This window comes from Nanorana parkeri, unplaced genomic scaffold, assembly GCF_000935625.1.
Source record: "Nanorana parkeri isolate BGI_ZX_2015 unplaced genomic scaffold, ASM93562v1 scaffold860, whole genome shotgun sequence".
NCBI classification, from domain to species: Eukaryota; Metazoa; Chordata; class Amphibia; order Anura; family Dicroglossidae; genus Nanorana; species Nanorana parkeri.
Window position 1 is genome coordinate 489,386 of NW_017307128.1, and position 58,944 is coordinate 548,329.

At 41.0% G+C, this 58,944-nt stretch overlaps 1 protein-coding gene across 1 annotated transcript; it reads left to right on the forward strand.

Moving 5' to 3' along the window:
- The first annotated feature begins 23,081 nt into the window (after positions 1-23,081).
- Positions 23,082-50,611, forward strand: PAQR3 (progestin and adipoQ receptor family member 3). Its single transcript, XM_018565574.1, has 8 exons — positions 23,082-23,134; positions 31,433-31,640; positions 34,598-34,760; positions 40,524-40,679; positions 46,005-46,202; positions 46,292-46,382; positions 48,303-48,446; positions 50,543-50,611. The coding sequence occupies exons 2-7, from the start codon at positions 31,456-31,458 to the stop codon at positions 48,443-48,445; spliced, it is 936 nt and encodes a 311-aa protein (XP_018421076.1). The 5' UTR covers positions 23,082-23,134; positions 31,433-31,455; the 3' UTR covers position 48,446; positions 50,543-50,611.
- The last annotated feature ends 8,333 nt before the right edge of the window (positions 50,612-58,944 follow it).

Sequence of the window (58,944 nt, forward strand, 5' to 3'; positions counted from 1 at the left end):
ATCACAATTAAAGAAATATACTTATATCATTAATATTATTGTTACTAATATTATTAAATATTATTAATACATTACCTTTTAGAAGTTGTGTTGCAGTAGGCAAGATGGGTGAATCCAGATTTTTCTGTGCATCTTTACAGTGATCTGTCCTTATAGAGAGCTTTAAGCTGGGTATGTACGGTTCTATTTTTTTATTCAACCCATGGGCTGAACGAAACAAATAACAGATTCCTCCATCTATGCTTACCAGCGTTGATTGAAGAACCCCCCGCTGTTTCTTTTGTACCCTGACAGCGGCTGCCAGCTGCTGTCAGAATACCCAAACAGAGCTAGCTCCATTTGGCTGAACATTTTCCAATCTGCTCTTTTGATCAGCTGATCAAGGGATGCCAGATGGAAGGGTGCCAACATCGGCACCTATTTAGCGAATTAAATCAAGAACAGGACAAATTTGAAGCATGTATAGCCTTTAGGACTAAAATTGGTGTTAACCCCATTAACATACAATACACAAACCAGGGTTGTAATCATTTAAACCTTTGTTATGACTGGCAGTGTTCAGATCTACTTTGGAAATTATAATGAAATCAGCCAGCACAGTACAGAATCCAAGTAAAAGCAATTTAAACAGCAAGAAGCATTTTTTTTTTTTAAATGTGAATGGCAACACATAAATATAAAATAGATGTTATCTAATTGGGCTGCAAAAGTGGAACTACACTTTAATTTTTTTCCACTCTGTCCAAAACTGTAAAAAAAAATAAAAAATTGCTGGAGTATGACTTTAAGAATCATGCTGAAAACACATGTACGAACAACCAGAGCAATTCAGCCTGTTGATGTTGTAACTAGCAGATAGATCACGTTTGTGTATTCTCCACATGTGAAAACAGAAAGTCTAGAAATCATGTCAGCATGTTTCCACGTTTGATAACTTGTAATAACAGTTTCTCTTATATATCTGAAGTTTTCTTTTAATGCACGCAGTTATATTCTCTGTGTATCAAGTCAAAATATCTAATGATTTAGTAATTATTGTATTGTTTAAAAAAAAACGTAAGAAAGAAAGAAAAGAAAAACTCACAGCTGGGTTGCTAAATGGCTTAAGGCAAAAGCCAATTTAAAAAAAAATCCTGTGCTTTGGGAGGTGAATGTTTATTAAAATGTTGCATCTATTAAAAATATATGACTCATCATTGGCCATTCTATGTGATCCAGTCCCAACACCTTTCAGGCATTTAGCATGAGATGATAGCTAAAACATAGCAATTATGTCTATCGGCTCTGCTGCTCATATTCAAAATAAATCAAAAAGTTGCAGTGTGCTTTGGATCAAATATAAAAAGTATTAGTTTAATAACAATGTGTTTCTTTTTAGAAGTGTGGTATAATAAAAAGCTATTGAATGTACCAGAAGTGATATAATCTCATAGTATTTTATAGTTATATCATCTGCAGTTCTGTGTTCTGCTTTTTTGCACGCATATTTATTCAGTATACTCTATAAAGCTGAACTCCAGTTGTACAGGCTCCCGTCTTGTGCCGAACTCCAGTTGTACAGGGTCCCGTCTTGTGCCGAACTCCAGTTGTACAGGCTCCCGTCTTGTGTCGAACTCCAGTTGTACAGGCTCCTGTCTTGTGTCGAACTCCAGTTGTACAGGCTCCCGTCTTGTGCCGAACTCCAGTTGTACAGGCTCTCGTCTTGTGCCGAATGACTTTGGACTTGTGTGGAACTTACTTCATTGTTGCTTAATGCAACACTTTTAAAACATAAGCATTATAGTAGTAGTAGATTATCTGTAACAAGTGCTGGACTTGCTTTGATAAGTTTCCTTGAGTTGTCTTGTCCACTCATTTGCTTTAAATATATAGCACAGATGAACTAAGAGTGACATAAATCTTTCCCAGTGCATCGTGTTCATTGCACATAATTTACCTGTGAAAAAATAATTGACAAACAGTGTACCGAACTACTATTAACACTGGCATTTTTCTAGGTTAAAAAAAAAGTTTGAATGTTCTGACAACTACAACCTTGGATAACATTGCAACAAGTACAAGATGGTGAGAAAAGGAAGGACATTACAATTCAAGACAAGATGGTAAGGAGGGCCCTGCTCTTGAGAGCTTACAATCTAAAAGAGGAGGGGCAAATGATATATGAGGAGGTAGCTGTGTGGGGATGAATTATTGGAGAATGTGATGGTTCAGTGGTTAGGTCGAGGTGGGATAGGCTTCCTTGAAGAAATGAGTCTTTAGGGAATGCCTAAAGGCAGTCAAGGTGGGAGATAGACGGACAGGTTGGGGTAAAGAGTTTCAGAGGATGGGAGAGACTCTAGAGAAGTCCTGGAGGCGAGTATGTGGAGGAGTGGACAAGGGAGCTGAAAAGCAGGAAGTCAATGGAAGAGCGGAGTGGACGGTTAGGGTGGTATTTTGAGACAAGGTCTGAGATATATCCGGGTGCAGAGTTGTGGATGGCTTTATAAGTGACTGTTAATATTTGTTAATATTTGGAATTTTTTCCTCTGGGCGAGTGGAAGCCAGTGGAAGCCAGTGTAGGGATTGGCAGAGGGGGGATGCAGACACTGAGCGGTTGGTTCACCGTTTAGTGAATGGCCAAACAAACTGGCCATATCAGTGGGTGTATTTAATAGTCACTAAATGACAGATCCTGTCGCTGCACAATGTCAGTTTTAAAGAAGTACATCGTTCTGCATCCGCTACTTAACTTTCAGCTTTAAGGCATTCCTAAGCATGTTATTTCTGGCCGGCCGTTGTCATTAAATGACCGGCCGTGAGCTTCTTGGATGTGAGTGCAGATGGCGCACACGAGAGGGAAACTGTCAACATTTTTAAACAGGCAATGATGTGTTTACATACATGTGATACGGCGGCTATAAAGCCGCTGGATTGCTTGTATGAGGTGCCGATCGGTGCGCCCCTTCCGCTGGTCCCGAGCTCCAATCCCCTCTCCGGTGTCAGAATGCAGGAAGTGATGTATATTACATCACTTGCGCATTCTGCTGTCACTCTCAGGCTACAGAAGCTGGAGAGAAGCAGATCTGCTTCATCAGCTTCTTTGGAGATCCCTAGGTGACATTTATGTCTCCATAGGTTTAAGTGAAAAAAAAATAGGGAAAAAGAATGAAGATCTGCTTCATCAGCTTCTTTGGGGATCCCTAGGTGACATTTATGTCTCCATAGGTTTAAGTGAAAAAAAAAATAGGGAAAAAGAATGAAAGTTGCAAAAAGAAAATGAAAGTCACACATAAAAAAGAATTAAAAATATTTTTTTTTTAAAGTCCTCACCCATACATCCATCCCGCAAACATGCTTAGGGTGCACATATGTGCGAAAACGAGGATTCCGCCCATTACACTGCACATGTTAAATATCACTGCGAACGTCGTAGTGAGAGCAATAATTGTAGAGACATTATTAACTGATAAAGTACTGCTAAACTGAGGAGCGGTAAAAGCTTTTAAAGCGTCGCCTATGGTCAATTTTTGGTATGGCAGTTTTTTGGCGATTTTGAGGCTTGACATGTTTCGTGTTTATTTACCCGACGTAACCCCGTCTTTTATATTTTACCAAAAAAATGGGTAATAACAAATGTATTATAACATACTGTAAAAAAAAAAACATATTTTTTTCTGTATTTTTTCCTTAATATAGTAAAAATAGTGGTGATTAAATACCACCAAAAGAAAGCTCTATCTGTCCCCAAAAAATTGTATAAAATGTATTTCAGTACATCGTTGCATGATGGAATAAATGTCAGGCAACATACCAGTCAGTCAAAAGTGCTGAATACTGAAAAATGGCCTGGACAGGAAGGGGGTGTAAACACCTGCAGGGTTATTCACAAAAGAGTGAAGATTTTGGAGAAGACACGAGAAGTGAACAATCTAAAACAATATAGCTGATTTGAAAATATTCTCCAATTCAGCTCACTTTCCAGTTCAGCTATGTTGTCCTGGATTGTTTACCTCTCCTGCCTTCTCCAAACTCTTCACCCTTTTGTGAATAGCCCTGTTGGTCTTCGAGTGGTTAAGTCACAGTAAAAGACCCTTTCCCCCTTCCTTTTTTGCAATGGTATATGTCCCCCATGACAGTGTCCAGCTAACCATGGCTTTTTTTTTTTAAATAAAAGTTTCTAGATCGGCCTTAAAAGGCTGCTATAGACATCAACTATATTCTTGGCTTTGTTCATGATTTGCGAACTTCCTAGCGAACCAAACTTTGCCCAATTTGCTCATCACTACTGGCTATGTGAATTCTTTAATACCTTTTTCACCATAGCCAGACCTTTGTGAACTGCTCTACTAATGTGCTCTTTTACCAGCAATCTAACAGTTGTCTGAAGAGATAATATTTCTCTAACATAGCACATGTAGTCCTCATATGTCCACAGTGTCTGCCAATGTCCTAGCAAAAGCTTTTGGCAAAAAAAAAGTTGTTCACTTTATGGCCTTAGCTCTTCAGTTTTGACAACCGTTTGTAATATAATAGCTGTGAAGCTGGAACTCAACTGTTAAAGAAATCTATCCAAGACCACTAATCACAAGTATCTGCATGTAATTTATCACCGGGGCAAAATTTTCTATGCACCGCAAAATTAAGGAAACCAACAGTTTTAATTAAAAAGAGATGTAAAGTTAAACAGTAAAGTTGATGGATATTAAACCACACAAATAGAAAGGAAAGGAAGCCTGTTATTAAAGAAACAATCCTGACCTTCTGAAAATGCCAGCCATTTGGCTGTCATGCCGACATGTCATGAGTTGATGATTTAGAATTAGGCCCCTTCCACACGGGCGGTCCGATCGGGTCTGCCTGTTAGTTTTTCAGACAGACTCAATTGGATGCCCAATGCTAGCCTGTGGGAAGCCACATGTAAACAGACAGGCATCTTTTTACACCTTGGTTACCCCAGACTCCGGCCAGGTCCAGAAAAACAAACGGAATAGTGTTCCATTTTGACACATGCCTGTTTACATCCGATTCCGCATAGACCAACATGGGCTTCAGTGATTTCAGGTTTTTTTTCGCCATTGCAATAAGGAGGAGAAAACTGGCCAGACCCGGATGTCACAGTAGCGACATCCAATCCATACTGCTATGATGAGGAGGGGATCCTTGAACGGATCCCCTCCCAATCAGCCCATGTGAAAGGGACCTAAGTTTGCAGACTAACTTTTCTCCTACACAAGCTAGATGTTAGGCTAAAGGAGTTCAGAATCTTTACCCAATGGGGATAATTTACTAAAGGAGTAGAGCAAGAATATCCATTTACATTCAAGGAAAAAAACTATTTTTCAGTGAATATTTATTTCAATGATCAAATCATGTGAAAAGCAAATTGCTGTTAAGTTATTTCATCTGTACATGACTGGGTATTCAAAGTGAACAGGAATTTGCTTTTGACATGATTGGAGAACTAAAATAAATATTAATTTAATGGGTGAAGATTCTCAACTCCTTTAGTAAATGAGCCTCTATAGTTCTACAAATCTCTCTCTACACTAGAGATGATATTGCTTTACAATTCCAGCAGGCCAGATTTTTTAAAGCTGAAATTTAATTTGCTTACATTTTGCCATTCTTGGTTCCCCCTTATCAACATCCTAATGCATTTTTTAAATCAAACCTGTGATATAATCAATGGGCCCCTCAATGCAGTGCAGGCAGATACTGATTGGTGGGCGAGGAGGGCAAGGAGCTGTACATAGCTTCCTTAAAATATCACAGCATCCTGCCTCAGTACTGCTCTGAGGAGCCTACAGTCCTAAATTAGGATATACACGTGTCTATTTTTTTTCACTCAAACTGAGGGCTGAATGAAAAAAATAGAATGGATTTCTCTATCAATGCTTATGAGCGTTGATGGGTGAATACCCTGAAATTTGCATTTATTCTGACAGTGGCCACCATCCGCTGTAATGGATAGCTGATAGGCTTCTAGCTCCATTTGGCCGAGAATTTTCCATCTGCTTCTTTGATCAGCTGATCGAGAGATGCCAGGCATTAGGAACCGACCAAATTCAGACCATGTGTACCCTACTTAAGGAAGCAGAGTGCTGGATGCTGGGAGGAGTTATGCAAATATTTAAATTCCTTGATGGGTGGCTATCAGTCTCAGGAAGTGAGTGTTCCTGGGCAGGCTGTATTTGCTTGCAGGTAACATGTGATGTTGAGCCTTCATGAGTGAATTAACTGAAATCCAATGACTGAATAAGATGAGCTAGGGACAGTAAGAATAGATGATGCTAGATGCCCTCCAGCCAGGAAATGATGTGGTCTCTATCTGACCTGCTGCAGTTTTTAATGCATAATGTGAGAAGGTCACAGTACAGAAGAAGACCCTGTACAATTGTGCAACACTGAAGGTTACGTTGGAATTCAGCTTTAAGATGGTGCAATCACCATGGCTACCATTAACAATTAATTTCATGAATAAAGTCACCTGCATCACGCATTTTACCTGAATTACGCATTTTCCCCATTCTAATGTTTGGAATGTCAACTGAACCTCTTAACAGAAGTCTGAATGACTGAATTTCAGCCACATCATTTGTAATTTGCCTATTTGTATAAACAAGCAGCTGTACCTAATAAAGTGGCCATTGAATTTATGCTCTCAAAGCAAATCCCTCATTTAAATGTTTGCATAGACAAAGAGGCACAACATATTTAGGATTAATCAAATTTGAGAACACAAAATTGCCTTGGTTTGCTTCATCCCTGTTAATTGTTTTATTCATTTAACAGCAAACATTGTGGTTACATTATTTTCTTAATGTTATTTATGGAATAAATTAACCAATTGGTAACTGGACTTTTGGAATCCCCCAGAATGTCACATTCCAGTTAATACTACTATGAATCACTATTACATTCATTGAAACTAAATTTAGTAGATTTTCCCACAAAACGTTTGACAGGAGAAGACCTGGCATTGAATAGATAAAGAAAGAGAACCCCGTTCAAGTCAATGGGAGGCGAATCTTGAAAATAAATTCTCTATTTTCAAGGCTAATAGGCAAGGGATTGACAAACAAAGGGTATGAGGAGTTGGGCGAGAGCATGGGGAGTTGGGTGAGAGCTTTTGGCAATATAGTGTACATGAAGACAGAAGACCACTATGAATTACATTTTACCTGTCCATGTGACCAGTACCTGTTCACTGATCCTAACACTTTCCCATTTCTGCACTATACCCTGGAACATTGGTGCTGATTAGTAAAAGTGTACCTGTTCCAAAATGGGAAAGGTTGGGGATATTACAAACAATAATAAATAAGTAACTTAGGAGGAAATATAAGCAAGATAGGCATTCAGCAGGCATTGTGTGCAGAATATGTATATAAATGACTTTCCTAGTCATAGCAAAACTGATACTTTTGTTATCTAAGGAAGTAGTAATATTGCCTTATTCTTTCACCATATATAAGTATTACGTTTGTTAGTTTGAATATACCATTGACAGAAGGAAAGTGTTTTTTTAATATAAAAATACAAAGAAATGTTTGCACTAATAATATTAATATACTGTATATGACATACTAGCATGTTAATGAATGTCCAGACCAAACTTTGCAGTTTTGTTATGTATTAGTAAACTTGGCAGTAATCTGTAACTGCTTTATATTCTTCTTTAATGTTCACATCGTTTTTTGGGACTTGGTTTTTATTTCTGATTTTTTTAATAAACATCCTGCACCTATTTTCCTTGTAAACATAAATTATAATTACTACTACCACTACTGCATACAATTACACTAATTCCTGGTGGGTAACTATTCATTATATGTGTAGTTTTAACTAATATTGACCCTGGTATATGACTGTAAACACGTATGTACATGTTTGTACATCGTTTTTAAAGCCTTAAAGTGACATTAAAGGCAACATTTTTTTCCCTCCCCCCATTTAAATGTTAGCACTTACCTTAAATGATGTCTCTTTTTCCGATCTTCCTTTTCTTTCCCCATGTTTTCATCTGTCCCTCCAGCGGTGTGACGTCACTCCGATCCAGCGCTGACTGCTCTGTCTCTCCGATCCAGCGGTGTCTGCAGGCGGGTGCACGCGTCCATAGACTTACCTTGCGTCTCTGCTCGTCTCCCAGCCGAGAATCGGAACTGCGCATGCGCCCGCCCTAAGATCCTTTGCGGCCGTACGAGCAGTTCCTGATTCTCGTCGCGGGAGCGATAACGAGGTAAGTTTAAAATAATTTTAAACGGGTTTTTTTTTACACTTCTTGTCTATATCTACTGCATGCTAGCAGTAGATATAAGCAAAAAAAAAATGGAGGATTTAGAACCCCTTTAATATTTTTTAATATCTAGGTCACTGAGTATTAGAAAAAAATACCAATAAAAATAATTCTGTTCATAGACAAGCGTACAATTAAACAAACCAGTTAATCAATCAATAAAATCCTATTTTAATCATTGCAACCTTAGTAATCAATGAACTGAAAACGTATCAGAAAAACCTACCTAATATACCCAATATATAAAGAAAAAAATATAGCACACATAAATCCATTGATTAGTGAACCAAATCAGCTAAGGTGATCAATAAACGAATTAATCAAATGAACATATGTATTGCAATAAAATTAAAACAATTAGCATACAGCCTAACATTTACATTGACCTTATCGAATTCTGTACCTAACTAACCTAAACTAATATAATATACCTACGTCTAAAGTGAACAGGGGATGTTAAAACAAAGTAAAGTACTGTGGGTATAGACTCAGTAAAAACACAAACACTTCTAAAGCGATAGGTGTGATTTACTAAAAGGTAACCCACCAAAGCAGTGAGAAATTTTTAAGAAGATTAAAACAATGCCTGTTTTCCAGGTTTGCATGATTGTGTGGATATTAACACACCCTGTGAATGTGATGCTTTAATCTGATCTGGCAATGTGTGTACTCTTCTTAAACATATTTACTGATGTTCTGTTAGCTGTGTGCATTAAATCCTTTTGATGTGTACAGGTATGAAGATATGTTGCATCAAAGTGACTAAACTCCGGAATTAAACCTTAAAAAATGCATTCAAGTAACCTATTAACAAAAAAGTATCATAGGCACTGGGCTATAGATCAAATCATCTCTGAATTGGTGCTGACACTGTCCTTCCTTCTGGATGGTGGCTACTTTTGTTCTCCATGGTCCCTGTGTGTGTTGTAAAGTAGACACCGCTCCAAGCTCACTTCTGTGATAAAATGAAATCTCAATACAAATTAGTAAACTAAACGTGACATTGTAGTCCATCACAGGAGTGAGCAAGGCATTGCCTCCTTCTGCCTGTATACTAAAGGCACCAGCCTATGTGCTAAAATGCCTAATTTTAGTATGCGGGCTTGTGTGAAAGTCCTTAAAGTATAAAATACTCACCCAATGCAGAAGTTGCAGGATACCTTACAAGTGAGAGATTTTCATAGAAATGTGAGAACTAAGATTTCTTGATAGTTGGTACTTTTCCCCTGCAGCCCTTTAGGCTTATCTCACATGAGCAATTTCTCATTTCCTGTTGTAAAGGGAAATTACCCCACCAGAACAAAGACACCAAAAAAAAACCCCTGAGAGGGGTTCTATTTCCTACTAAACGTTTTTGGCTTTAGCTATACAGTTATTGTTAACCTAACCCCAAAACCTAATTCTTAACACTTAACCTGACTGTAACACTAACCTTTAAGCCCCATTCACACCAGATGTGTTGGCATGCCTTTTTCAACGGATTAGCTAACAGGAATTTAAAAGTAATCAACATTGTCCCACAAAGAATAATACCCAAATCAGACTCTCGTCGTACATAGAAATTGCTTGACTGGTATTATGTAATGTAAACTTTTAACAGAAATTTAAATTATTATTATTATGCAGGATTTATATAGCGCCAACAGTTTGCGCAGCGCTTTACAATATAGGGAACACATTACAATCACAATACAAATCAGGACAAGATGGTAAGGAGGGCCCTGCCCCTGAGGGGTTACAATCTAAAAGGGAGGGGGAAGTGATACATGAGGGGGGAGCAATTGGGGATGAATTGTTTGAGAGCGTGATGGTTGAGCGGTTAGGTTGAGGTTGGATAGGCTTCCCTGAAGAGATGAGTCTTTAGGGAATGTCTAAAGGCAGTCAAGGTGGGCGACATGCGGACAGGTTGGGGTAAAGAATTCCAGAGGATGGGAGAGACTCTAGAGAAGTCCTGGAGGCGAGCATGGGAGGAGTTGACAAGGGAGCTGGAAAGCAGGAGGTCTTGGGATGAGTGGAGCCCACGTTTAGGGTGATACTTTGAGACCAGGTTTGAGATATAGCCGGGGGCGGAGTTGTTGATGGCTTTGTAACTGATTGTTAATATTTTGAATTGTATCTTTTGGGTGAGTGGAAGCCAGTGCAGGGATTGACAGAGGGGGTTTGCAGACACTGAGCGGTTGGTTAGGTGAATGAGTCTGCCAGCTGCATTCATTATAGACTGAAGGGGGGATAGCCTGTGTAGTGGAAGGCCAATGAGGAGGGAGTTGCAATAGTCAAGACGAGCTATAACAAGGGAGTGGATGAGTAATTTTGCGGTTTCTTTGGTGATGAAGGGGGCGTATTTTGGAGATGTTACGAAGGTGAAGGCAGTAGGATTTGGATAGTGATTGGATGTGGGGAAGAAAGGTGAGGTCTGAGTCAAGGATGACACCTAGGACATTGGCATGGGAGGAGGGGTGGATAGTTGTGTTAACAATCTCAAGGGAAAAGTTGGGGGAAGGTGCACCGGCAGGAGGAAATATCAAGAGCTCAGTTTTTGAAAGATTGAGTTTTAAGAAGTGTTGCGACATCCAGACGGATATGTCGGATAGTAGATTAGTGACACGAGAGGACACAGAAGGGGTGAGTTGTGGAGTAGAAAGATAGATTTGAGTGTCATCAGCATAGAGATGGTATTGGAAGCCATGTGAGGTTATTAACTGACCAAGGGAGGTGGTGTAGATACAGAAGAGAAGGGTCCAAGGACAGAGGCTTGGGGGACCCCTACAGAAAGAGGAAGATGAGGGGAGGAGTTAGAATTGTAGGTGACACCAAAGGAGCGCTTAGATAGGTAGGAGGAGAACCACAAGAGAGCAGAGTCGTGTAGCCCAAGTGACTGGAGATTTTTGAGGAGGAGCAGGTGGTCAACAGTGTCAAAAGCAGCAGAGAGATCTAATAGCAAGAGTAGGGAATAGTTGCTTTTGTTTTTAGCAGTGAGTAGGTCATTAGTGAGTTTTAGGAGGGCAGTTTCAGTGGAGTGTAGGGGGCGAAAGCCAGATTGTAAGGGGTCAAGAAGGTTGTGATCAGCGAGGTGGCGACTTAGGGTTGGGGACAGGGTGAGTGTGAAACTGAGAAAGTTGTGGTCTGAGAGGGGAAAAGGGGTGTTGGAGAGGTTACAAGGAGTGCATAGGTGAGAGAAAACAAGATCTAGTATGTTACCATCAGAGTGAGTAGGAGTGTCTGACCACTGTGTTAGATCAAAAGAAGAGGTTAGGTTAAGAAATTGAGCAGAAGCTGGGGTGTTAATGTTAGTAGCAATGTTAAAGTCACCAAGAATGATAGTGGGTATTTCTGAGGAGAGAAAGTAGGGTAGCCAGGCAGAGAAGTCATCCAGAAAGCGAGATACCGGTCCAGGGGGGCGGTATATAACATCAATCCTCAGCGAAATTGGAGAGAATAAGCGAATACAGTGGGTTTCAAAAGAGGAGAGGGATAGAGAGGGAGGTGAAGGGAGAATTTGAAAGGTGCATTGAGGGGATAGAAGGATACCCACTCCACCTCCTTTCCGTCCATTGGGTCTGTGTGAGTGTGTCCAATGTAGGCCACCGTGGGAGAGCGCAGCAGGAGAGGCACAGTCGAATTCCTGAAGCCAGGTTTCAGTGACAGCTAGCATGTTAAAGGAATTTGAGATAAGAAGATTATGGACAGCGGTGAGTTTGTTACAGACAGATCGGGCATTCCAGAGGGCAAATGAGAAGGAGGGACTGGTTCTAGGAAGCATGGGAATAGAAATCAGGGAGCGCAGATTGCAACTGCTGCCAGGGGAAAGGCAGTGCTGTTCTGGAGGGTGAGAATTAGAAAAGAGAGGGCCAGGATTGGGAGAGATATCCCCTGAAGTCAGGAGCAGCAGAAGTGTGAGAGAAGTGAGATAAGAGGGAGTTTTATATGAGCGAGCAGAGTCGAGCCCCAGAGTCTTGGAGGTGACTTTAGCATGTAGATTTAGAATGAGCAGCAGGTGATGAGTGCAGTAATAGGGAGAGGGTAGGAGAGAGGGAGAAATAAATTGTGGGGTGGAGAGGGGGGGTAAAGCGAATACAGTTTAAGAAGAGAAGCCACAATTGTGAGAAGCAAGGGTATGCATAGGAAGAAACGCATGCTGTGTATAGGAAGTAGGAGGGGGAAAAAAAAGGTAATGAGGAGTAGTAGGTATGAAAGGGTTGCAAGATTGAAAGGAAAGAGGTAAGGAAGAGGTTGGAAGTGGGATAGTATTGAGATCTTGGGGAGTGGTCAATGAATAACAGCTGCTGGGCACCTGAGTTGTACTGAAGTCAAGTGTTGATGTATCTCTATAAAGGTGAAATGAACCATGGGGTGGGTGGGAGAGACCAGATGCAGGCTACTGAATTATTCTGTTTTCTTGGTTTGAGAAACTTAAGAGAAAAGAGAGAGGGGAGGGGGTTACTCAGTAAGTACAGATAAGGGGTAGAGGGTAATAAAACTTGAACAAAATGTATGGTTTGACATACATGATGCAGGCATTTAAATTAGTTATCACTTAAACATCACAGGTAGGAAGACTGCAATAACACCTAGAGAATGCATTCAAACAATACAATGACATTACAGATAATTGGGTTGCAGAAGTAAAGTTAGCAAGTTTTCAGGATGAAAAACTGAATGTTCGTAGGAGAATATTCCGATCTCCTTGGTTTAAAGTTGTGGAGGTGTTCTAAGAAGTTGCTTGGCTTCAGAGGGGAAGATGGGAGTGTGCAATTGGCTGCAGTGGTCACCAGACTAGATGAGGTTATAAAATGATCTTATATATGCACATATAGGAAAGTATGTGCATCCAATACAAACTTGATATTCAGTACAGACCTGGTGGATATAATAATAATGGGAATTTGTTTTCATCATATACACTTACATGTGCTATAAGAAAAAGATACTGTCTTAATGGAAGTATCTGCTTTGTGAGTACAACAGGAAGCAAATGAGATAATTTAACACAGTATCATACTGCCATCTGCAGGAAAATTCCAATATCTGCTTAGGATATCCTTAGTGTCTGATTTTAATGGCAATGCATTCATTTATCTGATTAGCCTAATGAATTTGCTTGATTTTTAAAACTGATCATTATAGGTCACCCAGTCACTGCACTAACAATTTAGCTTCATAGTTACATAGTATTTGAGGTTGAATAAAGACACATGTCCATCAAGTCCAACCTATTGTGTGTGTGTGTGTGTGTGTGTGTGTGTGTGTGTAGTACCCGTTCCTTTAGCCAGTTCTCTATCCATGTACACACCCTTCCATCTATACCCACAGCTCTTAGCTTGTGAAGTAAGCGTTTATGAAGCAATACATGCTAAATTTCCGATGCCCAGACACAGAACATAGGCTCAATTCACGAAGCTTTACTCAAGGTTTAGTATCTTTATTTTCAGTCATGTAACTGTCATTTTTAAATCTCATTGGACTAGGCAGAAAAAAACTGTCACTTCATTAAAAAAATAAGTGTCGTTATCTTGGTGTTTTAGCTTTGTGAATTGACCCGTATGTTAAAAAAGCCCATATTAAATGGCCCTATATGTGAAGATTCCCAGATTAGCAATTTTTTTGTAGTTTGTTCATGCATGCATTAATATTAAAGTGTTCTCTATAGCCAGAACTTTTTTGTTACATTTTAAGGAGTATGGATTGGTCAGGTTTTTTTATTTTCTCTCTAAATTGTGGTGTATGCTGTCTTAGAAAAGTTGTCAGCAGAATGGTTGTCCCAATTGGAGAATTTCCCCATACTTCCTGTGATCTAGATAACTAAATTTTGTATTTCTCAATACTTTCTGTCTCGGTGACAATGGTTACCACCAAGACATATAAATATGATCAATGTTCCCAGCGAAGACACATAGCAAAATCTGACAGGGTTGTAATTAGGGTTGCACAGATACCAAGTACAGTACTCGGTACAAGTACGAGTACATGTTCCGATACTTTTGAGTCTTTCCTTGCTCTCTCCTCCTGGCTGTCTCCCCTCGCACATCCTCCTGGCTGTCTACCCTCGCTCATCCTCCTGGCTGTCTCCCCTCGCTCATCCTCCTGGCTGTCTCCCCTCGCTCATCCTCCTGGCTGTCTCCCCTCGCACATCCTCCTGGCTGTCTCCCCTCGCTCCTCCTCCCGGCTGTCTCCCCTCGCTCATCCTCCTGGCTGTCTCCCCTCGCACATCCTCCTGGCTGTCTCCCCTCGCTCATCCTCCTGGCTGTCTCCCCTCGCTCATCTTCCTGGCTGTCTCCCCATGCTGTCTTTCCTTGCTCTCACTTCCTGGCTGACTCCTCTCTCTCTCCTGTATATTCGACAAAAAAAATACAAATATTGGCACATGGCACCGTAGTGTTTGAGTTTCGTTTGATGAAAAGGTGGCAAACCTAGGTCCAAGTAAGAACATAGTAAAATAACCAGGTGCAGTAGAATTAGGTGTACAAAGTATAGGTTGATGTCATTACCAAATCTACTTTTGTAATATGTATTTCAAGTTACTGCAGTGTTCAAAAGTAAACATCTTAACAGACTGCCTATCAAGGCTTAAACAATGTATTGTTCTTAGGCATCTTCTAAGGCTCTTTTATTTGCAAAGCTGTTCCTATCCTAGTGCTACATTCCTAGACATAAAATGTATAAGTGGAATGTACACACGTCACTTCAAGTGTGTAAAAATGCAGAAAAAAATGCCAGCAACTGGTAAATAAGAAAGAGTTTGGTTTGTTAACAAAGAGTGCTGCTATGTCAAATAGAACACTGTGTGGTACAATAAAAATATATTACAGAAAGGTCTATCATGATAACAATGGATAAGTACACATTTTTATTTAGTTTTTATTTCCCAAAAATTATGGTAAAAATCTGAAGATTTTATCAAAATTATGCTATTTTAGCAAAATGCATTAGAGGCAATGGGAAAAGCAAAACTAAGGCTTGTTTTTTTAAGGATTCAATGGTCTCCTATAAAACAACTCTTCATAGCAAAAAAAAAAAAATGTAAACTAAAAAAATTCCCTAATTGTTATAAAATAAATGTCCCTAAACACAACCTCTGCCTTCCAAAAAAATAGCCTCTAAAAACGTAGAAAAAAAGTAGACTCTTTTCAAGCACATTTTAGCTAAAACAGCTCTATGAGCAAAGATGGAAGTTTCCATTCGTCCCTAGCTAGTATTGCTAGTGAGGTTTGCCATGTTGCCAGAGAGATTGTTGGCTAAGAGTGTTGTGTTGCTATAATCAGAGAAAGTTAGTGTGTTCCTACACATCGCAGGCATGTTGCCAGGAAGACTTGCCCTAGAAGAGTCCAGAGAGAGAGTGCTGGGAGCTGTGCATTGCCAGAAAGACAATGTAAGTCACGCTTGTAATATTGCATTATGGGTACTGGATGTAGCTGAGGAGCCTACGACATAAGCATCTAGTGACCATAATGCAGTATTGCATCACAATACATTTGATCTGAAAAAAATATATATTAGGAATATTATTCACACAAAAGCATTGTTCATGGATATTCACAGAGTGAAGGGTTGTAAGAACTGTTCTTTACCAGATAAATTGTCCTGAAAGCTGAATGTTTTCAAAAATGGTACAGGATAACATAGCCTTTTAATATGGTACCAACGACAGCTGCCATGTTAACAAAGATTGTTATCATGCTGCCTGCGATACTACTATGATTGTAGCACTTTACCATAGAGACCATTGATATGAGAGTTCCATGAAAGTTGTAAATTACCCGAAAAGGGTGCTATAATAAATTATACTTTATTTTCAGAGAAGGTTGCCGATGATACCAGAGGGTTACCATGTTTTCAGAGAGTTATCATGACTCTCATAGTAAGAGTGCTATGAAAGCTACACATTACCCAAGAAAACCACATTGTACATTACCAAAGGGACTGCATGTTACCAAAGAGACTGGCATCAGAGTTGCACTTTATCATACTTTTAAGAACTATAAAGTAGTTCTCTAGTAACATGTAGTATGTTACTGGAGAAAGTGCTATCTGAGCTTAACAATTATAGAGGAGAGCTGCATATTACTCAAGAGAATGTTAATAGTAGTTGCATGTTAGCAAAATTTGTTATAAGAGCTGCATGTCACCAGATGGAATACTTTGAATTTTCCACATTATCAGGTTTCCTAAAAGAAACGAAAGAAAAGAAAGTAATATGTGCATTACATGATAAGGTGCCAGTGACTGTGCAAGGAGAAAGGCTTGGTGTTATATTTTCTATGAAGTGCAGGCATGCAGATGATTCGCCTGTGATGGTCCTTAAGCTTAGGTCAGCTTTCCTGAGCATTACTGCACTCCTACCGAAATGTCTTACCACTTAAAATGTTTAAAGCCTGTCAATAGTTCTAGGCCCTTTTTCAATACCATAACCCCAAGACATGCACCGTCATAGGGAAAGGACTGCATTTAGGCAGAGCCACTCTTTGAGGCTTCCTCTTTGGCATATATCACATAAGCATGGGTGTCCTCAGGTGCTGGAAGCTGGTTAGAACCTGAGGCTGCTGCTGCCTAGTGTTACAGAGGTTTTTATTTTGCAGGTTAGACGAGGGCTGCAGTAGGGGAAAAATAAAAACAAAACAATCGAACGTATGAAAGGGTTTAGGTGCACTTTAAGATTTCGTAGGACATCTGCAAGGCTACAAATACAGGACAGCAAAAAAATTATGTTTGCAATGTGTTGCTGTCAGTTCTGTCCAGTGATCCCAAAAAAAAGAGTTCAGAACTCCTGTGCAGCTGGGGTGGAACTTAATATTAATAAAGTGATAAGCTCTTGTTTCTTTATTATACTTGTGAAGTGTTACATCTACATTTACTTTAGTTGATTAAAACATGTTAAAAAAAGTCTTGCAAAAAAAAAGGATTAGAATAGGTGCTTTTCTGTTTCAGACAGGCAAAGTAGATTGTAAGTTCTTGGGTACAGCATAAGGGCAGCACATATTACAGAAGCAGTCCAGACTAACAGAATTACTTAGAACAGTGATGTTGAACCAGGCAGGACCAATGACGGACAGCTTTTACTACAGTGATTGCACATTAATTTCAAGGGCAGAGTGTAGGTGGCAGATTTATTGAAGGAGAATTCTCTTTTTTATTTCATAAACGATCATTTGATGAACAATCATTAAACATACATCCACATTATGATATGCCATTAACTTTTTACAAGTCTGAGACTGTGAAAGAAGAAAGGTGGAAGTATCCTCTGAAAGTGACAATATCAGGAATGTACTCAGAGGTCGAAATGTAGTACTACGAGACAATTGGGAGCCACACAGTAAATTTTGTTTCATGCTCAAAGCAATTCAACGTTTTAATTTAAAGACCTTATGAATTTAAGGCTGGAGATGAAAATCTTACGGTTTAAAAATATATTGCAGTAAGACAATGTTATATTTTTAACAAAAGAAGTATAGTGTCACAATACAGTTATGCATTAACATTCGATTATACTCGAGTATATACGGTATATATATAAAATATATTTTCTCGTTGAAGAGGAAAACACTGGAAACCAGCATCTGCTGCCTTTTCCTGTATGCATCCAGGTACAGTTCTTTAAAGATGCAGCTCCAGTCCTCTCCATTAGTATTTGTAGCATGCGGAAGATGGAGCTAGATTACTGAGGGCTAAGTCCAAAGTTGGGCTTTAGAATTAGCCTGTGCTTTGTACACGCAGGGTCAAGCAACAGGTTCTCTTAACTACCTTTCACCTCAGCACATATACTTATTTTTCCGTAGCTCTCCTTCCACTATGTTGTTTGCCAAGGGTAAAGAGAAATACTGGATACTTCTGGGTATAAGGTAGCATGTGACTCCCACTTTTTTCTCCCACATGCTAGTCCTTATGGATTAGCTGCTCAGGTGCATGGCAGTGTCATACAAGGGTGGAGAAAACATCTTATTATTATTATTATTACATAGTATTTATATAGCGCCAACAGTTTGCGCAGCGCTTTACAATATAAGGAAGACATTACAGTTTAACTTGCTCAGGGTTTCTTCTCCTTGCTCTTGGCAATGAATGGAACTGCAGAGGATCAAAAGGAAATATAAACTGCTATTGTGGTGAATGACGTTGCCCTGAATTGATCCTAAACCAGTGTTATATCATTGCAAAAATATAGGACACCAGGTTATAGAAGCAGCCATGCAGTGCCTAAATACTTGTATGTATGAGATCAATACTGTCTGGCAAGTGACAGTCTTCACATGGCATAAGTGGTTGAGGTTTTGGGAAGAGGTCCCACATAAGTGCTGAACAAATTATAAAACTCCCTATGTTTTATGTATAAATGTAGCACAGGAGCAGATGTTGTACTCTTTTCCTTGTAGCTATACCCTAGGCTGCAGGTCCTAACTCTGTAAGCAGTAGGCTATTTTCAGAAGCATTTATGGCTACAGTCAGAGTGATCACTGAGGGATGGGAGACTGAGGGAGTGCAGCGCCCTGACTGCAACATTCAACAGGGTGTTAGGCTTGTAGTTCCCTCTCTTTCCACTAGATGTCCCCACCACTTTTGTCCGCTACTTTGTGCTCTGGGCACCATCTTGGAAAAACCTGTGTCTAAGGAGTCTGTGTCTTTTGGTGGCAATCCTGGAGAGAGAAAAATCTATATAGGTGTGATAAACCAGAGTTAAGTTATGTTTTAACAGGGGGGCAAACACTTTTTCACACAAGGCCATGTGGGTTTGGATTTTGTTTTCCCTTAATAATAAAAACCTTCCTTTAAACACTGCATGTTGTGTTTACTGGTATTATCTTTGACTAATATTTAAATTTGTTTGATGATCTGAAACATTAAAGTGTGACAAACGTGCAAAACAATGAAAAATCAGGAAGAGGGCCAACACTTTTTCACACAACTGTATATAACACCCATAATAAGGAGGCATAGGTGTTGTTATTACAAATATACATCTCCTTCTAGTATCTATAATTAAAGTGGCTGGGTGCATAATTTGCACCCATTGACGTGCTGCGGGTCTATTGGAAAAAATATAATTATGCTCTAAAGAAAATTGAGTACATTCTAATATAAACGAAGCTTGTTTGAAAGTGATGTCCAACAGATATATTAGAAAGTGATTAAAGCTAAACTCCGAGATAAGCAGATATCATATAAATACAACAGAATACTCTTATTTGAATCTTGATGCACTTTATGTATTTCTTCCTGATCTGTGCAGTAATCCAGAGTAAAACTGTGCCGGTGTGCAGCAGATTCCTGTAATAAAGTCCAGTCACTGCTGCTCTGTTGTTGTATAGGGAGACTGGTCTTGTCTCCAACCCCTCCTGTAGTGTTCTGCAGGCAGCCTGTAGTGGGTGGGTCTGGTCGGTCTGCTGGGTCCCTCCCACAGCTCTGATTTCTGCAAAGCCTATGTAAAGCACAATAATGTCACTGCTTCTGTACAAGGTAATATTAGGGTTTGGGGGAAAAAAAGTGGATTTATATATTTTGCAGCTATTAGGCTATTTTAATTATTTTTTTGTTCCTGGAGTTCAACTTTAAGAGCTTTGACAACAACTGTATGGGGGGTGGAAGTGTATAGGGAACGGACATTGAGGGGTACCTAAGAATAAGAGGATTCCCACCTATAATATTGCAAAGTTTGAAGTCATTGTCCAGAATCAGAGTAATCACAGTGGTTCACCAGCAAACGCAAAGAAAAGTTCCGATATCAATATTTCGTTGATCTGTTCACTTGTGAAATGTATCGTCATGTCATCAGAAGCAAATGTTTCGGGACCTTGCAGGGACACTTCATCAGAGCGACATTCATCACTATGTGACTCTGATGAAGGGTCCCTGCGAGTTCCCGAAGCATTAGCTTTTGAGGACGACGTGACATTTCACAAATTAACACTACTTGGTAGAATTTGTTCAGGATAAATGGTATAGTTAATGACAATCAGCATGGGTTTAGGAATCGTTCCTGTCAGACTAACCTACTGACTTTCTACGAGGGGGTAAGTAGAGATCTGGATGGAGGGAGGGCGGTGTATGTGGTATATCTGGATTTCTCAAAGGCTTTTGATACGGTACCACACAAACGCTTACTATACAAGCTGCGGTCTATGGGCATAGATGGAAGGGTGTGTACATGGATAGAGAACTGGCTAAAGGAACGGGTACAGAGAGTATCAAGACCCTGAAACTGAGCGGCAGCACGGTGGCCAAGACCATACAGCGGTTTAACAGGACAGGTTCCACTCAGAACATGACTCGCCATGGTCGACCAAAGAAGTTGAGTGCACGTGCTCAGCATCATATCCAGAGGTTGTCTTTGGGAAATAGACGTACGAGTGCTGCCAGCATTGCTGCAGAAGTTGAAGGGGTGGGAGGGGGTCAGCCTGTCAGTGCTCAGACCATAAGCCGCACACTGCATCAAATTGGTCTTCATGGCTGTCGTTCCAGAAGGAAGCCTCTTCTAAAGATGATGCACAAGAAATCCCGCAAACAGTTTGCTGAAGACAAGCAGACTAAGGACATGGATTACTGGAAACATGTCCTGTGGTCTGATGAGACCAAGACTTATTTGGTTCAGATGGTGCAAGCGTGTGTGGCGGCAACCAGGTGAGGACTACAAAGACAAGTATGTCTTGCCTACAGTCAAGCATGGTGGTGGGAGTGTCATGATCTGGGGCTGCATGAGTGCTGCCGGCACTGGGGAACTACAGTTCATTGAGGGAACCATGAATGCCAACATGTACTGCGACATACTGAAGCAGAGCATGATCCCCTCCCTCCATGGACTGGGCCGCATGGCAGTATTCCAGCATGATAACCACTCCAAACACACCTCCAAGACGACCACTGTTTTGCTAAAGAAGCTGAGGGTAAAGGTGATGGACTGGCCAACCATGTCTCCGGACCTAAACCCTATTGAGCATCTGTGGGGCATCCTCAAACGGAAGGTGGAGGGAGGAGCGCAAGGTCTCTAACATTCACCAGTTCCGTGATGTCGTCATGGAGAAGTGGAAGAGGACTCCAGTGGCAACCTGTGAACCTCTGGTGAACTCCATGCCCAAGAGGGTTAAGGCAGTGCTGGAAAATAATGGTGGCCACACAAAATATTGACACTTTAGACATTTTCACTTAGGGGTGTACTCACTTTTGTTGCCAGCAGTTTAGACATTAATGGCTGTGTGTTGAGTTATTTTGATGGGACAGCAAATGTACACTGATATACAAGCTGTACACTCACTACTTTACATAGTAGCAAAGTGTAATTTCTTCTGTGTCGTCACATGAAATGATATAATAAAATATTTACAAAAATGTGAGGGGTGTACTTACTCCTGTGAGATACTGTATATTGTATACAATTGTGCTCAAAGGTTTGCATACCCTTGGAGAATTGGTAATACATGTACCATTTTTAAAGAAAACATGAGTGAGCAGGCAAAACACATTTCTTTTATTTCTTAAGGGATTCATATTGAGATCTGTAGGTCAGAACAGAATGGTACAATCATAAAACAAAACATGGCAACAAATAAAAAAATGAAATGACCTCTGTTCAAAAGTCGGCATACCCTTAGTTCTTAATACTGTGTATTGCCCCTTTAGCATCGATGACAGCATGCAGTCTTTTGTAATAGTTCTCTATGAGGCCCCGGAATTCTTGCAGGTGGGATAGCTACCATTCGTCTTGGCAAAATGCCTCTAGGTCATGTAAAGTCTTTGGTCATCTTGCATGAACTGCACCTTTGAGATCTCCCCAGAGTGAGTCGATATTAAGATCAGGAGACTGTGATGGCCACTTCAGAACCTTCACCTTTTTCTGCTGTAACCACTGGAGGGTGAACTTGGCCTTGTGCTTAGTGTCATTGTCCTGCTGGAAAGTCCAAGAGCGTCCCATACTCCTGACCTCTGCATTATTTACCGCTGAACTGTGTATTACATACTCCCGACCTCTACCTTATTTCCTGCTGAACTGTTACATACTCCTGACCTCTGAACCCTAGTACTCTGTGTCACCCGTTTCAGAGTCCTCCCCTTACAGTGTCTGGGAACTCTGACGTAAGTGGATGAGAGTTTGACTTGCATTTTTGAGTTGATATTATTGTAAAGTTATGGGTGTCCATTTTTGGTAAGGGGTGCAATTTCAGATCTTGCCATAGGGCACTATTTTCTGTAGATATGCCTCTGCAGAGGGATTTGGTTCAAAAGAGGTCATGCTGGAAGCTTTGCTTTGGCGCAAAAAAGCAGGTGGTTGATATGCATTTTTAACATCCTCCTACCTACAAAGTAACATGGCGGCTGCTCAGCTCTGTTTCCCCGAAAATAAGACCTACCCCGAAAATAAGACCTAGTACTATTTTTGGGAATTGCTAAAACATAAGACCTACCCACTGTTTTTTTGAGCAACACGGTATATTGCTGCAGCTGCCATGCTTTGCGGTGTGACAAATTTAACTTGGCTTGTCACGCCAAACATGCTCGTTTAGGTCAATGGGGTTGCGCTCCAACTGTGGTTGCTGTGCAGTATTTAATGAACCCCCCCTTGGGATTGTTGAAAACCCCAGGCACTGAGGAGGTGCCTGGCAGCCTGAACACCAGTCAGAAAATAAATGTACTGTGGCGAATCACGCTGAGGGGCAGTAAAGTCTGCAACCTGTGTGAATGCAAACTTGTAAAGCAGCTACATATACTTCTTCAGTGAATCATGTGTCTCAAGTACTCTATACACACACACAATCATCGCATAGACACCGGTAGCCCCTCCCCATTCATAGCAGCGTGATGACGTCACACGGGAGGACGGCGCGTCTGCCAAGCTAGCCGGGCTCGGATGGGTCAGCGTTGCATATAGAGATATAGGTGAGCGGGGTGTAGTGTGAGTAGAGGGTGACAGCAGAACGGGACAAGGCTCGGATACGGGCGGGCTTACATTGCAGGCTCCTTGACAGAGGACAATAGCTGCACACGCCTGTACGGTTATGTCCATGAAACACTAGGAAGTATCCATCCATCCTTGCTTTGTGTTACTGCAGACAGATCCTTCCCCGTTCAGGGCTGTCACGTGATCCTAAAAGAGTTTCCGTGTTTTTATATGGCTGCGTATACAGTCCATTCCCATAGAACCTCTGTCTGTAGCTCTTACCTGGTCCTTAGTTTCATCTGATGCATGTATTTAAAGAAGGGCCCATTCACAGCAGAAGTATTGGGGCTGTGCTGGTTGCTTATTCTAGCACAGTCCTAACATAGAAAGGCAGGTAGCCTTGTAAATGGACCCAGTTCTCACCACCCCATTGTGATTATGTATGCTGAAAAAAGAAGTATGGCGTGCTGTACTATTTTGCAGTGCAACATGGTATAACGGCATCAACTTGCGCTGTGCTGATAGAACTCGATGAAATGTCGCTCATGACATTTCAATAAAGTTCTCAAAAAAAAAAAAGGAGCAGATAGGCGTCATTAGGGGTCTAATAGACCTTAAAAGTCTCCTTAACCATTTGCTCACTGTGATTAAATGGCTGGACGGCTCACTTTTGATGGGGGGTGTGCCTTTATAAGCGTACTTTTCTGATCCTGCTCAGGAGCAGGAAAGTTGGAACATTTTAAACAGCCGGCGACGGATGTTACAGACAAGCATTTGGGCCGCTATAGAGCCACAGTGCTGGGGAAGTGTGAGCAAACCCCACTCTGCTGCTGTCCCTGGTATAGACCTGGGATTGGTACTGTGGCTCTCTGTACCTGGATCGGAGGGAGATCAGCACAAATGTTTTATTATTTATATATATATATATATATATATATATAATTTTATGATAAATGATTTATATAGCGCCAACAGTTTACGCAGCGCTTAACAATATAAGGCAGACATTACAATACAATTCAAGACAAGATGTTAAGGAGAACACTGCCCGTGAGGGCTTACAATCTAAAAGGGAGGGGCAAGTGATAAATGAGGAGGTAGCTGTGTGGGGATGGCTTGTTTGAGAAAGTTATGGTTCAGTGGTTAGGTTGAGGTGGGATAGGCTTCCCTGAAGAGATGAGTCTTAAGGAATCGCCTAAAGGCAGTCAGAGTGGGAGACAGACGGACAGGTTGGGGTAAAGAGTTCAAGAGGGTGGGAGAGACTCTAGTGAAGTCCTGGAGGCGAGCATGGAAGGAATTGGTGAGGGAGCTGGAAAGCAGGAGGTCTTTTGAAGAGCGGAGGGGATGGTTAGGGTGATATGAGACCAGGTTTGAGATATAGCTGGGGGCAGAGTAGTGGATGGCTTTGTAAGTGATTGTTAATATTGGAATTTGATGCAGGGGCTAATCTCTCCTCTGATCACTGAAAGCAGATGTGATGTATATTATAGGGTTGTGCCGATACCTACTATTTGGGCGAGTACTCCGATACCAGAAATTCCAGTCAGAGGTAGATCTCCCCCTGACCGGCAGTGCCGAGGGAGCATGAAGTCGACTTCCTTTCCAATCAAAAAGCTGAGTGGTGGGTTATGACCCGGCTTCCTGATTGGCTAGGAAGCCAGCTTCATTTGTTACTAGGCAGCCTGGCATCCTAACCAATCAGGAGGCTGGGCGGCACATAATGACCTGCCTCCTGGCATCCTGGTTGGTCGGGAAGCCAGGCTGCCTAGCAGCAAGTGAAGCCGGCTTCCTAGCCAATCAGGGAGCCGGGTCATGACATGCCAGCTTCACTAGTTGGTAGGCAGCCTGGCTTCCCAACCAATCAGGAAGCCGGCCAGCACGTCATGACTTGGCTTCCCGATTGGTCAGGAAGCCAGGCTGCTTAGCAACAAGTGAAGACGGCTTCCAAGCAATAAAGGAAACCGGCAGGCAGGTCATGACATGCCGCCCGACTTCCTGATTGGCTAGGAAGCCGGCTTTACTTGTTGCTAGGCAGCCTGGCTTCCTGACTAATCAGGATGCCGGACTGCACCTCATGACCCGCCCGGGTTTCTGATTAGTCTTTCGATAGATCACTGGCTTCCCAAGCAATCATGAAGCTGGGCAGCGGGTCATGATCTGCCACCAGCTTCCTGATAATTGGGGCACTGGTATTTATACTTGGTATCGGTTCATCACTAGTATATTACATTACTTCCGGTTTCAGTGTGTCATTTCTCTGGCAGCTGCAGTCGGAGAAGAAGCTGGTGAAGCAGCATCTGTGCTTCATCAGCTTTTTTGGGGTCCCTAGATGACATTACGGGTCTAATAGACACCTGATATCTCCATAAAGAGGACCTGTCACTTTATCTGTGCGATCACATAAGGGGCTTATGAGCCCCCTATGTGATAGCAATAAAGTTAAGTGTAAAGAAAAAAAAAGTTAAAAAAATTACTTAAAGATTTTTTTTTTTAAAAGTTTTTTTTGTCTTTAAAGTGGCCCCCCCTCCCCAAGTACATGCAAAAATGCCAATTGCGCCACACATTACATTCAGCGTGAATATTGGAGTGCGAGCAGTAATTCTAGGGCCATAAATCAAAATGTTTGCTCCTTTTTTTTGTTATGTAGTAAAAAATAACCCCCCCCCCCAGGGGGGATTAAATACCCCCAAAAAAAAGCTCTATGTGTCCCCAAAAAATCAGATAAAATTAATTTCAGTACAGCGTTGCATGACTGAATGAATGTTAAAGTACCATAGCGTTGAATACTGAAAAATGGCCTGGCCAGGAAGGGGGTTTAACACCTGGTCTTCAAGTGGTTAAAGAGAACCTGCTGTCAGATATAATGTGCAATCACACGGGCTATGAGCCCCCTACGCCATAGCAATAAGTTGAGTTAACAAAAAGTTTAATCAAAATAAAGTGTAAAAAAAAAAGTTTTAAAGCCCCTATGTATTATTATTATTATTATACAGGATTTATATAGCACCAACAGTTTGCGCAGCGCTTTACACTATAATGTACACACACTTACGTTCCTAAGATGTTTTGGGTTTGCTTACGTGAAAGAATGACAATTACACTACACGTTACATATTGCTGTGAACTAACATCTGTAATTCTAGGGCAATTATCCATGATTAACTAAACTGCTGACCTGTAAAGGGTTTAAAGTGAGAACTATGAGGTGAGCGAATTACACTCCTCCCCATAGTTAAAGCTGACATGTGATATTGAAACGTTCACATGTCGGCTCTATTGATCAGGAAGTGAGCAAAAACATACCGCCAATCCGCTTACTTCCTGATCATCTCCCTGCAGAGTGTGGACAGGGCGGGTGTAGCTATCTAGAGGCAGAGCCGGCTGTCAATCAGCTAGCTGGGTGGATCTCGAGTGTATTGTCGGGATCCATCCCGGCTGTGGTGCTCTCAGCACATAGCAGGCAGTAGCCCGCTATGTACTGAGTTTTGGGTCACGGGAGGAGGTTACTATATGTCCTCCCATGACCCTAAAAGAGAACCATGGGACATTTTGGGTTCCAAAGTTTGTCGCTGTTCCTCGGGTACTTACAGTTTTAAGGCTTTACATGCTTAGTATCTCTATACTTTATACAACCCTATCTTTTATAATTTACCTAAAAATGGGTATTATATTGTACTTATGTGTAGTGAAATTCATTTGAATGCATTTTTTATGAGAAATTTGGTGGTTGCTGTCATAATGCAAAGGAAACAGCCGGGATTTCTTGATCAACGCACTTGTAGCGTTGAGGAATCGGCTCTATTTTTTTTCATACAGCACGTGTTGAACAATAAAAACAGAGCAGTGTATTTACAGCTTTACACATTAGCAAATTATGGAGAACGGTGTCAAAAACTTTTGCAAAGTCCGGGTATACTTTGTCCACAGCCATTCCTCCCACTTCCTCATACAAATTTACTCACTTCCTCATAAAAAAGTAGATTTGTTTGACAATGTCTGTCTTTGGTGAACCCATGCTATCGCTTCCAATAATATTTCCTAGCAAAAACATGTCTGTGATACTTTAGCAACCTTTCAAGTATCTTCTCAACTATGGAAGTTAAGCTTGCAGGTCTATAAGTGCATAGTAAAGACTAGGGCTGCAGCTATTATTTTCATAATCGATTAGTTGGCCGATTATTAAGTTCGATTAATCGGTTAATCGGATAAAAAAGAAAAAAAAAAAAGGCTCCAGTGATGGACTACTAGTTTGAATTGAGATTGTAGTCCGTCACAGGAGCAAGCTTGGCACGGTGGAAGTAAAAAAAAAGTGTGGTGTGCAATATAGTACATTATACAGCGGCGCAGTGCAGAATACCAGCAGCTATAGAGGAATGTAGCAATAGTACATTATACTATAATGTACTATTGCTGGGATTTGTAGTCCTCTGTAGCTGGCGTTATTCTGCATTGCGCTGTATATAATGTATTATTGCTGGGATTTGTAGATCGAAAACGTTGCCAACGTTTTCAATCGTCGATTTTAATTGACTAAATCGATTAACTGTTGCAGCTCTAGTAAAGACGTTGATCAAAAGTAAGAAAAAAAAATACTACGATTATCAGACCCCCAGGGAGGTTAAATATAGGTATCACATTGGCCTGGTGCCAATTCATTGTTACCAAGCCAGTCAATAGTCTCTAAAAATTAGATGCAATGGCTTCAAAATAATGGAGCTAAATTCTTTGAGGATGCGTGCAAGTTATCTAGTCCAGGGGCTTTGTTCACCCTAATTTTGTTTGTTTCTACACCATATCTTCCATGAATTCTGCCATTGGTCCCAACATGGACCAAGACAGCTTTGGTCATGCCCAGCCCATCCCAGTAACTTGTGTACCCGGTCCACCACATGGGAGACAGCAAACCATTAGTTTGAGGCGATCTGGGTGACAAACGATTTAATCAATCCACCAGATTATAGAATGCCCTATTACCACCACTTGCCTAGGCCTTCCCGCATTACCCTTACCACCCAGACTAGATGGACTTATGGTGTAGCAGTGATATCTAGGGCTGCCAAGTATGGGTTTGCCACCCTCACATCTTCACCCAACTTAGCAAATTTGTTTGGGTGCTCAAACACAGGGCTGGCCTTCCTTTTTTGTGAGCTCCAGTCATTCCCTCTGGCTACAGTAACCCAGCTTCTTACCTGATCATCCTTTTAGCATCCCTATAATCCCTCCACATCAACACCATTAACTGTATGCTTAGTGAGCAGTAGACTCCTCTTAAGGTTGTCAAGTCTCCTCAGTGATTCAATTCACTCTTCCAGATCTCTAATATGAGCTTCCAGGAGTGCAATTTACTGACATCTGCCATAGTGTTTTTTTACTATAAAGCTGTGACACAGTGTGCACTGATCAAGCCCTTCAACCATACTAGCATGCAATATCCCTGTTACAATATTTACTGTATAGTACTTACAGGAAGTTTAAGATGTTACTTACAGGTTAAACTCCATTTAGGTGCAGCCACTTTGTGCACAAGCCTCTGTGAGCAAGCTCAATGTGAGTTGTGCAGTTGCTTATATCACACCTGATTAATAACATACAGCTGTAATCAAATAACCCCTCCCCTTAATCAGAGAACTGCAAACCAAAGAGTGGGAAAAAAAGTAAGGCCTGGTTCACACCTGGGCGTTTTGTAGCACGTTCGAACGCTCTGCAAAACGCTCAAACACAGAAATCCCATTATTTCCTTTGGGTATGGTTCACACCTGGGCGTATTTCAGCCCGTCTGAACGCGCTACAAAACGACCTACGCCCAAAGAAGTACATGTACTACTTTGGGGCGTTTTGGTCTCGCGTTTCCATTGGGATACAGCCAAGTAGCCCACGGAAACACTCTTTTGTCGCGCGTTTTTTGTACCGCGAATCGCTGTAAAAACGCGCGACAAACGCGCATATTCAATACGCCTAGGTGTGAACCCAGCCTAACAGAAAAGGAAAACAATGTGGTTTTAAATACTGATAGAGTTAAAAAACAAACAGAAAGAGCACATATTCCAAAAACAAACTCAGCACTCAAGGTATCCCAAAAAGAAGCACAATGCCAATGTTTCAACTCCATTTAGTTCCAGCCACCTTGTTCACAAGCCTTTGTGAGTCAATACTTTCTTATCCTAAACTCAATAAATTAAATGGCCATAATGTGGTATTTATCTGAAATTTCATTTGATTTGTTGCTAATCCTACTCCGAGATTTCTGCCCACCTGTAGCCAGTGCATCTCATGCATGGACATTAGCAGATAGCCAAGGCATGCTGAGCTCAAAGAAAATATTTAGTTTGAATATATTTTTTTATTACTATTGTTTCCACCTGGTTTCATTTGCAAAAACATGGGGCGATAAGAGATTTTTTTTCTCTGTGAAGACTTGTATAAAGAATGATCTCCTCACCTATGATTTTCTTTATCTTTAAAAGCTTATTTAATATTATTTAGACATCCCAATTATTTTGAGCATTTTTTGCCTCCACATACCTGCACTATTCTTGGCAACACAGTGTACCACAAGGCATGAAACATTTAAAGCTGTATGTTGTGGTGCATTGTAGTACAGCTCTGTTGTTTTTACTGTATATATGCATTGGAGTTCACCCTGAAAAGTAAAGGCAAACCTTTTTACTTCTCTTTTTGGTCACAGGAGAACATTTACTAATGTACTCATGCGACCCAAAGTCAGCTTTTAGCTTTTTTAGCTAACTGACAGCTGCCTTTCAGCTCACGGCTAAGAGCCAGACATGTCCACCCCTTCCCCAGCCTGTAGCTCCAGCCAGCTCTGGGGGCACAGAGAAGGGGGGGAAGGTATTCCCCAGGAAGGCAATGCTTGACTGTCACTGCTCTTCATAAGAGCAGATACAGAGAGCTGACTGATCAGCAGTCACATGACCAATCAGTTCTCGGTCTTAGAGCTGGTGTGTCACATTTGCAGGGTCCCACTATGGCTCTAAGGGCTCAGTCACACAAGATGCAGAGTGTTCCGTCACGATTTTGGCCGGAACGCACTGCCTCGCACTGCAGCCGGCTCACTTTTTAGTGGAGAAGGAGGGGGCGTGGCGGGCCATTCAAGTGAATGGGGCCGCAGCCACGCCCTACGGCCGCAATGTGATCCGCCGCAAAGGATCGCAAGGCACCTTGTGCCTGCGGTCCGATCCTGTGCGGTTCCATCAAAATGCTACAAGCACTATTTCGATCGCACAGGACCGAACTGCAGACACAATGTACCTTGCAAAACCCGTGCGGCGTACCGCATTGCGGCCGGAGGGCGTGGCTACGGCACCATTCACTTGAATGGCCCGCCACGCCCCCTCCTGCCCCACTAAAAAGTGAGCCGGCTGCAATGCGAGGCAGTGCGTTCCTGCCAAAACTGCATCTAGTGTGACTGAGCCCTTAGTGTTTGGAAGAGCAGGTTTTACTGTCTCGATACTTCTCCTTTGAGAATGGATGGCAATGTACATATATAGTGTGTTAATGTGCGCATTAAAATTCAGATTCGAATGCAGTATCGCAAGTGCAAAAGGTTGAATGCAGGCTAAAACATTCTTGGCTAATTCACTGTACTTTACAGAGAAACATCATGAAAAGGGAAACCTAACACACATACCTTTCTAATGGCTGCAAGGGAAAGCTTAGTAAGCAGACTGAAGTCTTCAAAAGATATCAAAAAAACCTCTAAAGTCTGAGAGATACGTTTAAGGTGAAGATCCTATTTAAAGTTGTATTAAACTCTCAAGCTTTTCTTCAATAATGAATCCAGATCAAACAAATATACATTGCCCAAGAAAGTATTTCTTTATATTTTTGCCCAAACAATTTAAGTTATCATGTTTCCAACCAGCTGGCTTTAACTCTCTCAGCTCCACTTCCCTGAACTTCCTGTTGAGTACAAGATCACACGGGACAGCACAGTCTCCAGCAGCCATCCATCTACTAGCTTGGAAAAGGAAGAGGGGAGTAAGGAGGAGAGGGGAGCAGAAAGCAGGAATTGCCTTGCTGTGTGTTTGTGGAGACACAAGCAGTTTACTAGCAGATTACTAGCTGATTCTGCAGGAAACTAAAACTTTCAAACATCAAGGAGCAGCATCCATTGTAAGTGATTTGATAAGTGATTGAAGCAGATTGAGAAGTGATTCCTACCTATTTATACCACTGTGCTAGAGAAAAGCCAAGAAATCGAAGCATTGACCTGCACACCAATTATGTGTAATCATATTTGTAAATAATCATCTGTTTATAATTGTTCATGTATGTTTCAGGTCTCAGAGAAATACCTGCCACCATGCACCAGAAGCTGCTAAAGAGTTCCCACTACATTGAGCTGGGTAGTTACCAGTACTGGCCAGTTCTTGTTCCCAGGGGAATTAGACTGTATACCTATGAGCAGATTCCTGTTTTCCTTAAAGATAATCCATACATTACTGATGGATATAGAGCGTATCTGCCGTCCCGCTTATGCCTGAAAAGGTAAGATAAATCATAACAGCATAATAAACAGTCAGTAGTAAAAGGCTAAGTCAACCTTTTGGACCATGTTTAATGTTGAACCCATATTTAAGTTGTAGCATTCACCAACTTTAATAGCTATTCATGTTATCCAGTGCAACTGCCGATGATCATGTCACATCATCTGCATAGACAAACATTGTAGTCGATTACAGCCGGAACTCCATAACAAACCACCATTTGTAGCTGATGACTAACTTTGCTACAAAGTTGGTAGTTTGGCAGAGTCCTTATAGATCAATAAACAGACTGCTTAGGGGGTGGCATATCCCTTTGTCACAGTAAGGGCCTGTGTAGATGGGCATTGGGCTTATGTTGGTGGAATTGTGTTGATGGCATCAGTTTAGGTGGTCTCAGCCCTGTGATCACTGCAATAGCTAATTGCAGTGATCACAGCACTGTGACAGCTACTGATCCGGCTTGCAGCTCACTGTGTTGTGGAGCTGCAAGCCGGCTCAATGTGTTACAAACTGATACAAAGTATCTCTGAGGAGAATACTGTATTCTCCTCTGAGATACTAAGTATCAAAACACCTGTAAATTAAGAAAAATAACCCCTTTGTGCCCCCCAGTTTAAAAAAATTAAAATAAAGTTTTTAAAATGTGTAAAAAATGTTCTAAGAAGTAAAAAAAAAATAGGTCTAATAAATTCTAAGAAAATATAGTGCCGAGGAGGCTATAAAAGATAGGAGATAAACTTACCACATTCTAAAATTGTATTTCACTCCTTGTAATTTGTGGCCTATAACTCCCCAAAAAATAAAATGTGTCATATCAAATTAAAGCTCATTTTGTCCTTTACAAAACAGTATATAATATGTGTAGGTGCAATGCATGAGGAAGATGGGTAAACAAACACATAGCAAAAATGTCAAAATTGCTCCAGTCCCTAGGAACTAAAAAAAATGTCTGAAGCTGTGTCACTAAGGGGTTGGGAATTCATTGACAGGTGCATGTAACCTGTTTCAAGCATGTTTTGCATTCCCATAGACTTGCACGGTAATGCAAATGAAGAACATTTAAAGCTGAACTTTATGCAAGTATGCAAAAAGCACCAATTAATGAATAATGTATTCAGCCTACTGTAGTGCCTACAGCATAACTCGATGGGATCTGTGGTGGAGATTCTGGACCTGGCTGTATTGTCTGGATCACAACAGTAGCTGCATTGAATTCTGAATCATTAGCAGTTGAAACAGTACTTATATACAGTTAGGGGGATTTATCAAAAGTAGAGCAGCTGTGCGTGGCAACCAATCGGTCTCTATGTTTCACTTTCATATCTTAACTGAACAAACTGAAGATAGAAGCTGATTGGTTACTATGGGCAACCACTCCAGTTTTGATAAATTCCCCCCTGTGTGTATTTCAAATGTGTATTTTGCTGTTTGTGTTAAGTTCAGCTTTAATAAAAATGTAAAAAAAAGTATTTTGCAGATATTAACATTGTACCTATTGGTTGGTTTAAAATAGGGCCATCATTTTAGGTTAATCTTTGCAAATCTAGCATATTTTGATTTTCTCAATGTTTTTCAAGTGCCTCGGATATTATGTCTAGATTTATTTGTAATTAAAACAAACCTACCATCAATTATGTTTTCCTGCCAAGATCTTGCATGCTAAGTAATGTAAAATATTTACAGGTATGCATTTTCTTTCATACAGATCACAATACTACTGTAGACACAGCCACTGGTGAAGTCTTTTTTCAGCAATCATCAACGACCAGCATCTACTTGTAGGGATTAAGATGCTAGTTTATAGATGACACAATAAAACCTGATCTGATCAGGCCCTTTTGCCTCCTCTCACCTCGTGGCTTGCTACAAAGTACTAATTGAGTGACAGTAAGGAAGGGAAGATTTTCTTCTACTTTCCTCCCAAAGTTCACTATCTTTCAACAAATTACTAGAATGTTAAAAGAGAACTATGAGGTAAGTGTTTTTCCCCATAGTTCTCTTTAGGGTCACGGGAGGACTTATACTAACCTCCTCCTGAGACCCAAAGCTCAGTATATCACATTCTGTTGCCCGCGATATACTGAGAGCGCCACAGCTGGGACGGATCCTGACAATACTGTCGAGATCCACCCAGCTGCGTGAGTGACAGCTGGCTCTGCCTATCTAGAGGCAGAGCCAGCTGTGCCCGCCCCCTCCCCGTTCATTTCTTCACTCAGCGATGGAGGAGCGGAGGGGGAAATCCCTGCGGGGAGCCGTGACTGACAGTTACCGCTCACTGCGGTGAGACGATCGAGAAGTGAGCAGATCGGTGCATGTTTCTGCTCACTTCCCGATCAATAGAGCCGACCTGTGACAGTTTCATTGTCACAGGTCGGCTCTAACTACGAGGATGAGTGGAAATCACTCATCTCATAGTTCTCCTTTAAAGAATGGTACAGTATCCAACCACTCATAGTTTACAACGTATTAAAGCAGTATGAAAAGGATGGGTAAAGTATATCTAAACCCAAAACAAAATTGGGTATGTTGCAACTTACTAGTCTTAGATGTCATGGCTGCATCAGTTTCTTTTTTTATACTTGTAGAAAATATACTTCATTTATACTAAAAAAATGAATGCGGTCACCATGTCTAAAGACTGCAAAGCTGCAGTATAATATATTTCTATTATTTATATATTAGGTTTATGCCGTACACTTATATATTACATTTGTGTTCTTGATTTAGATATACTTTAAGGTTACATACTAATTAGGTTGTCAGGTGTTTTCTTGTTCAGTTCTGAAGGTCTAAATAACAGTAGCAGTCACCGATCAGTAATCATATTTCTTTACACAAACTTAATTTACCTGAATAGTGACTGGCACTTATGTCTGCTCTTTGGAGTTTTTTTGTATGTTATCTTTATGGTACTGTATTTACCGTGCTGGTTTCACCATTTTTGTAATTCTTCTCCAGCCTTTTCATCTTGTCCAATGAAACTGTGAACATCTGGAGTCACCTGCTAGGCTTCCTACTATTTTTTAGTTTAGGTATTTATGACATGATGTCTGTTTTGCCGTCTGTGAATGCTTCCAGGGAAGACTTTGTGATCTGCTCTGTCTGCTTATTCTGCTTTCAGGTAAACGTATTCATTATCTACTAGATAAGTCACATTGTTATTTATATAGTGCCAAGAGTTTGCACCGCGCTTTGCAATATAAAGGGAGACAGTACAGTTACAATACAAATCAAGACAAGAAGGTTAGGTAAGGATTGCTTGTAAGAGCTTACAATCTGAAAGGGAGGAGCAAGAGATACAAAAAGTTAATAACTATGGCGCTGACACATAATGAAGATGTAATTGCATCATATTTCTGCATTGCTTTATCAGCGGGTTTTAACCGACAGGGAGACGGGTATTTATGAGGAATATTTTGGGCGAAATTCTCTTCACTTAACACTGTGGGATTTCACAAACACAATATGCCCCTGACACGGGAGGTACTAAGTTGGGGGTAATAATAATCTGAGTCCTATATAGGTAATGAGGACTTTAAGGGATAATCACAAATTACTTTAGTATGCTAGGTGCTATTATAGCGCATGCTATTAGGGGTTCTTCACTAGCTAAATATCTGCCATTTCGGGCCATCTAGATACACTCATACATATAAGGCAAGTCATTGGGGAGCTTTCTTGGATCATCTATAAATCAGTTTTTTATCAATCAGGGACTCAAGTCTTTTACAAAATTTGATAGATACTACTACTGGTATAGTAAACGTTATGTGTAAATATAACTATTTAGTTATTATTGGGACAGGGTAGATCGTGGGATCAATTGAAGTTAAATTACATTAATAATTAACTAATCACTTAATGGTATTTGATACTTTTTCCATATAAAAAATTTTCAAGAGGGGAGAGAGAAGAGGAGAGAGGAGGGGAGAGGGGAAGGGGGCGACGACATTTCCACATCCCCGCCATTGGAATTAATCCTTATATGGTGTTGCACCCGAGGGGGGGGGGGTTTCCCTCTCTTTCTTCTCCCCTCTCTCTGCGGTTCTAACCGATGGGGAGATAGGGGGTATTTATAAGGAACACAGCAATATGGGGTGAAATCCTCTTCACTTCAACACTGCGGGATTTCACACACACGATAAGTCTCGGATAAGGGAAGTACTAATTTGGAGGTAATAATAATCCGAGCCTCATATAGGGGAAGGGGAATTTAAGGGATAATCACAAAACTATTCTAGATGCTAAGTTTTATTATAGTGCACGTTATTAAAGGTATTCCATTAGTAAATATATGCCATTTTTGGCTGTCTTGTTATATTTTTTTGGGGGAGCTCTTTCGGATCATATATAAATTAGTCTTTACTAATCAGGGATTCAAGTTTCTTTTATATAGGACTTGGTAGACATCATTATTAGTATCATAAAGGTTATTAAGGATGTAAATATAACTATTTAGTTATTATTGGGATGGGGTAGATGGTGGTGTAGCAGCCTTAAACACTCAGACGTTCAGTTAGGCAAGAGCTGAGGGGGGAGCAATTGTGAGTGTTCTCTTTCCTTTTCTCTTGCCCCTGGATGCTAGATACCCGGGGTGGGGTTAGGCTGCCGTTGGTAGCTGCGCGCCCACACTTGACTCGACCATAGGCGGGCTCCTCTGCTCGAGTCAAGCGAGCTGCCCGCAAGGGGCAGCTCTTAAAAGGTATTTCGACAGGGCATCTAGAAGCCCTAAATGTTGTATGTTAAGTAAAATGTTAGTTTTTTTTTTTTGTTGTATGTTAATTTTTTCTTTATTTTCTATTTGAAGTGCAGTATTGATTCTTTTGGTCGGGGAGGTATAGGCTACTTAAACTGCCCTAGGCCTCAGTTAAGTGGGAATTTTCTAGAAATAGCGAAGCGGGCTTCCCACCGACTTTGGTGGGGAAATGAGTATTTACTCGAGGGCCCGAATGGAATGATACAACTATCTAGTCATGGCGGCAGGTGAAAATGACATCCGCATAGCTACACATAATGTGCAAGGTTTAAACTCGCCAGTTAAACGGCGAGTGGTTTTTAACCACTACTTGTCTCAAAAAATAGATATACTCTGTCTCCAGGAAACGCATTTTCCAATCAGTTATAATCCATCGTTTATACATAAACACTATACCCAATACTATCTTGCTAATGCGGCAGATAAATCTAAGGGGGTAGCTATCCTATTTGCCAGGTATGTCTCGTTTGGGCTGAAATTAGAAATAAAAGATCCTGAGGGACGCTATCTGATGGTGAAGGGCTGCATAGGGGATCGCCTTATTACGATTATCTCCTACTATGCCCCTAGTGGTCGTGTCCTTGCGTTTGTAGATTCTGGGGAAAGGTTCTCAATTTAATAGCTCGGGTCACGGGTGTGAGCGTTCCTAGGGACCCCGGATATGCCCTCCTTAATGAGGCCGTCCCCGTAGTCTCGAGGCTTGGAAAACCACTAGGATATCATTGAGGCAGGTGAAGAATAAGCTGTCTTGGATCATGACCCATGAAAAGCTAGCAAGTATTCTTGCGGATAAAGTCACACAATTCGATCAGATCTGGGGGCTTTGGCTGGCTTATACAAGTCCTACAATAATGTAATTACATAAGGGGGGGAAAAGGAAAGGAAAGGGAAAGAGAAGGGGGAAGGAGGTAAAAGAAAAGGGTAGAGTTTGGACCCTAACCCATCCCGACCAAAAATTAAACTGTTACTGTTGATGTTAACATTGCATTTTTCTATTTATTTTTTCCCTTGTTTTCTTTTTTTTTCTCTTTTTTCCCTTCCTTTGTGAGTAACGGTGTGTTTTGTGATTTTGTGTTTTGAAGAAAACAATAAAACTTTTGAAAGTTATATTTCTGCATTGCATAGTTGGGTATGCAATGGGTGTGTTTCCTATTTTACTTGCTTTGAAGTGGGTGTAATTAATTCACAATAAATGTATAGTAGCATATCTTGATTTGCCATGTTTGGCATGGTTATCATTATCTTTATAAAGGAACATTTGTTCTGTATTAAAATGCAGTGTCATCTTTCATACATCAAAACAGCAGTATTCATTGTTCACAGCAAACTGTTTTAACAAGTTTTAACAAGTGGGGCACTGAGAAATGGTCCAATATGGTCAAATGTGAGAAGTTTTTTTCTCTGAGATGCATTTTGCTGCACTGTCTTCACAAGCAGAATGCTGCTCCGTTCAAGAGAAATCCTCTTCTAAAGTTCAATGAGAACATGACATTCCCAGGAGTGTTGATTACCATGATCCCCAGCAGTGCTCAGTGGTTGCTCCTGCCTCTGCGTGTCACTACGGTACACAGTTGGAACCAATGAGCTTTGCAGGGGACCAAGGAAAATGGCAGGGTTTTGGTGAAAGGCATTGGGGCTTATAAATGTTCTGATCTTAGGTTTTTATATGTTAAAACATTTGCTGTAGTACTACAGTATGGTTCAACTTTAGAGCAGGTTTGTATGGCTTAAATTATCCCTTGACTATGACATAATGATCACATGCAGGCTGGAGGCTTCATTGACAAAATAAGCCTTTAGCCTGCAGATGAATACTGCAACCTTCAGGCTGCTGTGGACCTGCAATGCCATATATTTAAAGTGACACTAAACTCAGGAGTTAAATTTTAAACATGTATTCAAGTACCTTAACTATTAACAAAAATGTTAAGCAGTTAAATTGAGCAGTTAAATCTTAAAAATGTATTCAAGTACTTTATTAACAAAAATGTATCTTATTTGTGTATCACTCAGCTGTAGATCCTGAATTGGTGCTGACACTGTCCTTCCTTCTGGAGGGTGGCTACTTGTGTTCCCCATGGTACCTCTCTGAGTTGTAAAGTATCCACCACTTCAAGCTCGCTCCGTGGATGGACTTCAATCTCAATACAAATGAGTAAACTAAACATGAAATTGTAATCCATCGTGGGAGTAAGTTTGGAGCGGTGGCTACTTTAAAACACACACAGGGACCATGGGGAACAAAAGTAGCCACCCTCTAGAAGGAAGGACAGTGTCAGCATGAATTCAGCGATGAGAATCTACAGCCGAGTGATACACGAATAAGGTACTTTTTTGTTAATAACGTGCGTTAAGGACTTTGAATGGTGTCACATATAAACACATGACCTACCCAAAGCAATAAAAATCACATAAAAATGTAGATGCATATTTTCTGTGGTCGGGTACATAATATATGTCAGAACAGCACAGGCTCACTACCATTGTCTACCCTTTGTAGACAATGGGAGTGAGGTTAGCAGAGGCTTATCTGCTTCTAAGCCTTGTAGTTCTGTTTGGATAAAGTTTTTTTTTAAATAATTGCATGTTTAGAAATCTGAAATCAGTGTTGCTGTATGTGCATGAAATAATTACTATTCGTTTTCTTACTTAAAGGAGAACTATGGGGTAAGTGTTTTTCCCCATAGTTCTCCTCAGGGTCATGGGAGGACATAAACTAGCGTCCTCCCGTGACCCAAAGCTCAGTATACCGCGAGCTACAGCTCGTGGGAAACTGAGGCAGCCGCAGCCGGGACGGATCCCGACATTAGGCCCCGTTCCCACTGCGCGATATGCAAATCGCGCGTTTGTCGCGCGATTTGCATATTGCGCGACATCGCGAGATTTGCCGCGCAATGTCGCGTTCAAGCTTGCATTGAGCAAGCTTGAATCGCGGCTAAATCCGCTCCAAAAAGGGTCCTGCTGTAGCGACACACGACCCGCGACAGCAGGACCCTTTGCCCCATTGGATTGCATTGGAGCGCGATATCGCGCGGTAATTTGCCGCGATATCGCGGGAATTACCGCGCGATAAATCGCACAATGTGAATGGGGCCTTACTGTCGAGATCCATCCAGCTGCGTGATTGACAGCTGGCTCTGCCTATCTAGAGGCAGAGCCAGCTGTACCCGGCCCCTCCCCCGTTTGTTCCTTCAGTCAGCGCTGGAGCATCGGAGCGGGGAATCCCTGCAGGGAGCAGTGACTGACAATCACGGCTCTCTGCAGGGACATGATCAAGAATTGAGCGAACGCCGGTATGTGTCCATTCACTTCCCGATCTATTGAGCTGATGTGTGACAGTTTCACACGCCTCATAGTTCTTCTTTAATCTTATAGCTTTTTTATGTTTACATTGTCTGGTTTTTTGTATGCTGTCACTAGGTTTTGGCACCTTCTTTGAGAGAAAGAGGAGTGGGGGGCTGTCAGAAAGGACATTATTTTGTGTGATCCAGCACAAGTCCTGCTTCCCATGTCCTTCATTATAAGTGACTGTCACTAATGACAGCATATTGAGGGTATAAACAATGAATTAGACCCATTTGGGTTGGGCACTTGTACCTTCGCTGAAAGATTTAGCTCAGAAATTGTCAGTCAGTATGCTGCCAACGTTGCAAACCCCTCTCTTTGCAGAAACGTCTCTTGCAGATACCTGGACACTACAGGTACAGTGTTTACAACCTCTTGCCCTCCTGCATAGTAAGAAGGAAAGGAAGTGTGTTCCAGATAAAGGCAGAAGTTTGGACTATGTCAGGGAAACTCATAGTAAATAAAAAGCAGTTGGACATACGCTGCATCCCTCCCGTGCTCCTCCGACGTAGGCTGCTGCTTATTTAGTTACTATGCAGGAGTGTCAGTGATTGTTAATGCTGCATCGCCTCATTGGACTGTGTTGAGGTTTTTTTTTTTCAATAAATGTACATATTTATAGTTAAATCTTTGCAGCCTATTATCTGCTTGTTGCAGGCCTCAGTTTTTCACTAACAATAAAGCTACAAGACTTTTACACGTGTGATGGTTTTGGTTGTTGCATAGCGAGCATTGTCAGCTGTCAATAGAAAAAAATTAATCCTTTTTTTTTTTTTTTTTTAGGTCTGCATGCTATGTTCAGTGGGATACCACCTCTTTTCTTGTCACCGCTCAGAGAAAACCAGCCGCCGATGGATGGCATTGGATTACGCAGGCATTTCAATCGGCATTTTGGGTTGCTATGTCTCCGGGGTGTTTTATGCTTTCTACTGTAACAATGTAGGTAATCATTCATTCTCAGTTTTCCTACTTGATCAGTGAAGGAAACCATTCTCTTCCTGGCTCAAATCAATTAAGCCATCACATTGGATTCCAGTGCCCCAGGCAAGGTTTTTATTTTGTATTCTTCAGACCTTGAGTCTTATTTATCTTGCTAATGAGCACTGTTGGGAGCTGAAGTCCACATAATTTTCATGAGTGAATTTCCATATTAAAAATAATGAGTGAAGGGACATTTGAACTCATGCCTTCTGTGTGTCCTGTTTGAACACGCTTTGCCAACTGCATCTGCACTATGAGAGCTTACACAGCAGTACTTCAAAAACAGTCTTTTATGCCAGGAAAGCAAATGTCAACCAAGCCATTTGGGGTTCATTAACTGTAGTCTTTGAGTGGGTCAGTGGACTGTCACTGGATTTCTAAACCGATTATGTGTGGGATGCTGCATGAGTTTAACTTGAGCCTATATATTCCTTTAGATAAAGAAAATAAGTTAATATTAACAATTTTCTTGACAAGACTCTTGAATGCATTCAGCGTGTCTTAACCCCTTCGTGACGGGAGACGTACACTGTACGTCCAGCCACAAAGGGACCAAATGACTCGTCACGTACAGTGTTATTTGTTGCACTAGAAGGCTGCTAACCGCTGAGAATCAGCGGTTACCTTTCAGTAATAGATGTCTAACTATCTAGAGATCCATTAGTGAAAGGGTTAACCTTTTTCAGACACCCGATACCTTAATATCGGGTGTCTGAGAGTCACAGCAAAGCAGACACACATGTTGGCTTTTGCCGGCATTCTGACAGCTCGTATAGATCGAGAGATATCTCTCTCAAGCTATACTGGCTTTTTTTTTTTTTTATCTTTTGACTTTCAAGAATAGATACAAAATGTTATGTATTAGACACATAATGTATCTATTCTTGAAAGTAGAATGTTTAAGTTTTCTGAAACATTCACTGACAGCTGAATCCTGAACTGCTGCAGGATCAGTGTCACTAACTTATTATCGGCTGTTCTGAAGTTTGAAGCAGCCTGAAAAAAAAAAAAAATGTATTAATTTATCAAGCAGTAATAGTGAGATTAATTCACAATGACTGCCTGATATAATTAAATAAATAAAATTTGTCAGTATAAAAAAAGTGAAAAGTGTAAATAAATTAAAAAAAATAGTGAAAAGTGTAAAAAAATTAAAAATAAGGGACAAATAAATGAATGTATGTATTGCATTTTTTTTTAGCTGTGCTGGTTTTGTTAAAAAAAAATACTACAAATCAAAACTGGGAAAAAAAGGTTTTTTTTACGTTTTTTCCTCTTTTTTTAATTTGTATTTGTGCTAAGTGAGGCGTTAGACACACATATGTGATATAAATATATAGCCCTATCTGTCCTCTAAAAAACAATATATAATATGTGTGGGTGCACTTTGTAAGAAAGTATATTACTGACGTGGAAGAATCACACAGCAAAAATGTCAAAAGTGTGTCAGTCATTTACGAACAGAAACCAAAAACAAGCTCAGTCATGAAGGGGTTAATAATGTGTGTGGCCCATCCTTTTGGTCTGGAAAATCATATTTGTCAAAAAAATTGACTTTAAATGACATTTCCACCTTTGTAAGTGATTTTGAGTTTTTGGTGGTAATGTGGAGGTGCAGGGGGGATGTACATGTGTGTGCATTCTAAAGGTGGCCATACACTTTACAACCATCGCAAGACCTTAGTCTTGCGATGGTTGTAAAGTACTTAAAAAAACGTACGATCTGCCCATCTTGGACAGGCAGATCGTACTTGCGACCATCGCAAGCCCGCCCCCCTGAGGGGCGGGCTTGCGATGACTGCAATGAGGGGCGGGCTTGCGATGACTGCAAACGGGCAGTGTGCGCGTGCGCACACCGGCCCGTTCGGCAGTTGTCGAACCAGCAGGCCACTAACTCGCCGAGAATCGTACGATTCCCGGCGGGTTTTCTAGCATGCTGGTTCGACGGAAGACGTGCGACCGTACTGTAGAAACGGTCGCACGCCTTCCATACACTGCACGATTCTCGTACAAGAATCGTGCAGTGTATGGGCACTTTTAGGAGTCACAGGGCTTTTTTTCATACTTTATTTTATAGATTCTTTTACAGGCCAGAGGCCTAGAAGTTCAAAATTCCCTCCACATCCGTCTCTCTCAGAAGGTGCCCATACACTTTACAACCCTCGCAAGACTTTTGTCTACTGTTAAAGCCTTTAAGGAAATTTCCAGGTAACATATAAATCCATTGTTGTCTGGCAGTTCTTCAGTGTAGCATCACAGACACTGTACCGCAGCTGAATTTGTTTGTGTAACACCTACTGATGTAATGTAGTATTGCATGACGACCATTTTAATTCTGATTAATGATCTTGAGTTTTTAAGTTCTGCCAAGGGTGATATTGAGCTCTTGATGTTGATAAAACAGGTCTGTGAATGGTCAATTTTGTTTGTTGGTTAGGTAAATATAAAATAAAATATATATTAATATTTAGTGAATTTTTCTTTATCAGCCAGTAGGTGGGGCGCTTGTGTCCTTTTTACTTCACTCCAGGCTATCCTTAGTTACTTAAATGAAAAAAGTCTGGTCATTCAGCTCCCAAAGTATAATTTAGAGAGTCTGAAGGAGAACAGCTGCTGCTGTGTTCTTTTATAAAATAAAACCCATAATCCTCTATGAATTCAAAGTCATGGGTATATTAAAACAGGATTTTTGCATTATCAGTAACATTTGTTTGGAGTGCAACACAGGACACAGGGAGTTGATTCTTGAATGAATGGATTATGCTGTTACCTTAAAGCAGAAGTAACCCATGTTGTAAATGTTAGTTTTTTTGCACATCATACTTGCTCATTGGAGCATGGCTACCTTACAAATGTGCACTTCTCCATCACTGTCAGAGGAATCTTCAGTCTTCAGCTCTGTCTGCTGGCACTTCTGGGTTCCCAGAAGACCTCTGCAATGATTGTGTGGCCACTGATGATGTATCTCTTGCAGATGTGCACAAGAGCTACATCTTCTCCAGCAGTTGGCCTATTCATGCCATCTTCACATAGAAAATTAAAATGGGAGAGAGCCAAATTTTTTTTTTTAGCCAGAAGAAACTGAATGTCTATAATGCCCAGGGCTTGAAAAATCCACACGGAGCCCGACGAGTAGCTTCCCTGGCTGCCGTTGTAATTACACGGCCGGGAGCTTTACATTCAAGCGATCGGGCGTCTCTAGAGACGCCCGATCGCTTGTATAGGAGAAGCTGTCACTGCCGTGCTGATCCCGAGATCCACTGTGCCCGATGCGGCCAGGACCGGCACAGCTGCTCTGTGACAGGAGATCAAAGGGAGATCAGTACACAATCTCCCTTTGATCTTCTCTCCAGTCCCCGAATGCAGGAAGTGATGTATGTTACATCACTTCCGCATTCCTCTGTCACGCTCCAACTTCAGAGGCTGGTGAAGCAGATCTCTGCTTCATCAGCTTCTCTGGGGGTCCCTAGGTGACATTATGGGGACCTGATGTCTCCATAAAGAGGACCTGTCATGTAAATTGGCTATCACATAGGGGATTTCTTATCCCCCTATGTGATAGCTATAAAGTTTTGTAAAAAAAAAAAAAGTTATACAAAAATTAAAGCACCATAAAAAAAAATAAAGAATAAAAAAAAAAAATTTTAAGTCCCCACCACATACACATGCAGATATGTGTCTACGTGCGAAAACGACGATTGCGCCTATTGTATTGCACATGTTACATATCGCCGCAAACGTCGGAGTGAGAGCAATAATTTTAGGGCCATCAATCACTGATAACACTAAACTGATGAGCAATAAAAGCATTTTAAGCGTCGCCCATGGCCAATTTTCAGTATGGTTGTTTTTTGCGAGCGCGCACAATTTTAAAGCTTCACATGTTTGGTGTCTATTTACCCGACGTCACCCCGTCTTTTATATTTTACCAAAAATATGGATAAGAATAGATGTTTTATAACATAACGAAGGGAAGTTTTTTTTTACATTTACAGTACTTTTTTCATTATATAGTAAAAAATAACCCCCCCTCCCAGTGATGATTATATACAACCAAAAGAAAGCTCTATGTGTCCCCCAAAAAAATGTTAACATAAATCGCAAGGCTATAGTCCGGTCATGCTGACTGGTGAAATTTTTTACTGACTGGCGAGACACCCTAAAATTTTTCAAGCCCTGATAATGCCCAAAATCCTTACTCAGCAATTTTTATTTTATTGCCTTCCACTTTAAGGTGATTTGGACATTAGCTTATCAAAACTGTTAGACTAGCCCTGCATAACCCCTCCCACTCCCAGCCAATTTTGTTGCATGCAGCACAAGAGTGAATCACAGAAACACAGAATGGTCCTGTGTTCTGTAATGCACTCCCAAGAAACGGATTTTACAGGCCACTCAAAAATCCTGTTTTTTTATATAACGGGACAATGGGGGTTAATTCTTGGATGGATGAGGCGTCCAAAAGAGGGGCAGGCAACACAACAAACAGTTAACAGATCCGTGAAAAAAATAACCAACTCCAAAAGGGAATTATGACAGAAGGGGCCCACAATTTAGATGGCCGCCGAAGCTAGCATCCACAGAGTTCTAAATGTCAACCTGGTAAAAACTGTCAAAACCAGGCCTTTTGCATTGGGAACAATGAACATATTGGAGTAAAATGCCTGGATTCTGCCTTAGATACAGAGGATATGACCCCCTGAGAAAGGAGCCAACCTAAGGCAGCAGAAAGATTTGTTTGTCTTTGGAGCGGCAAGTTTGAGAAGGGGAACTTCACCTTGTAACCCTTGGTTACGACACTCTGGACCCAGACATTGGGGAATATCTCAGACCCAAGTGTGGGAGTGGGGACGTCTCTTCATAATAAAAAGGACATGTTACCTGATTTAGCAGGCTTTAGGGCCAGGACAGGATGGAATTGAGAGCCTGGCTATGTTTGCCCTGATTAAGGTACCCTGCGTGGTTCTGAAACGTTGGCTCTTCAACACTTGTGACTAGGGATGCACCGATATATCGGCCGCCTAAACATATCGGCCGAAAATGGCACAGATACTTTCATTGAAGTTCTTGTCATGTCACTGCTCACCTCTTTAGTACTGAAATGAAGTCATGGCTATTAGAATCTACTGTACATTATATCCTTATATGTTGTAACTGTGGTTGAGTTTTAAATAATTTATCTTTTGCCTTTGTTTACTTGATGGATTTGGTACATGATTTCAGCTTGTTATCCTACCAAAAACATAGGTTTATTATGTGTCCAAATTCATTTCTCTCTTACAGTACTGGCGTCAAGTGTACCTTATCACTGTGCTTGCCATGATCCTGGCAGTGTTTTTTGCTCAAATTCATCCCAGTTACCTTACCCAGCAGTGGCATAGACTACGCTCAGTTATATTTTGTTCCGTGTCTGGGTATGGAATCATTCCTACTATTCATTGGATTTTGCTTAATGGAGGCATGGGCTCTTCCATCGTGCAGGTATGAGAAAAAAAAATCTAAAATCATTATGTATTTTACTTCTTGTGGTGGAAGAATTATAAGAAAATGACTATCTTTTCTTGCCCTAGGAATTTGCTCCCCGTGTCATTGTGATGTATATTATTGCTGCAGCTGCATTTTTGTTTTATATTTCAAAAGTTCCAGAGAGGTATTTTCCAGGTAAAACATTTTTGCATTTTTTTTAGTTTCAAAAAAGGGCAAACCCACTTGAGATGATGTACTAAAGGAGTTTAGAATTTCCTCATTATAAATTGTGTGAATATTCATTGTCTGCACTCTGGCTGTAGAATTTATTTTAATCAACCTTTAGAAAAGACAAATACATAATTTTTTTACATAATCTACTTGCTTTTCAATACACTTTGTCCATCTGTCAACAAGCTTTCTTATTCCCTCATTAAAAAATGTTTTGGGCTGAGCTGCGAGCCATGAATGCACCGCTGTCTTCACTTCTTCATCAGAGGTGAATCTTCGTCCTCGTAGGGCTGCTTTCTGATTTGCAAATAATTTGCCACGTAGTCCACTGTCACTGGTCTATTCGACAGAATCATTTCAGGTGTACGCTCAATCTTGTCATCAGCCGTGGACAGGCGTCCGGCTCCTTCTGGATGGCTAACACTTGTGCGACCTTCCTTGAACGTCTCTATCCATTCATACACACTTCTGCGCGACAAAACACATTCTCCATACAAAGTCTTCGATAAATAACGGTACCAGGCACACCTTCATACCACCAAAAAACGAATCACTGCACGCTGCTCTTTTGTGCAAATCACAAGTGGGACATCCACTTTTTCTCACACCGTAGTTACAAATGAACTGACGTAACAAGTTCACACCTGCACAGCAGTGACTAGGGAGACAGTAGCCTTGAACGGAAAGCGCTGATTAGACAGTACGGCAGCCAACAGAGGTTTTATTATAAACGGAGTGCGGATAATAATTGACTCATCCTCGTATATTGCAAGCAGTTAAAAGATAAGTGCACTTTTACATTATAAACCTTCCACAACAAAAATCACACTTTTACATTTCCCACTTAAGCAGCTCACTGTCGGCTTTCATGTAGAAGTGATTCGGGCGGTTGTGGGTATTTTATAGCATTTTTTTTCTGCACTAAAATAAAATAGAATGCATTTTTTCCAGAAGTTTGGATTTGCTAAACTGTTGAGTTTATATTGTGTGACATAAAAAATTGAAACTCAGAAAATATATAATTTTGGTGGGCTTTAGTTGGTTTTCAGGCCTGAAATGTGCATGTTAAAATGTGCAAAATAAATAGCAAAAACGGTTGTGGCAGTGACAGGGTTAAGCAAAATTCACTCTAAATTTTTACTTGATACTTAAGTAGGTCATGCAATTGCACTCAGTGAAAGTGCGTGTTACGCGAGAGGGTTTGCCTGCTATAACCACATGATCAATCCTAGTGTTGTAATAAGAAACTTTGTACAATGTCATGGAAATGAACAGCATTCCGTATTTATCACACAAGAAACTTTTGATTCGAGATGTTGCTGATGATGTCTGTGATTTAATTTAAACTCTATAAAGAATTCTGGGTGAAACAGAGCCAGACACTGAGCAGAGACTGGATATACTAAATTTGTATGTCAAGAATGTATTTATATTGAATTTTAGTTTGGTTTAGAGTGGGGTAGAGTTAAAACCTGTGTGAGGTTTTTATTGTTGTCTGGGGGTTCCGTTACATAGATTTTCCCTTACTTTCTTTTGTGGGGACAATGTTTACCAGACAGGAAGTGAAGGAAAAATCTGCAACAAGGACACAGACAACAATAAGGTCCAAGGGATTGTAACATTTCCCTACTTAACGTACAAAAACTTAAAAAAAAATGTTTTACTTCTGTCTGTGTTGCTGTTAAAGAGTTTCCTTCACTTCCTTTCTGGTGAAATGGTTGTCCCCTGGACAGTGAGTAAGGGAAAAGCTCTAATGGAGTTCCGGGCTGCAGTAATCCTTTCCCACCCAAAATGTTTTACTTTATTGAATAGCTACTGAGATCATTTTTATTAGATACAACTTTGTCATGGAAATATTACATCTGCATGGTCTTTTTTCTTTAGGTCAGTTAAACTACATCGGCTCAAGCCATCAGCTCTGGCACATACTAGCAGTGGTAATGCTGTACTGGTGGCACCAATCTACAGTGTACATCATGCAGTACAGGCATAGTCAGCCATGCCCTGCACATGTGGAAAATCTGTAAGGTAGGACAGTAAAGCAGCTAATGTGAATGACTTCCCATGTAATCTAGACACTTTCAGGAGCAAGAACTTCACATATACAGAAGAGGACAAACAGCTCATTGAAATAATGCTTCATTCCTCCTGAAAAGGGGTGACACTAAAAGCAATTCTCTCATGTGTATGCCTTTGGTATGTCATAGAGTAAAGCAATAAAAGCGTGAAAAGAGATACATTATTGCTTTTATTATATTCTTGTACAATGATATAAACGGCATGGACAGATGTGTGGGCACCCCTAGAAAAGATTATAAATAGATCATAGTGCTATTTCATACTGTTCATAATGTCATTTTGTAATTAGTGTTCATCACTGTTTGGTATCATCACGTGGGCTGAACCAGTTGTCTGGGGCGATCAGAAAAAAATATTATAAACCAGCATGTCAAAAGTAAAGGCTAAAAAGTTTGATGTTCCTATGAATACAGTTACAAATACAAATGGATTCCAGATTGAACAGAAGGATAGTGTGAATGGGAGACAAAGAGGCTTCCAAAGAGACAAGCTAATCTCCAAGGTCAAAGTACATCAGTGTCTGATCGTTATGAGCAATAGTGAGCTCAAAGGAAGAAGACTCAGGACAGACACCACTGTTAAAAGAAGAATGTTAAAAAAGCCAGACTGACGAACACTCCCTCTACACAGGGATGCAATTTGTAGTGCCAAGCTCTGATTCACCCTAATATGCCCTATGTTGCTCCTACTCTGTGTGCAGTTGCTGTGTTTATAATGCTGGAAAATTGTCATCCGGCAAATATTTAAAGAAGTTTGGGCACAAATTTCCTAATCCTTGCAGCGTGGCTAACACCACACTGCAAAGGTTAAAGTGACATTAAACCCTCAGATTTTTTAACATAAACCAATACTGTAATGTGTGCCTTACTGTAATCCATGGTTGTTTCCCTTCTCTTTGCTGCTCTTCCTTTTAAATCCTCATGTCTTCTCATGCTGGGGGAGAACTTCCCTTTTCAGCTCAGGGCCTCTTCCTGTAGTGCTGGCTCAGGTTACAAGCCTATACAAACGGATACACAGACAACGTGTAGCCATTCCTGAGACAAGGCAGTCTGCTGCAAAACAGAAGTTCTGCCCAGCATGAGAAGAGATAAGGATTTAAAAGGAAGAGCAGCAAAGAGAAGGGAAACTACCATGGATTACAGTAAGGCACACATTACAATATTGGTTTATGTTAAAAAATCTGAGGGTTTAATGTCACTTTAAGTGCTTGTTTTTATCTAGGAATAAAAAAAAAAAGAAATACTCACCTAAACCACGGAGCTGGCTGACTCCTAGACTGGTCCCTTCAGCTTGCCTCCTCCTCCACTCCAGCGAGGGAATGTCCTTAGCCATCCTCATGTCCAATGCAGTGTATTGGACGTGATGACTTACAGGACCGATACATTAGAGTGAAGGAGGGAAGCTCCAGGGATCGGTCTAACAACAAACCGGCTTGGAGCCGATGGAGCCGCTTGGGCCGGCGAGTACACATTCCAATTCTCCCGGCCGCCCGTGAGAGAAACACTTTTTACGGGAAAGGTTTAATCTGCTCAATCGAGCAGATTAAACCTTTCCCTGCGATCGTTTCTTTTTTTTTTTTCTTTTCTGACATCGGGAGCCGCGGCCTGACCGTCAGAAAAGAAAAAAAAGGCATACGATTGCATAGCTAGATTCCTATTGGCTATTGCACTTTGCAATAGCCAATAGCAAACTAGGTAATGTACCCGCCCACTGCTGCTGTCAATCAGCAGAGGGGGACCTGAATTTTTCTATCAGGTCCTCTTCTGGTGATTGAAAACAGCAGAGGGCGGGTGCAATAGCTAGTTGCTATTGCAAAGTGAAATAGTCAATAGGAATCTATCTATGCATTCTTACTTATGCCTTTTTTTTTTATTATTCTGACGATTGCAACTGGCAGAATAAAAAAAACAAAGTCTGCAGATAGCAAAGAAGCTATTGCTTCATCCCACTGAATGGATGTTGGTGAAAGAGTTTCTAGGCAAAGGTTTTTATTAGAATTGCCTTTCACGATATAATAATGTAACTGTTTTCTCAATTGTTTTCAGCACCTTTGTCTGTTCATGAAGATCTTTAAGCACGGATGACGGTGTGATATTTGCTTGGGTGATGGACACCGAGAGCCTCCATTTAGAAAGCTTTTAAAGCATTGCGGTGGGGTCCAAGGCACTGGAGAGTGTGCTGCAGATGCTAATCTCCGGTGGCTTACTCTTAAGGATGGTGGCAATCTGTTGACTAAGAAACTGCAGTTTTGTATTTCCACATACATGTTGTATGATTCCACCCAGTGCTGATAACTGACATGCTAAGCAGCAAGTATAGGTTTGCAGTGGCAGCGCTGGCAAACATTCCTCAACTTGACAATTGATTCGGTGAACTGTTGAGCTGCAAAGGTGCCAAAGACTTTTTTTGTACACTTTCCAAAAGGCAAATATGATTGTAGACATAAATCAGTATTTGCTCCCTGGCTTTCATTTTAGCCATTATACGCAAAATGGGTATGAATCAGTGTAGATCTTGTCTTGACTGTCACTTTTACAAGATGTTTTGTGTTTTTTGCTTTTTGTGGGTTACTGGATATCACCATAAGAGAGTGCACGGAAATTTAAAAGCTTCTTTTAAAGAACACATTACTATCTTTTCTCTTTTATTTTGTTATCAGTCTTTCTAAAATTAAAAAACTAAATGTAATATATTGATGTTTACCAGTCCTTAGATGTGGGGAATTATTATCCCCCCCCCCCCCTTTTTTTCCATTTAGTAACCCTGCATATAACAATTTCATGTCTACATTATATCTATGGGAGCAGCCATGGTTGTCACACAGGCTTTTAAACATGTCCGCCTTTGTTCATCTTCATTAAGTTGAGACTAGTAGACTAGTAGTTTAGTTTTTTGTGGTTTCATTTAACCTCTTGCCATCCGCCCGTTAAGAAAAAAACGGACGGACGGCTGACTCCTATCTAGTGACAATGGCATTATATTTCTGGCAAGAGGAACAGGTTTTTTTCTCTACCTTCTAAAAATGTTTAGACTAAAAAAGAAAACTAATGCAGCCACCACATCTGTGGACTGGTAATCTGCAATGTATTATATTTTTGTTCTCGAGTTTAGATATGCTTTAACGACAATATTACATAATATCATATTATTATAGTTGTGCAGGTTTACTGATTAAAGGAGAAATGTTGGGAGAGTAACATGTACTCCCCCCAATAATTAAAATGGACCTTTACCCCTTTTCACTAAAAATCACATCAGCATGCAGCTCTGCATGCCGATTTAAAACCATCTTACATTCATTAGCTAAACAAACTTGTTTGTCATTTACTTACAAATAGAGTTCATCTACTTCCTGGTCCAGCTCTGGCACAAAGGATGTACAGTGTCCAAGCGTTGCATCCTGGGAAGGTTACATCAGCAGAGCATTGCTGGGAAATCTCATCTGTAATCTCACGAGATCTCAGGAAAAGGTATTTTCCTCTCCTGAGATGATGTGCATGGTCACATGTGCACGAGGTCCAGGAAGTAAATGGAGATCTAGTAACCTGCCCTTAGTAACCACTGTGAGAAGACTGGGGAGTAAAAGAGAAGTAGGGTATGCAAAGAGTACAAAGCCGGCAATTATCTAGAAGTATGTGTCTAGAATGTTGTTACTAAACATTTCTAAAGGTGTGTTTGTTGTTATTTTAAAGATATGGGTAACGTTTAACTTTGAAGGCAGCATGTGACATTGCAGGTGTCACGTGTCTTCTCTATAAATTGAGAACTGAGCAATCACCAACCGTTGATCACTCAGCTCACAGGTTCTTTGTGCAGAGAGTGGTGACTGTCAGTCACCGTCCCCACAGGGATTCTTCCCTCCTCGCTCTCTGTTCCTACAGCACTCATTGGAAGGACAGACTGGGAAGGGGGTGGGCATTGCTGGCTCTGGCTCTAGAGAGGCAGACTCAGCTGTCAATCAGGCAGCAGGGTGGATCCCGGACAATATTGTCAGGATCTTTCCCGGCTGCAGCACGGCCCTGCACGATTAGCAAATAGTGGGCAGTAGCCTGCCATATGCTTAGTATGGGTCATAGGAGGACATTAGTAATGAACACCTGTGGCCTAAAAGAGGACTAAAGCAAAAAAAAAAAAAAAGATTTGGCTATACAGTAGTTCTCTTTAAAAGGTCTGTATTGTCCTCTTATTTTGCATCACTTAGTTTGTGTGATTCCACTCAAGTGTCAGGGAGCAGAGATTTCCTGATGTCTAAGGCCTTGTTCACACCAAATGCAGAGCAGATCCGGTCAGGTTTCTGCACACGCACGCTAGTCTTTTAGGCTAGTTTAACATGGGCTTTCAGTGCGTTCCAGGCATTTGCATGCGTTTTCAGATCCAGAGCAGGTAAAATAGGGCCTGCTGCAGTTTTTTTTTACCTGCTCTGGACCTTTTGTATTTCGAGCATGTTGGAAAACCAGCCGAGAATCGTACGATTTTCGGCTGGTTTTTAGCATGATCGAGAGATAACTGCCGAACGGGCCGGTGTGCGCACCCGCACACTGCCCGTTCAGCATTGCAGTCATCGCATTGTGATGATCGCAATTACGATCTGCCTGTCCGAGATGGGCAGATCGTACGTTTTTTAAATTGCTTTACAACCCTCGCAAGACAAAAGTCTTGCGAGGGTTGTAAAGTGTATGGGCACCTTTAAGGTTGCTGTCCTCTCCATTGCCTCAGCTTACACAGTATCCCCCAGCTGCGTAAGTGTGTAGTAGCAGCGTGTAGTAGCAGCAATTACCAGAGCCTTGTAGTTGTTTACATTCCTCTTAACTACAGGGCCCCATTATTTGACTGTTATATGCACTTTGTGTTAGGTAAGGCTAGTAAACCTGCACAATAATAAGTAGGAGTGAGTGTGACTAGTTCTCTTTAAAATCATGTACTTAAGCAAAGTCTATGGGGAAAGCCATGTCCTTCACACTGCTGGACAACTGTATTGCTGTCCATAACATCATTTGTCTACAATTGAAGCATGTAAATATGTAATAGATATCTAGGAAATGTAGGTTTTCTACTCAAACTAATTTACAAAAAAAGAAATGTAACAGATATCACAGTTTAAGTGAAGGTATGATGTCTAGCGCTAATGTGTGTGTAAAAACGCTTCTCAGACTTTGTTACTAAACTTTAAGAAAATGTAGCAAGTAGAAATACAGAATGTCAATGTGACTGTTAAAATAAACATGGTCAGTGGTGGATTAGAAGTAGATACTTTATTGTTGCTGCTGCCCCGTTATACAGTACATGTCCCTGAGGTCTGATGACCCCCCACGTGTGTGTGACATCACAAGGTGGGAGTGATAAACGTGATGTCACTTTTGCATCAAAGTTGGGAAAACACCTCATTTATATTTGCTCCATATACATATTGTCATAGTATAACTTAAAATAAAAATGGCAGTTTGCCATAATCAACTCTGTCTGTACTGTGCTGGCAGATGTTATTATTGCTTGTAAACAAGATGAGCTGCACTGTCTGGCCGTCATCAGAATACAATGCAAATAGCAGGAGATTCCTCGATCAATGCCAGTAAGCCTTAATGGAGGAATCTGTAAGATTTTCTTTGTTCAGCCCACGGGTTAAATGAGGAAAATATTACAGTGTATGGGCAGCTTAACAAAGGGGTAAAGGCCTGTAGTCATTGTATGTTAGTGAACGTTTATAACTCTGTCCCTCAATCTTTCCTCTTATCTGCTTACTGGCATCTATTCTAAGCAATAGACGCTGACTGTAGTGTCCTATGTATGATCCTACTCCAAACAAACCGCTAGAAAGGGAAAACATATTTAAAAAACATGATTTTCAGGCATGATGTATGTGTGAATGGGAACACATAACAAACATATAATGGGGTTTCTCATATTTGACTGCAATAGTGGAAATACACTTTAAAACCCTACCCAGTGCATAACTTCCCCTACTTTTGAGAAAAGCAGCATATTGAAGGTACAAAAACTGTGGAACCAGCACACGATAATCTTCCAAAGAAATTCAAACTTTATTCTACATGCATCTGTACAAAGCACATCTGTATATCTGCTATAAGGCCGAGTAAGGCAGAAACGCGCCAGTGGTTGTGCTTTGTACGGATGCATGTGGAATAAAGTTTGAATTTCTTTGGAAGATTATCGTGTGCTGGTTCCACAGTATTACTACAGAAGAGAGCCATCCGTGCACCGAATGTGGATTGTGGGGACGCATGATAGGGGTGAGCTGTGCGCTTCGTATTTTCAGTCATATTGAAGGTACTACCTTTACTAGAATTAATTAAGGATTGCAAGACCGGGGACTAGATATGCAAGACGTTGGCTTATTTGATCATGTTTTTCTCTTTCTGTACATTTACACGCTGACCTCTTTTCCAGGTTTTTGAGAGAAGGTAAAACCTGCATCTGTGGCATCTTTCATATTGGATATACATAACAAGGTTAAACTGGGCATCCATTTTGGAAATCAGAATTGTATTAGGTTTGTGTAAGCTGGCAAAGTATATAAAAAGCCCATGCTACTAGAGACGCTTGTGGACCCGCGCACTTACAGGATGGTGTGAACGTTTCAGTCATACTTTTTACTTGGGTCAGAGAGTTTAGCACAGAATGATTTATTATCTTAAATACAGAAACATATTAACACTGTTGTTTGTCCTGTCACCTTAAACTGCTCATGGGATACGGTTTAACATCTGTTTATAGTAATTGGATACAATGACCTTTCTGTTTGTATGCTTAGACACAGCGAGGCATTATTTGTAATCGTGAGGTCACCTGTAAAGTTGGATAAATCCATCTGGAAGAACAAAGGGCATTGGATCTGCTTACCTCACTGAGATGCCAGCACCGGAATTCTAGCTAATATGCTGGACTTTAGGATGCAGTGGTTAGTCAGGGAAGCATTTCAAGTAGTATTAAACTTTTTTCAATCATGAATCCAGATCAAACAAAAATACATTGCCCAGCAAAGTATTTCTGCCCAAGCACTTAGTCGTCATGTTTCCAAACAACTGACTCCATTTCTCTCAGCTCAGCTTCCCTGAACTCCCTGTCCAGTACAAGATCACCAGAGACAGCAAAGTCTTTAGCAGCTGTCCATCTACTAGATTGGAAAAGAGGGGCAGGGTGGAGGCTTGCCTTTCTGTACCCATGTGTTTCTGGACACACACAGCTTATTAACCAGTTGACATCCGCGGTGTTAAACCCCCTTCCCATCCAGGCCAGCCCGTGCATGCCTGCTAGGGGGCGCGCGCGAGCAGAAAAAAATTGCCGTCTGGAGACGGCAACCCGCAGATGCAGCAGTGCCGTCCGTCCGTTTTTCTACTACGGGCGGACGGCAAGAGGTTAAAACCAACAAGGTGGCTCCATAGGACCCTGCAAGGGAAAGGAGTCCCCCTAAAACAGGTTATCAGGGCCAGTGTTCAGGGGACCAACTAACTCTGCTAAAAACTAGAGAAACAGCATTCAGTCTAAGTGATTTCATCAGCATTTGAAATAGCTTAAAAACCTTTCGACTTTAATCCCTTTTTTTGTGGGGGGGAACGTTCTCCAATAGAAAAATGTCTGCATGTGTCAACAAGTGCTCTGGCTCTTTATCATACCATGTATGGCCCAAATGTTGCAGAAGAAACGGAGTTCTTGCTTCAGTCAGAACATATATGGTTGTCCTAATGTCAATCATAACAATCAACTTCTCTGATTTGCTCTCTTGGTCTGTTAAATATACCAAAAAGTGTTTTCTTATATCTGTTGATCATGTTAGAAATTCAGAGCTGTCATGTGCTTTTTTCCAAGCCGAGAGCATTTCTGGCAGATCAGTGTGTATTTTTCTGTACTCGCAGTGTCTTTAAGGGATAAAGCATTGGATAAGGTGTCATTTAATGTGTTCAACATGCTACAAGAGGGGAGGAAACAGGAACTGCAGTATCAGCTTCCTAATGGTTACAATCTAGATGAAAAGTAAATGAGCACAAATCTTTAACTTGCATTTGAGACTTAAGGTGCCCACACACCTTGCGATAATCGTACGACAACCGCGGGAAATCCCGCGATCGTAAGGTGTGTGGAAGCCGTGCGACCTCTACTACTGTAAGGTCGCACGACTTTCATCTTAGGAACATGTTCGAAAACCAGCCGAGCATCGTACGATTGTCGGCGGGCGTGTAGCATGTTCGTAAGATAAATGCCGCACGGGCCGGACACTGCCCATTCAGCATTGCGGTCATCGGAAGCCCGCCCCTCAGTGGGGCGGGCTTGCGATCATCGCAAGTACGATCTGCCTGTCCAAGATGGGCAGATCGTACGTTTTTTTAATTACCTTACAACCATCGCAAGACAAAAGTGTTGCGATGGTGGGTTGTAAGGTGTGTGCCCAGCATTATTCACAGTTCAGTAACAGGTTGTGCTCCCATTGACTTATACAGAAGAGAAGCAGTTCTGACATAAATTAAAGCCTGTGTACACAGGTTCTAATGCTTTTAGAATGAAGAAAATCACTATGTGCCCACGTACACATAACCAAATAGAAAGAGATATACTAAAGGTAAAAATCTGCCTTGCTTATTTGAGACATATGTATTTACTTACTTGGCTGCCTTCCACTTAAGTATAATATTCAAACAGAGAAAGAAGTGGTTAAGAGAGGTAATACTGTCTTCTAAGTTTTTGGTAGACCAATGAATATACTCAATTACTAAATGTATTTCTTATTTAATCCTGCAGTATAAGGATTCCCATTTCTCTTGCTTCCAACAAAGTCCCTGGTTAATGCCCTGACAATGTTGTGCCTAGCAGATTCCAAATCTACCTTCCCTACGGTTTTTGGAATCCTATGCATCTCAGTAGGAGCTCCTATGAGGGAGGTTAGAAAAACTACAAATGAATAGTGACTTTTAAGGGAAAATTTTGCTTCTGTGTTGTGAATGCAAGAAAACCTAGAGAAGGAAACTTTGCATAAACCTAAAAATAGGATGTATGCCAATGACTGTTAGTGTATTTACTTAAAAGTGAAGCAGGCTTAAATACTCCAGTATTATGGAAGGATTAGCTCTCAAACAGGGCTGATTTACAATATTCCACTGCGGCTTTTATAATCCTTCAATCAATCATCTCAAGACAGATTCAAAATGTGACTTAGGTGTTTTTATTTGTTTACATGTAAGCTGGACATATGCACAATGCTTTGTTTTTTATCTTTGTTTTGAAATGCTTATTCTAACTCTCTTGTTTGTTTGGTCATTTATTAATCCCAAAGTAGGAAGCACTGTATTCTAAAATTGTAAATCATTTTTAGACTGTAATTTAAATGTGTTTATAAAGCGGTGTGAGCAAAATTTGCGTAATAAAAAGTATTTATGAATGAAATCAATGAGTATACATTTTTTTTTTTTTAAGAACGCCTTTTCATTCTCCCAGTGTCTATTTAAAAGAGAACTATGGGCCAACCTTTTTTGGCCATAATTCTCTTTAGGGTCACGGGATTACATTTGCTACTGTCCTCTGGTCACCCAAAACTCAGCATATAGCCTGCTACATGCTGCCAGTGCAAAGTCACACTAAAGCTGGGATGGATCCGTACAATGTTGTCGGAATCCACCCAGCTGGTTCTGAAAGCCAGAAGATTAGGAGCTGAGTGATCAGCGGTATGTGATCGCTCAGTTCTCGATCAACAGAGTCGGCGTGTGACATCTTCAGTGTCAGACATCGGCTCCAATTATGGGGATAAGTTTATTTCAGAATTCTCCTTTAATGGCTGCTTACATGATATCGAGGGTCTTAAAGTGACACTAAACTCAGCAGTTAAATCTTTAAAATACATTCAAGTACCTTAACTATAAACAAAAATGTATCTTATTTGTGTATCACTCGGCTGTAGATCCTCAAATCATCTCTGAATTGGCGCTGACACTGTCCATCCTTCTGGAGGGGGGCTACTTTTCTTCCCCATGGCCCCTGTGTGTGTTGTAAAGTAGCCACTGCACCAATCTCATGTTTAGTTTACTCATTTGTATTGAGATTGTAGTCCATCACACGAGCGAGCTTGGAGCAGTGGCTACTTTACTACGCACACAGGGACCATGGAGAATAAAAGTAGCCCCCCTCCAGAAGGAAGGACAGTGTCAGCATGAATGCAGAGATGATTTGAGGATCAACAGCTGAGTGATACACAAAAAGGATACATTTCTGTTAACCCTTTCGCTGCCAAGGACGTACGGCATACGGAGCTACAAAAGTGCTTCTAGCTGGCCAGCTCAGTATGCCGTACGGACCTGGCATTTACAGTTCTACTATAAGCGCATGGTCGCTTTAGCGACCATCAGCTTATAGTAGAACTGTTCAGCAGACTGTCCCCTTCAAAATAATAGCTGTCATCAGCGGCTCACAAGCCGCTGATGACTGCTATAATCAAAAATACCGG

Excerpts from the sequence above, each read along its gene's own strand:
- PAQR3 (XM_018565574.1), top strand. The coding sequence starts at position 31,456 with ATGCACCAGAAGCTGCTAAAGAGTTCCCACTACATTGAGCTGGGTAGT. Across the intron at positions 31,641-34,597 it reads TCCCGCTTATGCCTGAAAAG|CCTTTTCATCTTGTCCAATG; the intron begins GTAAGATAAATC and ends ATTCTTCTCCAG. Across the intron at positions 46,383-48,302 it reads TCCAGAGAGGTATTTTCCAG|GTCAGTTAAACTACATCGGC; the intron begins GTAAAACATTTT and ends TTTTTTCTTTAG.